We start from the raw sequence: 68861 nt of genomic DNA, 5'->3' as shown, positions 1-68861 counted from the left end.
GCCAATTTCATAAACTCTAGGTTCCAGCTTAAATGGCGTATTTTGGGTTTGTGCTTGAGTGCTGGGGTGGGTTGTAACAGGCTTAGCTATAGCATTTATTTTCAATTTGAAAGACAGCCTAATAGTGTTGCAGGCCCAGAAGCAAACCATGTTGACAGTTTGTCTTAATGTGAAGTTGTGCCAACAGTCCAATTCATTTGGATGATTGCAAATCTTCCAGTGCTTATTTACACTGATTTGGGTTGCTTTACTATAGGTAGTCCCATTAATCATTCTACACCCTATCTTAATAACCTCCCCCATGGTCCCTTGAAGTCACCACAACCTCTGTTTCTGCCACTGCAGCGTTTTTTATATTTGCTTTTTGCACATGACCACAGTTGTTAGGTTTAAACCTTTTAAATGGGAAGGTTTACCCATGGATCCGGTGTATTAAGGGCTTGGGACCAAGGCCATTCAGCATTGTTCTGGCTAGGAGTACTTTCTAATTTTTGGATGACAGCGATGATTGTAAACAACACTTCAACACAAATCCCCACCCACCATGATGCATTCATTTTGTGCGGGTAAGTTTCAGTTTCAGTTTACCATCACCCGGTGTTATTCTCCAAGGGGCTTCTGGAGCTTTCTTAACACGGCTGTGGTGGATCCAAGCACTTTGTTCCTTAGTCTTGATTGCAGTGAAGGTAGTAAGGAGCACTTCGTATGGTCCCTCCCATTGTGGTTGCAGGGCCTTCTCTGTTAGAGACTTAACATATACATAGTCTCCAGCCTGCACATCATGTACTGGTGCATCGAGCCCTGTACCCCGAGTACCGGGGGTACCTCCAGGCGGTCATGCTCCACTGGCTCCCCTTGGTTTCCACTGAGGAAGGAGGCTGGATTGACAATATTAGTCACCACAATGTCCACAGCATCTTGCTCCACCATAATAGCTTAGTATCTCTGAAATCGTTGCGGGAAAAGCCAATGTCCGCCTTTCACCTCCAGCACTGCAGACACCATGTGAGACACTGGCACAGTCATTTTGTGGCCCAGGGTGAATTTAGTGGCCTCTTGGATATTCAGTACGACTCCTGCAGCAGCTCTGAGTCATCCAGGCCACCCTTTAGCTGCTGCATCCAATTGCTTAGAGAAGTAAGCATCTGGTCTCCGGTACGGGCCGAGGTCCTGTGCTAATATTCCCAAGGCCATTCCTTGCTTCTCATTGGAGAACAAGAGGAAAGGCTTACTCACGTCTGGCAGTCCCAGAGCTGGAGCTGACATGAGGGCTTTTTTCAGCTGGTGGAAGGCCTGCATAGCTTCCTCTGTCCATTGGATTTCCCTGCTTTCAGTCACAATAAGTTCATATAAGGGCTTAACAAACAGTCCATAGTAACAGATCCATAACCTGCACCAACTCATCATCGCCAGGAAAGTTCCTAGTTCTTTTGCAGTCTGAGGTTTTGGGGTCTGGCATATTGCCTCCTTCCGGCTTTGGCCCAGGGTACATTGTCCAGTACTGACTTTGTATCCCAGATAAGTTAATGTCTGTTTTACTGCTTGAGCCTTTTTCTTTGATACCCGGTACCCTTGGAGTCCCAGAAAGTTCAAGAGGCTTACCGTCCAGGCCATGCATGCTTCACTTGTCCGTGTGGCTATGAGGATGTCATCTTCGTAGCAGCTTTGCTTCCTCTGGAGTGGCTTCCCAGGCCTCTAATTCCTTCGCAAGTTGTTCTCCAAACAAAGTGGGTGAGTTTTTAAATCCCTGTGGGGGTACTGTCCATGTAAGTTGAGTTCTTTGCCCACTTTTAGGACTTTCCCATTCAAATGCAAAAATTTTCTGGCTGGCTAGGTGGATAGGAAGGCAGAAGAAGGCGTATTTTAAGTCTGAAACGGTAAACCAAGTTAGTTCAGGTGTTAAGCAATTTAATAACGTGTAGGGATTGGCCACCACACGATACAGATCCTCAGTTATCTTGTTCATGGCTTGCAGATCCTGTACTAACCTGTATGACTCATCAGGTTTGCTGGCTGGTAGGATAGGGGCATTAAAATCAGATTGACATTCTTTTAATAATACTAGATGCAAAAAGTTCTCAATTACTGGGCTAATTCCTTCCTTATCTTCCTTCCTCAGGGGATACTGTTTAACTCTGACAGGTTGCATTCCCTCTTTTAGTCTGATCTGAACAGGCGGAGCATTTTTTGCTCTCCCTGACACATCAGAGGCCCATACCCCAGGGAACACCTGATTAATTACGTCTTCATCGATTTCAGTTTCCCTTGTGACTTGACTGCTGGTTAATATCAAACTCAATTTTTCTACATACTTTTGATCATTTCCCTCCAGAGTAATTTCCCCATTTTTGAATGCAACAGTTGGCGGTCATTGTCCCAGCAAATATCTGTCCAGAAGTTGCTCAGGGGAGTTGGGCATATATAGAAATTTGTGGATCCCCCACTGCTTTCCCAGTTTGTATTTTAGTGGCCTAAAGAAAAATGCCTTTTCAGTTTGGCCAGTCCCTCCCGTAACTGTAGCATAATCATCCCCTGTGGGCATCAAGGCTGTATTTAGAACCGAGTACCTTGCCCCAGGAAGGTACTCGCTTCTAAAGGTTGACTAGGAATTTCCCTTCCTTTTCCATTTCCCCCAGCTTTAGTTTTACAACCAGAGAGCCTGCTGGTGTAGTCTCCTCCAGTCCCCCCTAATCGTCTTGCACATGGGCAACCACCCCTCCTCTCCTTTGATTCCCTTGACCATTCTCTTTCTGCTCTGGACAGTTCTTCTTCCAATGGCTCTGTTTCTTACAGTTTGCACATTGATTTCTGCCGGATCGAGGAGGACCTTGCCTGGGTGCTCCCTGCCCGCTTTCACGTCTTTCTTTCTGTTCCTCCTGCACTATTGCTATTAAGTTTTTCATCCCTTGTTTATCCCCTTCTTCTCTGTTGCTAATGACTCTCCAAGCCTCCCCCAGTCAAGTTTCTAAATTCCGTATATCTTCTTCTCAGACTTTTTGGAGTTTGCACCAAATATCCCCCGTGGACTGTCCCAAAAATAGATTAATTAGTTGTTGTATCCCTCTCAGGTTTCCTGCAGTCAGGATGACCCTCCCCGAGAGTTCTTTTTTCCCAGCCCGATGGTGGAAGAAAGAGTCAGAATTCTTCAGCTCTGGTTCACAAGGTTGTTTATTGTCTCTTATCTAAACCATTCTTTTTCAGACCTGCAGAGGTCTGATCTGCAGGTCTGTCATGGGCACGCTGCCCGCCCCTGGGCTGGTGTCTACATTTTATACTAGGAATTACATGTACTTTATTTGTCATTATTTTCCAATACCTATCACCTCTGTTAGACTGTCTACTTCTAGTCTAAACCAATTCAAATGTGCCACCATCACCAAGAAGATGGAGGCTAGGAAGAAGAAGGAAGAAAAATAGGACAACGCCCAAATCTCTCCATCTTGCCTCCTAGACCCCCTCTAGTAAAATCCCCCAAATTCCACTTTTCACCCTGGGATTAATTCATTATCACTCTGCTTAAACTTCTGTGACTTGTGATTCTTCATACAAGGTTGGTAATTTGCTCCATGGGTTAAGATCGAAATCCCAAGCGTCTCTGGCTTCCTGCCAGGACTCCCCAGCCCCCTGCCAGGGGCACGTGTCATCCAGGGCACCCAGAGGGGTGTCCTGGGTTCCAGCATATCCCCAGATCAGATGCAGGGTCCAGTGGTGTATAGCGTCACATTGTGTTTCTCAGGTGGTCTAGGAACTCTCTTTGGGATTCTGAGGGTGCCTGTTTAATAGCATATAAAGCTGACCAATTTATACTTTCAGGCGTTGCCCTTTCCACTCCCAATATAAGCCAATCCTGATAATTTTTTAGCCTCTGTCTTTGTACTGGTTGGTTCAGATTCCAGCCTGGGTGCTGGAGCGGAAAATGATACTTTAGATCCACTAGTTGTTGTCTAAAGTGGTCTGCTGCTGAGTCAGGATTTTCACCGGCTCGACCCTGGCTAGATGTTTCTCTTCACCAGATAGAAGGAGGGCAGCTCGAGTCCTGGATAATTTCAACTGATTTATTGCAGGGTCCAAACAGGATAGGAAAACACGGAGGGTAGGCTGAGGGACAGACGGTGTTTGGGGTGAGGACAGTCAGCTGTCCGAGGCTGCAGGGACCTCCTTTGATCTTTGATGGGATCCCTGCCCACACTCTGTCACCGCAGATAAGAAACACGCCTCTCGGTGACACTCTGGGAACACCACTGGACTCAGATGGTGTGCTAGAGGTATAGTTGCACCATGTGGCTGAATTATACTTTCTGCTATTAGGTGTTACATCTTTCTGAGTTATTGTGCCTGAGACTGCAGAGTCATGCCAAATGGGTGTGTTTTGTAGATAGAAAAACCTAACACACTATGTAGCTGGAGCAGAGCCCAAGAGATCTAACTCCTGAGGCTCTTGTCTGGCATGTGGTAAAATCTTTGTCCAGGTGTCCCAGGTATCAACCGGGTTTGGTTTCTTCCCCGCATATGGATAATCTTTTTGTGACAGAGGCATTCCCACCAGGCACGTAGATAGAGGTGTGATGGGGATTTCCCCAAGCTGAGAGAAAATTTTGAAATGCTTTGGAGGTGTAACTTGGTTCATTATCTGTCTTAATCTCTTTTGGAATTCCTAGGGTAGCAAAGGCCATATAAAAGTGCTTGGTGACATCTTTGGCTTTCTCTCCTACATGCAGAGATGCAAAGATTGTGCCAGAAAATGTATCTATAGATACGTGAATATATTTTAATTTCCCAAAAGGTGGATAATGAGTAATGTCTGACTGCCACAGCTCAAGAGCATTCAGTCCCCTAGGACTGACACCTGTAGCTACTGTTGGAAGGGCATGGGATTGGCAATTTGGACAGGTGGCTACAATGGCACGGGCTTGTTCTTGTGACAATTTCAACTGATGTGCCAGGGCTGGTGTTTTGAAGGTACAACATGTGGCTTAATTGGTCTTGTTTAAATATATCAGGTAAAGTTGGTGAAGTAATTGTGGTGACTGTCATTGCCAATGCATCTGCCCTCTGGTTCCCCTCACTAAGGAAGCCAGTCATGTCAGTATGGGATCTTACATGTAGAATATGATAGGGTTGCTCTCGATGAGAGATGCGCCAGATTAATTCTGAAAGCAAGGAAAACAGCTGTTTGTTTTGCACGTCTTTGAGCAGAGCATGCTCTGCTCCATCAGCTATCCCAGCAACACAAGATGAATCAGTCACTAAGTTAAATGGTTGCTGGAATTTCCTGAAGGCCCTCACAACTGCAAAAAGCTCCGCAATCTGGGGAGAACCATCAATGGTCTGAACATCAGCTTCCCACTTTTGAGTGTTCAGGTCTTTCCAGGTCAATACCAATCTGTGGGACCTGCCAGCCCCATCAGTGAACACTGTGACAGCGCCTTTAATAGGAAGATGACTTTGGAAAGTTTTTGGAACTAAATGGAATGAATCTTTGAATAATTTGTGCTTTGGGTAGTGAATTGAGACTTTCCCGGGATAGCTTTCTAAAGCAATTTGGATGTTTTCATTTGTTTTTAATAAAGTGTCCAATTGATCTAACTTCAAAGGCAGGTAGATGCATGAGGGATCACAGCCTGCGGGGCTTCAGAGGCGATGGTGACTTTTGGCAATTAATTTTGCTAGCAACTCTGATGGTGTGGACACTGTTTTCACAGGCTGATGTGGGAGAAACAACCACTCGAGTATGATGAGTGAGTCTTTCTGTGTCGTGTCCCACTGAAACAGGAGCCCATGAAAGTGTGGGCACTTACCCAGAATGACAAATTCAATCGTAAGGTTTTTTCTGACTCGATGAGCTTGTCGTGTCCTCATTGCCTCTGCTACTTTCTGCAATGTTTCCTCTGCCTCTGGTGTCAGTGTCCGTAGGGCTGTGGGGTCGGTGGTCTTTCTTCAGCAAGGAGAACAGTGGAGCCAGCTCTTGCGTTGTCAAGCCAAGCAAAGGCCGGACCCAAGTGATGATCTCACAAATGCGTTGAATGTCCTCTAGGGTCTGTGGCTGTTCATTAATAGAAAAAATCTGTGGTGTTACAGTTCTCCCAGTGATGAGATACCCAAGGTATCTCCACAGTGCTGACATTTCTATTTTGTCCTCAGCAATTAAAAAACCTGCTTTCTCAATAGTAGAAACAGTCTTTTCGAGAGGGGCACTAAGGTAACTTTTGGTGGCAGCACAAATAAGTATGTCATCCATGTAATGGACTATGATTGCTTCAGGAAACTGTTTCCTGACAGGTGATAAAATCTGAGCAACATACATTTGGCATAACACGCGGCAGTTTTTCAATCCTTGAGGATTGATACCCATTGATACCTTTTAAAAGGCTCACTTCTGCTCAGAGATGGTGCTGAAAATGCAAATCTGGGGGCATCTCCTGGGTAAAGTGGGATGTCAAAGAAGCAGTCCTTGATATCAAGGACAGCAAGCTGCCAATCTTGGGGAAGCATAGAAGGGGAGGGGAGGCCAGGCTGAAGGGGGCCATATCCTCAATAACCTCATTAATTTTTCAAAGGTCTTGGAGCAGATGCCAACTGCTTTTGCCAAGCTTTCGGATGACAAAAACTGAGGTATTCCACGGGCTAGTTGATGTAACTAATTGCCCGAGTTGTACTTGCTCCTCGACTGATTCAATGAGCACATTTAATTTGTCTGATGGGAGGGGCCACTGATCCACCCACACCGGAACATTGGTTTTCCAATTCAATGGTGGGGAAGTGCGCTCTGCAGTGGCCCATGCTAAAAATCCCACTTGGCGTCAGGGATATCAAGGCGGGCACCTCACTGGGATAAAACATCCCTCCCTAATAGAGAGATTATGGATGACACAACAAATGGTCAGATGGTGGAGACTTGCCCCTCAGGCCCCTCTCTGCTTACCAGATGAGATCTTCTCATGGAATTGACAGCTCCACCAACACCGGATATTGTGCCACAAGGGGACACCAGCGCCCAGTCGCAGGGCCACTTTCCTCTGGGGAGGATAGTAACGTCCAATCCTGTGTCAGCCATGAGACGAAGTTCAATGGATTTCCCATTTTTGAAAATACAAGAATCAATCAGGGGTTTGTCTTTACAATTCTAGTGACATGCAAACACATCAAAATTTTAATCAGGGTCAACCTCTGAATCCTGGCCGGGTAAAATTAACATTTGTGCAAAAGGTGAGAATTTGAACAGTGTAAATGGTGGGTTGTAACAAACAACTGCCACAGTAATTTCATTGCCTGGATTTACAGTCACAACTTCTGGTAATATACTTATCTGATCTGGAGTGTGTTCACTGTCCCCAAACAGCAGGACTGTAGTTGGTTGATCGTGGAAAGGGGGCTCAAGGTACCCAGCTGGAACTCAAACTAGATCTTCGTCAGGGAAAAGCAGATGGACACAACTTACTAACACTCGTTGGAGGCTTTGGGGAAAGTTCTGGGTTCTGCGGAACAACCGGAGTCCGTCCTCATGACTGTGGTCCTCTGCGAGGAGCCTGTTGGGGCGGGGGACTCCTGGATGGCTGGCAGCTGAGGTGGGCTTTGCAGGCAAGGCTGGTAATTTGCTGTTGTCGCGCGGCGTGGCCCCACGCTCCATCAAGCGTTTCCCTGGATCGGTTGATAATATTGCTGCTGAAAGTTGTATGTGGGCTGATAGGGCTGTTGGAAAGGAGGAGGCCTAGGAGGTGGAACATAGTTAATAAATTGCCCAACAGGAATGTGAGGACAGTCTTTCTGGAAATGTCAAAGTTGGGCACAGTAAAAGCAACGGACATTGCTAATGTTTGTCATGGCTTCCCTCACTCCCTTGCTCACTGCAAAAGACACCAGGGCCAGCACCTTTGGGGACAGAGGCTCCTGTTCAGGGTGGTGGCAGTATGTCCGTAGCAACAAGCTGATAATGCAGCTGTGGCAGGGATGTTGGACATGGCTTGGGGATGGCTGATGAGAGGCGCAGGTACAGGTACAGGTCTCCTTGATGGAACTCTTTGGCCAGTTTTGTGAAGCTGCAGAGGCGCTCCTGTGGAGAGAGGAGGTGGCTGAGGCCCCAGCTGCCAGTGGCACACAGGGACCCTCGTGCACAGCAGGGCCCAGAGCTGGCAAGGCTCCCCAGCACGGCTGGAGCTGCTGGCACAGCTGGGCCCAGCTGGACAGCTGCCCCTCAAGGCCCCGGCCAGCAGGGCACAGCTCTGGGCAGGGTCCCTGGCCAGGAGCGGGCCCCAGAGCACCTCTGCCTTTCAAGGGCAATCTCGGCCCTGCTCTTTCTCCTCCCCACCTCCCTCTGCCTCTGCCCCGTGCCCCTGAGGCTGCTTTTGGCCACAACTGCTAATACGTGATTGTTCTCTCAGGAAAGGGACATGGAGAAGTTGCCTCCAGTATGCAGCATGATCTTCACACTGTGACTGGCCAGGACTTCCAGTCAATCTATCTCTCAATCCCAGTGTCCGTGGGAGCACAGTTCAGAAGCAGTTTCCATGCCATGCTGGCTTGCCCACGTGCTTTAGGAACTGGGCATTGCAAGGAGCTCCTTCCTCAGTGGGAGCAGGCACGGCCTCAGCTGCAGCCCCGGTGCCCCCTGTGGCGCAGGGAGCGGCCGTGGCTGTCCCTGTGCTGGGCTGCAGCACAGGGCCAGGCCGGAGCGGGGCCCTTGTTGAGCCTCCGCCGCTGCTCAGCAGTGCCGCCGGAGCCCGGGGCCGCGGCCCTTCCCCGCCGGGGCCGGGACCTGCCCGACAAGGGCGCAGCGGCTCCAGAGGCCCCGCCCGACCCCCAAGGATGGGCTCCGCCCGCCCGCCGGCCACAGGGCTTGGCAGGAAGCTTTTTGCCCACTTTGCACAGCCTCCACCCAGAGTGGCCCTTTGCTGCGCTGAGGAGACTGAAAAACCCTGCTGCACATCTCATGAGGGATCCCTGCACACCTTAGTAGAGACCATCAATACTCCTTTGTGCCTCCTGAGGGATCCCTGCACCCCTCAGCAGAGACCCCAAGATAGCCCTGTGTGCCTGGCAGGGAATCCGTGTTCACCAATGCAGAGACCCCAGGACAGCCTCGTGTGCCTCACAAAAGAGCCCAGCCTCCTGCCCATCTTAGGAAGGACTCAGCTCCTCTCCAGGCCTTGACGGCAAGCACTAAAGCGTCACGTTAATCATGAGGTACTCAAGCCCCTGCCAGCCTTACAGATGTCTCCAGTCACCTGTACGCCACAGAAGAGATCTCAAATCCCCTAAGAACCTCACGAGGAACCCCAGCCCCATGCACCACTTACAAAGGACGCAAAGCCCTTCATGCCTTACTGCAAAACCCAACACCTACAAAACCCCCCCTCCAGTTCGTGTGCCACATGAGGGACCCCGGCCAAGTGCCATCCTTAAAGGGGTCCCCCAATGCCCTGCATGCCATAGAAAAGCCAGGCTTGTCATTAACTCTAGCCAGCAGTGTGTTCCCTGGCAGAAACCAATTCCCTTCTGGGCATCGGGAAGACGTCTTGTGGTGCCGGCTGCATCTGTGGGAGCGATGGGGAGCGTGAGCCTGTGCTGAGATGCACTGCTGAGCTGGCAGCACGGTGGATATGGGCAGGACGTTCTCTGTTTCCCCCAGAGCTGGGGCCTGCAGGCACCTTGCCGGCCCTTGGCACAGGCTGTGCCAGCCAACAAAGGCCAGCAGGCTGGGAGGAGAGCCCGGGGGCAGCAGGAAGCTGAGAGAAGCCCCTGCTCTGGAACTGAGGCCGTTCTTGCACAAGCAAACAAAGATGGTGACTTGAAGAGATTCCCACTGTGCTCAATGTTTGCCTCTGAAGACTAAGAGGTGAGCTTGTCAAGAATCCCAGGAAATATCTGGGAACAGGTTTTAAGTAACGTGGTTGTGACTAGGTACAAAGTTCTTGTGGGAAAAGATCTTTGCCTCTGCAGCAGGCTGGGTGTCTTAGGGTGCCTTACGTCTTTGCAGAGTAAAGATTACCACTGAAATGCCACTTTATTTTTTATTGTATAAGTGCAAAAAATTTTCCAGAACTGTAAAATTACTTTCAAAAATAGAAACATATTGTGGAAAAATGGGTGAACAATGTGGTGAACTGTCTCTACAAGAAGTACTTCTAAATATTTCTAAAAATTAGAAGTGAAGATAAAATAGGGTTGCTTTTACAGGATTCTAAAACTGCTTTACGAGTGAAGTCCTTAGTCCTTGAAAAGTCCTGAACTACTGCAGTACTCAGGAAGAAATATTTAGGGATGTCTCTCTACAGTAAATACATTTTAAAATATTTCTAAAACTTTCTCATTTCTAAAAATTAAAAACAAAGGCAAAATGGGGTCACTTGTTCTTAGGAGCCCCATGCTGATGCCTGCCCCCTGGGCTCCCCCATCCCCTCGGGGCCCCGCCGCTGGGCACAGCAGCCCCTGCCTGGCTCCTGCCTGCCCACACCATGGCCATCCATGGCTGCTCCTGGGCATGGAGCTCAGCCAGTGCTGCTGCCAGGTGGGCTTTGCTGCTGCTACCACCCAGACACTGGGGTGACAGCTCCATCTCTCTATTGCAACAGAAGAAGGGGCCATCACCTACCGATTCATAGAATCACAGAATCACAGAATTTCTAGGTTGGAAGAGACCTTTAAGATCATCGAGTCCAACCCATGTTCTAGCACCTCAACTAGATCATGGCACCAAAGTGCCACATCCAGTCTTTTTTTAAACACATCCAGGGATGGTGACTCCACCACCTCCCTGGGCAGATGATTCCAGTGTTTGACCCCTCTTGCTGTGAAAAACTCCCTCCTTAAGTCTAGCCTGTATCTCCCTTGGTGCAGCTTGAGACTGTATCCTCTTGTTCTATCTGTTGTTGCCCGGAGAAAGAGACCAACACCCAGCTCACCACAGCCACCCTTCAGGAAGTTGAAGAGAGTGGTAAGGTCACCTCTGAGTCTCCTTTTCTCCAGGCTAAACAATCCCAGCTCCCTCAGCCGTTCCTCATATGGCTTGTGTTCCAAGCCCCTCACCAGCCTCGTTGCACTTCTTTGGACACACTCAAGCATCTCAACATCCCTCCTAAACTGAGGGGCCCAGAACTGGACACAGTACTCAAGGTGTGGCCTCACCAGTGCTGAGTACAGGGGAAGAATGACCTCCCTGCTCCTGCTGGCCACACTATTCCTGATACTGGCCAGGATGCCATTGGCCTTCTTGGCCACCTGGGCACACTGGTGGCTCATGTTCAGCCGACTGTCAACCAGCACCCCCAGGTCCCTTTCCACCTGAGCACTGTCCAGCCACACTGTCCCCAGCCTATAACGTTGCAGGGGGTTATTGTGGCCAAAGTGCAGGACTCGGTACTTGGATTTATTGAACTTCATCCCATTAGATTCTGCCCATCCATCCAACCGTTCCAAGTCCCTTTGCAAAGCCCTCTGTCCCTCTAACAGATCCACACATGCTCCCAGCTTAGTGTCATCTGCAAATTTACTAATAAAAGACTTTAAACCCTCATCCATATCATCAATAAAAATATTAAACAGAACTGGCCCCAGCACAGACCCCTGAGGGACACCACTGGTGGCTGGCCGCCAGCTGGATGCAGCACCATTCACAACCACTCTCTGAGCCCGGCCATGCAGCCAGTTCCTCACCCAGCACAGAGTGTTCTTGTCCAAGGCACGGGCTGCCAGTTTATCAAGGAGTATGCTGTGGGAGACGGTGTCAAAGGCCTTGCTGAAATCCAAATAAACAACATCTACAGCCTTCCCTGCATCCACTAGGCGGGTTACCTGGTCATAGAAGGTGACCAGGTTGGTTAAACATGACCTACTCCTCCTAAACCCATGCTGACTGGGCCTGATACCCTGGCCATCCTGTAAATTCTGTGTGATGGCACTTAATATAAACTGTTCCATTATTTTGCCAGGTACTGAGGTCAGGCTGACCGGTCTATAATTACCAGGATCCTCCTTTGCACCCTTTCTGTGAATGGGTGTCACATTGGCCAGCTTCCTGTCATCTGGAACCTCACCAGTGAGCCAGGACTGTTGGTAAATGATGGAGAGTGGCTTTATAAGCTCATCTGCCAGCTCTCCCATTACCCTGGGCTGGATCCCGTCAGGTCCCATAGATTTATGAACATCCAAGCATTTCAGTAGTTCTTTGACTGCCTCCTCTAGGATAATGGGGGGGACCATTCTGCTCCCTGACACCATCAACCAGCCCAGGCGGACAGGTGTCTTGAAGGCAAGTCCTCTTCCCACTAAAAACTGAGGTAAAGTAGGCATTAAGCACTTCTGCCCTCTCCTCATCTGCAGATACTGAGTTCCCTCCCTTGTCCAATAAAGAACAAAGGCTGGTTTTACCCTTCCTTTTAGCATTAATGTATTTGTAAAAATATTTTTTATTATCCTTTACGGAAGTCACCATTCTAAGTTCCAACTGAGCTTTGGCCTCCCTAATTTTTTTCCTTCATGCTCTAGCAGCCCTCTTGAATACTTCCTTAGAGACCTGACCCTCCTTCCAAAGCTGATACATGCTCTTTTTATTCTTAAGTTCCTCCTAAACCTCCTTGCCCAGCCAGGCTGGACGTTTACCCCACTGACTTATCTTTCGGCACACAGGGACAAGTCTGTTCCTGTGCCCTCAAGATCTCTGTTTTGAGGCATGCCCACCCTTCCTGGACTCCTTTGTTTTTAAGGGCTGCCTCCCAAGGGACGCTCTGAATCAGTCTCCTAAACAGGCCAAAGTCTGTCCTCTGGAAGTCCAATGCAAGAGTCTTACTGGTGCTCCTCCTGACTTCACCAAATATTGAGAACTCTATTATGTCATGATCACTCTGCCCCAAGCGACCTCCAACCACCACATCTCCCACCAGCCCATCTCTATTTGCAAACAGCAGATCTAACATAGTCCCTCCCCTGGTGGGTTCACCCACCAGCTGTGACAAAAAGTTGTCCTCCATACACTCTAAGAATTTCCTGGACTGCCTCTTTACTGCTCTATTAAGTTCCCAGCAGATGTCTGGTAGGTTGAAGTCACCCACAAGAACAAGGGCTGATGATCCTGAAACATTACCTAGCTGCTTATAGAATAAGTCATCTACCTCTTCTTCCTGCTTGGGTGGACGATAACAGACTCCCAGTAGGGTGTCAGCCTTGTTGGCCTTCCCCTTAATTCTTACCCATAGACATTCAACTCCAGCTTCCTTAGTTTCAATTTCTATGGCATCAAAAGTCTGCTTAATATAAAGGGCCACCCCTCCACCTCTTCTTCCTTTCCCGTCTCTTCTGAAGAGCTTGTAGCCATCCAGTGCAGCACTCCAGCCATGTGAGGCATCCCACCATGTTTCCGTGATGGCAGCTACATCCTAGCTCTGCAACTGCACCATGGCCTCCAGCTCTTCATCTTTGTTGCCCAAGCTGCGTGCATTGGTATACACGCATCTCAGCTGGGCTACTGACTTTACCCCTAACTTAGCCTTGTAACCCTTGGGCCTGCTTCCAGACAGCCCAGCTGCATCCCCTTCCCCTTTCAAACCTAGTTCAAAGCCCTCTCAATGAGCTCTGCCAGTTCATGAGCTAAAAACCTTTTGCCCTTAACAGAGAGATGTACCCCATCTGGTTCCAGCAGAGCAGATGCTGTAAAAGTTTCCCCATCATCAAAGAATCCAAATGTTGCCGATGACACCAACCCTTAAGCCATTTGTTGGTGATGCGGATTCTCCTGTTTCTTTCATCATTTTCCTCCGCCACCAAAGGGACTGAGCAGAACACTACCTGTGCTCCTGCCCTATCAACTACCTGACCCAGTACCCTAAAGTCCTTTCTAATTGCCTTGACACTCCTCTTTTCAATCTCATCATTGCCAGCCTGGAGTATCAGCAGTGGATAATAATCAGAGGGCTGAATCAGCCCAGGAAGTCTCTCAGTGATATTTTGTACCCGGGCGCTGGGGAGGCAACAGACCTCCCTGTGGGATGGGTCTGGTCGACATATGGGGCCCTCAGTTCCCTTCAGAAGGGAATCACCTACTACGATTACCCTTCTTTTCTTCTTGATGTTAGAGGTAGTGATCCATCTTACAGATGAATCATAATTGGGGGGCTCACTGGGCAGACAGTTTTCTTCTAAATCATCTAGTTGGGTCTTTAGTTCCAGGACCTCATACCTATTCTGTAGTGGGACCTGCCAGGATGATGGGGATGGGGAGGAGTTTTTGTTATTACCTCCCCAAATGGGGACCCATTTCCACTCCCCTTCATCCACCAGGTGCCCTTCTATTGCCTGACAGCGGGAGGCATATAAGTCCTCTGTCTCTCGGTCAGAGGCCTCCCTTAAAGATGGAAGGGCCGAGCTCCACCAATCTATTTCCCTTTCACTTTCCCTGATACTCCTTAACCTTTCAACTTCCTCCCTAAGCTCAGCCACCAGTGAAAGGAAGTCGTTCACCTGTTCACACCGCAGGCAGGTCTCCTCCACAACACTCCCTGAAGCCACCAATAAGCTCAAACATTCTGGGCTTGGATGGGTCTGTACAGACACATCCTTTTTGGAGGGCTCAACTCACTCACACTTATACCAGACACAGTTTTTGACCGTGTAGAAACCATTACTAACAGACACCTCAAACACAACCAGGCAGCAGAAAAACCTCAAACAACACAGAGGACTCCTTACTAGCAAGAAAGTTGGCAACCCTGTCTGTTTGCCCTGCCTGCGCAAACTGCCACGCAAACTGCCTTGTATAAGCCCCAGAGACTCACCACACCCGTTTGCTCGCTCCTGTTCGCCCCGCTCGCCAGAGACCTCTCATAATCAGCCACTGAGCAGCAACTCAGGTAGCTGCACCCCTTGCTCCTCACTGACTCAGAATGGCCCAATGGCGGGGCAGCAGGGCTTAACTCCAGTGTTGTTTAGAGGGCAAGTCCAGGGAGCTCAGGGGCAGAGGAAGGGATGCGTTGGTCTCAGGAGGGGCTGGAGGCTGCTCGGCTAGTCTTGGAGTCTCTAGAAGAACTTGAGAAATGGCTGGGACAGGATACAGGGAGACCAAAAAAGGGATGAAGGCATCTTGGGGAGACCCATGGGGAGAGCAGGTGGCAGTGGGACTTACAGGGTAGGAGGAGGTTTCCTTGCAGATGGCTGTTCTGGGGGCCGTTCACAGAGCACTTGAGAGGGCTGTCCAGGCCCTTATTACTGCTGGAGGAACTGCTCATGCTGTCTGGGTGTGAGGTGCTGCCACCGTCTTCCAACTCCTGTCCAGAGCTGCCCCTGTGGAGAGAGGAGGTGGCTGAGGCCCCAGCTGCCAGTGGCACACAGGGACCCTCCTGTACAGCAGGGCCCAGGGCTGGCAAGGCTCCCCAGCACGGCTGGAGCTGCTGGCACAGCTTGGCCCAGCTGGACAGCTGCCCCTTATTGCTGGCTGGGGATCTATGTAAAAAACACAAACAGGACAGTACTACTCAGGAATGTGCCTTGAGCCATTTCATTTTCCAGCATCAGTCTCATTATATGGTTATGACAATGGGAAGAGGCAAGCATCTCACATCCCAAGCAGCAGACCAAGAACTTAATGTTGCAACTTACTTTAAAAGTTTCCTGGCCAATCACAAAACCCAAAACCTATTGACAGTAGTTCCATCCAATTACTATAAGTACACATTCCTTTGGTTAAAATAATGCTTGCTTATTTCAAATACAATATCTGCTTAAAATACAACGCACAGAGCTTCATTATTAAGCTTAGAACTTCCTCATGTTCAACTAGATAGACTTTTCTGCTGGTTAGGGAGTTGTTTTAGTCAAGTGTTAATACATAGACCATTGCTCTCTAAGTCTTTGCTTGCCTACTTCTTATACAATTTTTCTGCTGATAAATCTTATGATTACTTTTTAGCTCTAATTGCAGTTCTGCTGCCACTGAGGCTTGCCTTTTGCAGCTTTCCCAAAACCCTCAGATTTTATGGATTCCCACAATTCCCCCTCTTGGTTCAACTAAAAAGAAACTTTCCTAACTGTCTCCTTTATTAACTCCCTTGCGTTTTGTAGCTTTCCTATAATATATCTGCTTGTTACTTGCTTAAAGCTTCCTTTTTGCTCACATTAAGTATTGCTATATTACAACACAGCAATTTCAATGCTGTGAAAGTCCAGTCAGTTCACGGGACATAAGTCATGTCTGATAACAATTACAAGTCATTGTTCAAAAAATCTCGCCTGTTCTAAGATTTTAATTCAAAACCTTTTTCTATGGCTATACCTTCATCTACCATCTCTGTAAGATTTGGAGAACTTTCTGTGAATCTATTTCCTACTTTTCTCTCTTGTATGATAAAAACTTCTTTGATAGTTTTGTCCATCATTTGTCGCACAGAAATCTGCAAGGTGTCACTAATAGTATGGCCACCAAAACACTCCGCACATATAGACCTATCTTACAGAGTTCCCTTAGCCAAGGTGCAAAGCTCCATTCTTGGAACAAATCATCTAACTATGACAGACCATCTTCTTTACCTTGAGCTGTCAAATCTTTCAGCTTTTGTATGCTGTTTGGATGGATTCAGAATGCTCTGACAGGATCATGCAACAGAATCCTTCAAATTCCTCACAAACGTGTCCATGTGCCAGTAAAAGAAAATCTACTGCTGCCCTGTTTTGAAGGGTAGCATGTCTAACACTATTAACATCTGTCAGCATATCACTGATTGCAGTGGATGTGGCATTAGTTTCTTTACTCAGCCAATATCCAACTCAATCTCATTGTTTCAATGCCCTTGCTGAAGCCAGTTGGGGTAAAAACAAACCTGGCAGCCTGGGCAGCCCTGGCAGGCAGGGCCACGGCCAGGTGGAGCAGGAGGAAGAGGCACAGAGCAAGGGCCATGGTGCCTTGCCCTCTGCCAGTCCCGCAGCTCTTGCTGCTACTGCTGTCCTGACACCGCTGTCCCAATGTCAGCACCGCTGCTGCCACCGCCGCTGCTGCCGCAACAGTTGTGCTCAGGGACTGACTGCTGGCTCCTTGTGCTGCTGTGCAACCACGGGGTCTGGGACCTCTGGCACCTCAGACCCTGCTCTGACATCATGGCCAGGGTGGAATTGTTTGGGAAGGTGGATCTGCCTTCTTCGGGAGTGAGCTCATCCTGCCCAGCTGCTCTGCCCAAGGGGTGTGACACAGTCCCAGCCCAGCTGATCTCACAGGCTGGGACATGAAGGGATGAAGAGCAGCTCTGCCAGGATGGACTTGGGGTTGCTGCTAGAAGAGAGGCTGGACGTGAGGCAGCCATGTGCATCCAAAGGAGAGTGCCCAGCAGGTTGAAGGAGGTGATTCCACCTCTCTGCTCTGGTGAGACCCCACCTGGAGTACTGTGGAGGAGGTTTTACAGTGGCCTCTGTGAGCCATCAAGAAGTTTGATAAGAGGATCCATGTTAACCCTGGAAATAATTTTCTGCCAATTTTCTATGTCATTGACATAGAAACCAAGAAAGAAAGAAGGATAAATAAGAGAAACCTTATTTATTCCAAGAAGAGCTTTGTAAGAATGTAGAAAAGGCATGCAGGCTAGAATAAAAACAGGGTTTGAAGCCTTCTGGAAATGGAGTATGTTTCTTTGTAGTGTCTCGGTCTCTACCACGACAGAGTATTGCATCCTGCTGTGGGTCCCCAAGACAGGAAGGATCAAGTCCAGAGGAGGGACAAAATGCTCTGAGGGCTGGAGCCCTTCTGCTTTGACAACAGGCTAGGAGAGCTGATAGTGTTCAGCCTGGAAGAGAGAAGACTCCAGGGAGACCTGATTGCTGCCTTTCAGGGCCTTCTGGGGGCTTGTAAAGAAATGGGACAGAATTTTGAGTAGAGCCTTTTGTGACCAGACCGAGGGTCTTTTAAACTAAAAGATGGTCAATTCAGACTAGATGAAAGAAGCAAATATTTTACACTATTGCTTTTGAAATCCTGGCACAGGTTGCCCAGAGAGGTAGACATCCATCCCTGCAGACAGTCAAGCTCCTGCTCTGAGCAACCTGACCTAGTTCAAGGTGTCCCTGCTCACTGCAGGCCATTGGGACTAGATGGCCTTTAAATGTCCCTTCCAACCCAAGCCATTCTGTGCTCCTGTGCACCATCAAAGCAGTGCTGCATTAGTGCTGGGCTGATTATGCTGGCACCTGTATTTTGGTACTTGTGCCATTTAGCAATTGGCCACGAGAGGATTGATGGGCTGGGCAGTGAAGTCTGCAAATAACACACAGTGTGCTCAAGGAGAAACAGGAGAGGAACACGGCTTCCAGTTCAGATAAATGCCAGCATTTTGCTGCCCATTTCCAGTTAAGAAATATAGGAATGTCCTGAAGATCCCTTCATGTAGGTGCATTATTGGCCATATCAGTACTTGTGTTCTGTAAAACAGGTAAGTTGTTACAGCTTCTTGCCACATTTATCCCTGGATAAAACCCAAATACTGCATTGCTCCTTGTCTACTTTCATCCAAGTCAAGGCAAATTTTGTTCATTACTGAGTGGGACATATTCATCTTTTCACAAGCAAGTTCCTCTTGCCATTCACACAATGGCAAGACTGCTTTGTTGATTTGCTCTAATCAGACTGTAATTAAGGCCTACCTCTCACTAGAATTAAAGCTGATGCATTGGGAGGCAAAGTGTTCAGTCATTTCTCCTGGAGTCTGACACTGTAGAGAGTTGTTCTGTAAGTAAAAGACATTTGAATACAGGTGTAGTCTACCATACTTCTGGCATACTAAAAGTGAGAAAAAACCCTTTGAATCAGGATTTTATCCTTTCTTCCTCCACCTCCTCCTCCCAGGAATTTTAATCTCTGACGTCTAAGCTCTTCAGCTGCCTCACAAACATTGTTTTAATTCAGACAGTCATCCATGCAGTGAGCCACAAATCAGGATCGTGGTGTGAACCTTGAAGCAATGTAGGTTTATAGCACTGAAAATAATAATCCAATACCCAGGTTAAGCCAAGCCAATTGGTTATTTCCCAAATAACTCTACCTATCCTCAGTGATGTTTCAAAAACAATCATTGTAAAAGCTAGGAGCGTGGAGAGTGAATGTTATCAAAATTAAAAATAGAGCTTTCTGAGATCTTTATATTCCTATAAAAAGAGAGTCCAAACTGTTCATCTATGGAACATTAAGTAAGAAGTGAACAAAAGACTGTCAAAATAATTGCTTGGGGACCAAAAATAACCATAAATAAAAACAAGTTTAAATGTAGATAATAAGTAAACCATCATGCTGAGAAAAAAAACAGACCTGCCAAAACTAAAACCAATAAGGCTGTTTCATCTGTCTCAATTTAAAAAAAAAATAAAAAGAAAATAAAACCTGAAAATAATCAGAGATTCTCAAGGGCATTACTATATATAGAAACTTCCTTGTATTGGGAAAAACATGAAGGAAAGTGTAGCATGCAATTCACAGATGTAACCTAGAATTTGTTAGGGAGGGCCAGGGGTGGCAGTGGCTGCTCAGGGATGGCTTTGGCCCGTGTCCCTGGCAGCAGCCACTGCCCAAGCCGCTGCGCTGCCCGCGGGCTCTCCTCCCGGCCTGCTGGGCTTTGTTGGCTGGCACAGCCTGTGCCAAGGGCCGGCAAGGTGCCTGCAGGCCCCAGCTCTGGGGGAAACAGAGAACGTCCTGCCCATATCCACCGTGCTGCCAGCTCAGCAGTGCAGCACAGCACGGGCTTATGCTCCCCATTGCTCCCATAGATGCGGCCGACCCCACAACACGTGTTTCCCATTCCCAGAAGAGCCTCAGAATGGGTTGCTGTTGGGGAACCCTCTGTTTGCATGCAATAAGGGCAAGTCTGGCTATCTGTTTCTGCCAGGAAATTATTTGGAAGTGCTCAGCTGAACTTCAACTCAGACCTTCGGCACTGCAGTTCATGTCTTTGATTGTAATTCGGTCCTAGCAGTCAGTTTTATACCCCCCCCCCTTATTTTCTATTGTTATAACATATTTTATTACCAAGGGGTTGCTCCTTTACCCCATGTGTTGGTTTTGCCCCACTTGTCCATCTCTCCAAAGACCTGCCCTTTTGTTCACTGTTCCTCCTCCCATTGCAATGTCAGTCCCTCTCCAAGCCTGCCCCTTGCTCTAGAAACTTCCCTATCAATTTTGTATCCTTCGGAACCCCATTGGTTTGTTTAAGTTCTTCCCCTCCCCTGTAATCCCCAATTGGTTTAAACATTGTATTTCCCGCCTGGTGTTCCACCCTCAGTTTCTCCCAATTGGCTAAAGATTGGATCCTGCCCTGGGACCCTGCCAAGTTTGTAAGTTGGTGTATGCCTTTAATGCAGTGTTGGTCTGGCCCTGATCGTCTGTAGAATAATCACCTTTGGAAAACATAGAGCAGACCTCACCCCGTTCCTTGTCCCTACCCTCAGTGCAGTCCTACCCCCAAGGCAGTCCACCTGTGCTGTAGAGCAGCTGTGCCCTGCAGCCACAGCCCAGATTCGACAGTTTTCTGGGGGCGGCCCAGTGCCACTGTGGGTGTGGGCAGCTAGTGGGGCTGAAGAAATGGGGCAGCACAGCACTTCCCAAATCAGTTCTTCTGTTGCAGTAGAGAGCTGCAGCTGTCATGCGAGTGCCTGGGAGGTAGCACCAGCAAAGCCCACCTGGCAGCAGCACTGGCTGAGCTCCATGTCCAGGAGCAGCCGTGGAGGCCAGGACTGGGCCCAGCTGTGCAGGAGGGTCCCTGTGTGCCACTGGCAGCTGGGGCCTCAGCCATCTCCTCTCTTCACAGGTGCTCCTCTCCATCTCCAGAAGACCAGCCTAACAACGCAGGCAGCGAGAATTTGAGCCATGACCTCAGCTCTCCACTTCTGCCCCTATCTGCCCTGCCATGGCTGCAGCAGTGTCACGAGGCCATCCCAAAACGCACCGCTCCTCAACGAGAACCTCTGCCCATGAGCCCCCTGGTCCTGTTCCCCGGCCAGGACTGAAGGTGTGCAGCCCTTGCCTGGCAGGGCAGGGCGTGGCCCACATTTTATATTCAAATAAAGAGTTGGAGTTTTCACAGTTATGTCCGGGTGGTAGCAGCAGCAAAGCCCACCCGGCAGCAGCACTGGCTGAGCTCCGTGCCCAGGAGCAGCCATGGATGGCCACGGTGTGGGCAGGCAGGAGCCAGGCAGGGGCTGCTGTGCCCAGCGGCGGGGCCCCGAGGGGATGGGGGAGCCCATGCTGAGCATCCCTGGGCTGAGGGCACATTTCCTTCTGTGGGATCATCTGGGCCTGGACCTGAAGAGGCACAAAGGGATGTTTTGGGGTGCCTGATGAGGGTTCCAAGAGTCCCGCATGTTTTAAACGAATTAGCTTTTTTTGATTAATAAGGAGAATTTATTCCATAATTAAATTCAGTCATAGAAAATCTAGAAGCAAATATCAGATTGGCCCTGAACCAGGCTAACAGCGTCAGGTGAGACAGGTGGGGCATTTCTCTCCCCTCTGCATCACGAAGGGACAGCTCTCTCAAAGTCTTTTTTGTCCATTTCCAAGCTCCAAGCGGTGTGGAGGGCAGGAGTTTTTCTGCTTTCTTATGGTTGTTTTTATCCTTTTTGCATATTCATGTATTTTTTCCTTTCTTGCTGCAGCTCTTGCTGAGAGTTTCCCCAAAACTGGTAAAAAATTCACTTTGTTATAGGAAAATCTCCTGCAATATGCATTCTAGGAGGCACACATTTATCTTACAGATGATGCATATCGAATGCACATTGCTGAGGTTTGGTCAGAGAAATAATCTTCTGGAATCAGCATTTCTGGGGACGAATATTCAGGCTAGGATTTTGGTGCATATTGATTGCCCGGAACCCTCTTTTAGTATGCTAGGATTTTCATTAGGCGAGATTACTGTAGTCTCAGCATGAATTTGTGCATACAATCTATCAGAATCCCTCCCTTTCTATATTAATTTATTAAATTTGTACTTTTAGGATACACTTTGACAAAGCTTACTTATTTTCTAATTTTATATTTAGTATTTATAAAACTTAACAACTACGCTTTTATACTACTAGTCAGGGTATAAAATTAACAGCTCTTCTCATAAAATAGATTATTCTAAATCTTTAATTTCTTTTCTTTGGATTGTCAATTACATTTTTTTATACCAATGCATGTGCTTATTGTACTTTAGATATATTTTGACTCCATAGTCGTTTAAGGCTGGTAATATTTGTAAAATAAGTTTTTCATGTTTTCTTATGTTGCCTGCTAAAATGTGTCTTTATAACTGTCTCATGTTCTTGTTTTCTAATTCTTGAGCAGTTTGCTTTATTCTAACTCTCAGGATTTATTTCTTCTCTATCTCTTCCAGAACAAAAAGTTTTAATATATTGCTTACAAATTTTGCCATTTTATTCTTTTTGCTATATTTCACATTTTCTTTATTCCAGTGTCTTTTACTACTCATAGTACACAATCTGAATTTGTTAAAATTATAGCGTACTACACTAACTTGGGACGTGTGCATATGGCTCATTCTTTTTAGGCTTGGATGACTAATACAGTGACAATAATCCTCTGCAGTTTTAACTCTCTAGCTCTCTCAAATCCCCTTTGGGTTGCAGCCAAAGGGCCAAGACGTGTATCTTCTTGGTAGCAGAGCTTACACCTTGGGATCTAGTCACTGATGTAATTCGTCTCATTCTCAGTATTTACTTCATAAGATTTATAAGAGCCTTTTAAATTGTTTTTCAGGATTTAGGATAGCATCTGCTTATTTCTAATTGTTATAGTTTTGTTTCTTTGACATTTTAGCTCTAAAGTTGTAATTAGTCTGTACACTTCTCTTTCTTTCAGCTATACTTGGCTTTTTTCCTTTATTTTAATTTGATCCTTATTAAATATCTAACGGCTTTTGTTATATCCTATCTGATTTAATGTTACTTGTAGTGTTTCTTGGAACGTAAATCTGGTTTGTATCTTATATACTTAATTTTTTTCCGATTTTTCACGAATCATATTATTGTTCTAATATATTCTTTACAGTGTTTCATTAGCTTTTACTTCTATTTCTTTTCTCTGTTATAACAAAAGCACTAAAATATTTTATTTTTTGAAATAAATTTGCATATCACACTCTAAATATTCAGTTCCTTTAAAACAACCTCATGAATAATACAGTTTAAAATAAAATATTTTACTTCTCATAACAATGGGTTTTACAGCTTACAAGCTTAGGTATTAACATGCATCATTCTATTTTACTTCAAGGAGTAGTGGTGACTTTTTAGTGAGGTTTGGCTGGTGTTTCTGTTGGTGGATTTACACGTCTTCTGTCCTGCCTTTCTTTGCAGCTGAACCTGCTGGTGAAGGTGGTGCAGCTTCCCAAGCCACGTCCAGGACGGAGCCTCTGGGAGATGCTGAGGGTAGGTCAAGGCCTTTCCCCTGGGAGAGCTGCCAGCTCAGAGCCCAAAGCTGGGCCAGAGGGGCATCGCTGCAGGTGCCAGCACAGAACCATGCACGTGTGTGCCCTCGCCCTGCACGATCCCCTCACCGCTCCTGCTGCTCAGTGGTGCCCGTGAAGATCAGCAGAGATGGCAGAAGCCTCTGTGGCTGTTGAGTTACAGGTGTGTCTGCGGGGAGGACTTCTCCAGCTCCTTTGCTGATTCCTACACAGAAGCCTGGCAACCATCGCAGAGGTGAGTAGTGTGTCCCTGCTGACCCCACAGGCTGAGCCCTGCTTTTGTGGGATCCATTCCTGGGAAATGGATTTCTGTTGCTCGAAGGTCCTCCGAGGGGGAAGGACCAAGCTACAGGACACCAGAAACCACATGATCCATCCGAAAACATGAGGCAAATGCTGAAGGAAATGCAGCAGGCAGGAGAAGGTGGGTGCATTTCCCTCATGCTTCCCCTGGGACTCAGCAGCCGGGGCCTTTGGCTGCACGTCTGGACACACCATGCCTGGCACAGTGGGAAGGGATCCATGGCAGCCTCGCTGCCCTGCTGCTGCTTTCACACCCTGCAGAGCTGTTTCCCAGCCTGGCCTGGCTGCAGCTTCTGCCCAGCCCCTGCAGGAAGGCATTTGGCATCAGCTGACAGGCCACCTAATTGCACCACAGGCCTGAGATCCCCTGCAATTTTCCAGTCGCCGAGTAGAACAGAAAGGGCACCAATTTGGAGAAGGGAGGGCCCTGGCCTTCCCAAAATGTTTATAGGGATTTCCTGATTCTTAGCCATGTCTTTGACAAGCATTCCCTCCTAAAGGCGCCACCTCCCCAGTGGGGAACAGCTCCACCTGATCCAGCTGTCCCTCTTCCTCTCTCCAGAAGTGGATGGAGAGGCTTGGCATAAGGCGGCATTTCCTGGAGGAAGCAGCGGTTCCGTGCCAACCTTTGCTGTAGGAAGAGAGGCGATGCCAGGCACAGGCACAGGAGGTAATTGCTGTGCCTCTGGGCCTGAGCCCTGCTGAGGCTTGAGCTGCTCTCTCTGCTGCCTGGCAGTGCAGGGACAGCCTGGACTAGAGCGGCACAGCCCAGGGGAATTATCCTGAGCAGGCTCAGGGCACTCGGGTACTGAGCAGTCCTGCTGGGGTCCCTCTGTGGGAGACACTTCCTGAAACCTGGGAGCGACTGCATGGGGTGCCCATGGTGGGGAAAGGGCCGAGGGGGAGAGCAAGGCTCCAGTGTGTCCTGAGAGAGCTTGACTATGTGCCCTTGGGCTATAGGATTTGTCCCAAGGGAAAAAGAGAGATGGAGAGACAGAAGAAGATAGAAAGGGAGGGAGAAAGAGGCCGGAGGGATGGAGGGATAGAGGGTTAGTTGTGGCACTGCCTGCTGCAGTTTTCCCCAGTGCTTTAGCAAGAATTTCAGGTGTGGGAGTGGAAGAGCACTCCAGGGCCCTGGGCTGCTCCAGCAGCCCCTCCAGGGATGTTGCAAAGGGCAGGGAAAGAGGCACCAGGAGCCAGCCCAGAGTTCCTAAGGCCCCTGTGCAGCTTTGGCCATGTCCATTCACATCCGGCTCGCACGGCCTTACCCGGCCCCCTTGCAGTGCCCAGTTCCCTGAGGCAGAAGGGGATCCCAGCACACCCTGAAAAATGTTCTCATCTGTGCTCCGATCTAGCTAAAGGTTGCTCGGAAGGCTTCTCCATTAGCTTGGCTGCATAAAGTTTTGAAGCCCTTGGAGTCTCCTGCAGGTATGTTCTCAGTGTGCCACCAAGGAATAATTGTTGACAACCTGTCAGGAAGCAGGTGACAGAAGCTTCTGTGTCTCTTGTGTTGCAGATGTGTCTGCAGAGAGGACTTTTCCTGCTCCTTTGCTAATTCCTATACGGAAGCCCGGCTCCCATGGCAGGGGTCAGTAGTGTGCTCCTTCTGACCCCACAGGATGAGCCCTGCTTTTGTGGGATCCACTCCTGGGAAACAGAACTACTTTCTCTTAAGGTCCTCTGAGAGGGAAGAACAAAGGCAAAGGACAGAAGAAACCCCACGAGCCAAACAACATCCTGAAACAAATCGTGACAGAACTGCACAAAGGGCATGGTGAAAGCATTTCCATTTCCTTCTGCCTTCCCCTGGGACTCAGCAGCCAGGTGCTTTGGCTGCACATCTGGACATGCCGTGCCTGGCACAGTGGGAAGGGATCCATGGCAGCCTCGCTGCCCCGCTGCTGCTTTCACGCCCTGCAGGGCTGTTTCCCAGCCTGGCCTGGCTGCAGCTTCTGCCCAGCCTCTGCAGGAAGGCATTTGGCATCAGCTGACAGGCAGCCCAAACTGCACCACTGGCCTGAAATCCTCTGCAATTTCCCAATTCCCAGGCCCATCCGGAGGGGTGGCTGCTTGGAGGAGGGAGGGCCATAGCCAGCCCCAAGGCATTGGAGGGATCAGGATTTTCCTGATCCTTCTCCATGACTGGGACGTGTGTTGCCTCCTGAAGAGGCCAGCTCCCCGGTGCATAATGATTCCATCTGATCCAGCTGTGCCTCTTCCTTTCTCAAGGGATGGACAGAGAGGCTCCGTGGAAGGTGGCATTTCCTGAAGGAAGGGAGGCCATGCCAGGCACAGGCCCAGGAGGTAATTGCTGTGCCTCTGGGCCTGAGCCCTGCTGAGGCTTGAGCTGCCTACCATCTGTGCTGCCTGGCAGTGCAGGCACGGCCCGGACAAGACAGACACAGCCCAGGGGAATTATCCCGAGCAGGCTCAGGGCACTTGGGTACTGAGCAGTCCTGCTGGACTCCCTCCATGGGAGACACTTCCTGAAACCTTGGAGCGACTGCACGGGGTACCCATGATGAGGAAAGGGCAGAGGAGGGGAGCAAGGCTCCAGTGTGTCCTGAGAGAGCTCGGATATGTGCCCTTGGGCTGTGGGAGCTGTTCCATGAGCAGGTGGGCAAGCAGGAGGGAGGGACAAAGGTTGGGAGGGATAGTTGTGGCACTGCCTGCTGCAGTTTTCCCCAAGCATTTAGTGAGGGGTTCCTGTGTGGGAATGAGGGAGGACCAGGACCCTGAGCTGCTCCAGCAGCTCCTCCAGGGATGTTGCAAAAGGCATGGGAAGAGTGTGGAGAGTGACCAGGAGCCACAGGCTCCCACAGCCTTACCCAACCCCCTTGCAGTGCCCCATTCCTTAAGGCAGAAAGGGATCCCAGCACACCATGGAAATGGTTCTGATCTCTGCTCCCTTATAGATTGGGATCACGGCTTAGATTACTTGGAAACACTGGTGAATGGTGGTTTGAAGTCCTTGCCAGATGTTGGAGGCAAGTTCTCAATGTACATTTCCTGACAGAATAATCAGTGTCAATGTGGCAAGAGCTCAGTCAAGTGGCATTTCCCTTAAGTTCCTCTGAAGGTTGATCCGTTCAAGAAATCTTGCCCTGCTCCATTCTGGAGCTCTGAAGGATCCCACAGGATTGCTGTCAGTGGGAGCATTTAGCTGTCCATCTTCCTCTTGTGTGCAATGGCAGTGTGTCCTTCCATGTGCTCTGTGCAGCCAGGGAGAAGGGCAGAGAGGGAAGGGGCCAGGCCCAGGGCCCTGCCCCGGGGCTGAGCCTTTGGCAGCTCCTTTGCCAGCCCCAGGGAGCCTGAGCTGCTCCTGCTGCCACTGCCAAGCCTTGGCCCTGCCTGGGGCTGGCTTTAGAGCTGCTGGCAGCTTCAGGGAGTCCTTTCTGCCCCAACTGCCCTGCAAGGGGCTCCTTCCATCCCAGTGTGGGGCCACTGCAGGCACATGCTCCCCCTGTCCCTGAGTGGAAGGCAGAGCTGAGGGAGTGCCTTGGAGGGCACCAATCACAAAGGTGCCCTCACTGCCACTCCAACCTGAAGGAGAAATTCAATCACTCTCCATTAAGGTCTTCCTAGATGGAAGAACCAAGACGCAGGAGACAGCAAGTCGCTGGAGGGAGCCAAACTTCTGGACAAGATGCTGAGTGACCTGGAGAGACGTCGTGGTGGGTGCATTTCCTTCATGCTTCCCCTTGGACTCAGCAGCCGGGGGCTCTGGCTGCACATGTGGACACGCCGTGCCCGGCACAGCTGCCCCGCTGCTGCTGCTGCTGCTTTCATGCCCTTCAGGGCTGTTTCCCAGCCTGGCCTGGCTGCAGCTTCTGCCCAGCCCCTGCAGGAAGGCATTTGGCATCAGCTGACAGGCAGCCCAAACTGCACCATTGGGCTGAGATGCCCTGCAAATTCCCAGTCTCCAGGCAGATCAGGAATGGCAGCTGTTTGGAAAAGAGTGTGCCCTGTCCAATCCCAAAAGTTTTTATGATTTCCAGATCCTTATCCATCAGTTTGACCAGTATTGTCTCCTGAAGATTCCAACTCCCAGAAAGGGGAACATCTGCACCTAATCCAACTGTTCCTTTTTCTTTCTGCAGAGATGAAACGAAAGGCTCTGCTGAAGACTGAGTTTCCTGGAGGAAGCAGTGGCTCATTGCCAGCCTCTGCTGCAGGAAGGGAGGCGATGCCAGGCACAGGCCCAGGAGGTAATTGCTGTGCCTCTGGGCCTGAGCCCTGCTGAGGCTTGAGCTGCCCTCTCTACTGCTTTGTGTCAGTGCCTGCCCCTCCAGGGATGTTTCACAGGGCCTGCAAAGTGGGTGGAGAGTGACCAGGAGCCAGTCCAGAGCTCCCCAGGCCCCTGTGCAGCGTTGGCCTTGTCCATTGACATCTGGCTCCCACAGCCTTACCCAACCCGCTTGCATTGCCCAGTTCCCAAAGGCAGAGGGGGACTCCAGCACACCATGGAAATGGGTTCTGATCTCTGCTCCCTTTCTAGGTGAGGGTGCTGGGATAGTTTCTCCAGCAGCTGGGATGGAAGGTGGTTTGGAACCCTTGGGAGCCTCTGCAGGTAAGTTCTCAACTTCCCCTCAGAGAATAATGATTGACACGCTGTCAGGAACCAGGTGACAGGAGCTTCTGAGGCTGTTGAACTACAGGTGTGTGTGCAGGGAGGACTTTTCAAGCTCCAGGGCTGGTTGCTGCACACAAGCCCAGCTCCCATCGCAGGGGTGAGTAGGTTACCCCTGCTGATGCCTCAGGCTGAGCCCTGGTTCTGTTGAATCCATTTCTGGAGAAATGGAAATACTTTCTCTTAAGGTCCTCTGAGAGGGAGGAAAAAAACTACCAAACAGAGTAAGTCCCTGGAGGAATCCAAACAAGCAGACCAAATCTTGACTGAACTGGAGAGACAACGTGGTGGGTGCATTTCCCTCATGCTTCCCCTGGGACTCAGCAGCCGGGGCCTTTGGCTGCACATCTGGACACGCCGTGCCTGGCACAGTGGGAAGGGATCCATGGCAGCCTTGCTGCCCCGCTGCTGCTGCTTTGACACCCTGCAGGGCTGCTTCCCAGCCTGGCCTGGCTGCAGCATCTGCCCAGCCTCTGCAGGAAGGCATTTGGCATCAGCTGACAGGCAGCCCAAACTGCACCAAAGGGCATGCACACCCTGAGATCCCCTGCAATTTCCTGGTCTCTGGGTAGATCTGGAAAGGCAACTATTTGGAGAAGGGAGGGCCCAGGAGCAGCCCCAAGGGCCTTGGCCTTTCCCTGATACTTATCCATATCTTTGACATGTAGTGTTTCCTGAAGATGCCACCACCCTAATGGGGAATGGTTCCACCAGATCCAGCTGTCCTTTTTCCTTTCTCCAGACGTGGACCAAAAACCTTTGCGGAAGGCAGCACTTCCTGGAGGAAGCGATGGCTCAGTGCCAGCCACCGATGCACAAAGGGAGGAGATGCTAGGCAGTGCCACAGAAGGTGATTGCTGTGCCAGGCTCAGCCAGGCTCAGCATTCCTGCTGGGCTCCTTCCTTGGGAGACACGTCCCAAAACCTGGGAGCAGCTGCACAGGGTGGCCATGGTGGGGAAAGGGCGGAGGGGGAGTGCAAGGCTCCCATGCCTCCTGACGGGGTCTGAGCCTGTCCCCTGGGGATGGGGGAGCTGTCACGGGGCAGGGAGGGCCAGGGGTGGCAGTGGCTGCTCAGGGATGGCTTTGGCCCGTGTCCCTGGCAGCAGCCACTGCCCAAGTAGCTGCCCGCGGGCTCTCCTCCCGGCCTGCTGGGCTTTGTTGGCTGGCACAGCCTGTGCCAAGGGCCGGCAAGGTGCCTGCAGGCCCCAGCTCTGGGGGAAACAGAGAACGTCCTGCCCGTATCCACCGCGCTGCCAGCTCAGCAGTGCAGCACAGCACGAGCTCACGCTGCCCATTGCTCCCACAGACGTTATCAATGAAACAGGAATATATGCCCCGGATCCAGTGCGCCTCCCAAGAATTGTCTGCCCCCAGGATGTGCGTAGGACCTGCATGATAGGCACGGTGGTGACAGTGATCACTGTGCCACTTGTGCTGATAGGCTGCTATCTTGGCATTCGCAAGCTGTACGAGCTCAGACGGTCAGTTGTTGATTTTTCTCCACAGTTTTCTTTATAACTCTGCTCCTGCATAGGTAGCCTGACTGGGAGTCATGCTGCTGTGCAGTTGTGGCCAGTCCATGATTTTCCAAATAATTCTGCTGAGGGTTCTGCTGCTGCCCAGTGCTTCCATTGGCCTCTCAATTGCTGGGTCTTGTCCTGGGGGCCCGCTGGGGCTGCAGCCAGAGCTGGCTCCCACTGAGGCTGCCTGGCCAAGAGCACAGGGCAGAGGCAGAGAAACTTCTGTACATCATTTGGGCAGCACAGCTCAGGACAGGACAGGACAGCGCTTTTTTAGTAGCTCGTGTAAAGTTTCATGGTAACAGTGGTGTTGCAGATCAAGCAAATATGCTCCAGATCCGTGTTAAAACAAATCCAATGTGATGAAGGTTTGGCTTTGGCTTTGAGACTTTGCTCTTTGTGTGAGCCCTGCTCTGGATTGATTCCCAATCAGTCTTGGAGCTGGTTTTGTGTGAAGGCTCATCCCAGCCCTGAGCCTTGGCAGTTCTCTGGCCTCAAAGGGAGAGCTGAGGCTGCACTGCACATGACTGGGGTTCAGGGCTCCATTATCAAAGAGCTTTGAGATGTTTAAATTACTGTATTCTTGCTAGATAGCTTTTATTATGAAGTTCATTCATTAGATTTTAAAACTGAGTTGTAATAAAACTTCTTTTCCAGTGCTTTTTCCAGTTATTTGATATAGTCAGTGATGGCCTAATTATCCCATGGCTGTATTAAAAGACTGTAAGTACTATAAAATGAAATAATGTTGACACTCTTATGTCTTTCACAGACTCCTGAAACTTATGTTGGTTTGATGTGACCAACAGAAGAGTTTGGCTCTGCTTTTAATTGAAACAAGCAGCAGAGCTGGAACCTGTTGAAAAGAGTCTCTTCGCTTCATAGCTAAAGCCAACTGCCAGGGTTCTTTGTTGAGGAATATAATATCTATATTTCATGTATATACTCCCGACAAGTAGCTGATAGAAATGAGGGACTTGGACTCTTTGGGAAGTACTGACCAGTTGGGCATTGGCTCTCTGAAGCTCAGTCTGTAATAACCAATCTTTTTCAGAAAAGAATGTTCAGTTTCTTCCTGGCCCTCACTCTCTTGCATTTGCATTGAAAAACACTTCTCAAAAGAAATTTACAACAGCTCTTTGTGGTCCCTTAGTTGACTTTTCTCTCTTTCTCCACAGACGCCAATGAAAACCTGGATGATTCCATTAAAAAAGCTGGAAAGCAGATCCTGGAGAAGAGGGCATAAATCTGCTCCCACCCTCTGGACAGGCCCTTCTGATTCCTCCCTGAGGAGCAGGCAGTCATGAATGTCAGTCAGGGAGGAATTTGCTGCAGTTCCAGAACGTGGCATCTTAAAAGCATCTGCTATTTAATGTATTTGCTAAATATAACTGTAAAAAATAAAATCTCTTTCTAATCAAAACTTCATACAAGAAGGATAAAAAAAGAGATTTTTTTTTTTTAAAGCTGCTTATTCATTGAGCAAGGCTGAAAGACTTGGGGAATGAGAACAGTTCTGTTTGGGAGGCACCTCCAGCTTTCTTGTCCAGCAGCACCATCAGGACATTGAGTTCCCAGTGTCCAGGGATGGTTTTGCTGTCGCCCTGAGGGACACCACTGGTCACTGACATCCATCGGGCCTCTGAGCCATTGTCCACAACCCTGTGGATGTGGCCAGCCAGGCAATGCCTCATTCTCCAAACTGTGCCTCCATCAGATCCACAGCTCACCAGACGTGGGACAAGGATGCTGGGCAGGGCTGATGTGTCCAGGGCATTACAGAAGTGCAGAGTGGTGGCATCTGTAGCTCTTCCCTTGTGCACTGAGGCAGCCACTCCATCATGGAAGGCCTCTGGCTTGGTCAGGCAGCACAGACCCACCGTGTGCTCCTCAAGGTTTCCTTTGCCATTTCAAAGCATTGAAGAGCTCGGATGGTTTCCCCCGCTGTGTTATTGACTGACTGTGTCCTTTGAGGACCACAAGAGGAAGCAGAGCCTTCCATTGCACATGAAGAGCAAATGGTGAAGTAAAGGCTTCACCCTTTCCTATGAAATAAAAGGGCTGTGTGAGCCAGGGTCCTCCCAAGGTGCCAAACTTCCAGCTGGGAAGCTGCTGACAGGAGGGAATGTGGCACTCATCTCCAGCCAGAGATCACTCACTCCTCAGCATCGTGGGCTGTGGCTGACAGTGCCTGAGGAGCTCAGAAATCCTTGGATGTTATCTCCTGGGCCAGTGTGCAGAACACAGAGCAGTGAGCTTGATTGGGAGGACTGGCCCAGCCCTTGGACACAACTGCCAGGCAGGACAAGCTCCCTCCCCAGAAAGGAAAAGTCCAGCCAGGAGATCCATCTCCACCCAGGCCATGAAGTGACAGGAGGATTGTGAGGTCACAGCAGGATTGTGAGGTCACAGCAGGCTCTGGGGTCACAGCAGGCTCTGGGGTCACAGAGCCCTGTGGTTCTACAGCATCACAATGTCCAGTCCCTCCGTCCTTAAAAAGCGGTGCTGACGTTGGGACAGCAGTGGCAGCAAGAGCTGTGGGACTGGCAGAGGGCAAGGCACCATGGCCCTTGCTCTGCACCTCTTCCTCCTGCTCCTCCTGGCCGTGGCCCTGCCTGCCAGGGCTGCCCAGGCTGCTCCGCTGCAAGCGCGGCGAGCAGGTGAGCCGGCAGCCTGGCTGCCCTTTCCTGGGACAGTGCTCTTTGGGTGACAGTCATGGGAATGATGGGGCTGGAATGCCCTGGGAGGACAGTGCTGTTTAGTTAGAGTGAGAGACTGGCACAAATCCCCAGGAGTCTCTGGTCGTTAATGTGCTGTTGTCACTCAACGGCTGTTTGTTCCCTGTTCTAGAGAGTTCTGTGCCCCCTCTCCCCCCGCTGGCTTTCCCTGGGAAACCACCCCCACTCTGCTCCCCCTCTGGTGGACCCCCAGTCACCCCATTTCAACTCCTCCCCTGACTCCCTTCCCCATTGATGATTTGTACCCTGACCCCTCCTACCTTCCCCCAGTGATGTACCCTGGCCCATCCCCTGCTGCTCGCTCTTGGCCCCTGGTTCCCTTCAGCAGAGGTTGTGCTCCTGTTTGTTCTCCTCACCCTCACCCCACCTGGAGCCCTGGATCTTCCCTAAACAAACCCTGCTGGATCTGCCAAGCCAAGAGTGCCCTCGTCTGTCTGGTGAGGCTGTCATTACTCCATCCGGGCTCAGGCGTCTGCTGGGCTGGGGCAGTTGTCAAGGCTGCCCGAAGCGGAGACGCTTTTGGTGCTGCAGGCACCCCGACAGCACCTGCCTGGGGAAGCTACTCTGGCCTCCCGCAGCGCTCCCTGCTCCCCGGGAAGTGCTGGGGATGGTTTTACCCAGGGCTTTGGGGAGGGTTTCCTCTGTGGGAGAGAGAGAGCCCCCACGGGCCTGGGGCTGCTCCAGCCACCACTCCAGGGATGTTGCACAGGGTCTGCAAAGAGGGTGGAGAGTGACAAGAGCTTACCCAGAGCTCCCCAGGCCCCTGTGCAGCTTTGACCTTGTCCACTGACATCTGGCAGCCAAGGCCTTACCCAACCCCCTTGCAGTGCCCAGTTTCCCAAGACACAGGGGGATCCCAGCACACCATGGAAATGGGTCTGGTCTGTGCTCCCTTCTGCATTGGGATCGTGACATTGCTTATATCAGAAAGCTGGTGAATGACAGTTTGAAGATTCTACAGCATGCTGGAGGCAAATGCTCTGTGTGCATTTCCTGACAAAATAATTGAGGTCCATGTGCCAAGAGCTCACTCATGTGCCCTTTCCTTTAACATCAGCTCCCACTGAGGCTGCCTGGCCAAAAGCACAGGGCAGAGGCAGAGAAACTTCTGTACATCATTTGGTCAGCACAGCTCACGACAGAACAGGACAGTGCTTTTTTAGTAGCTTGTGTAAAATTTCATGGTAACAGTGGTGTTGCAGTGAAGCAAAATTTGCTCCAGATCAGTGTTAAAACAAATCCAACGAGATGAAGGTTCGGCTTTGGCCTTGAGACTTTGCTCTTTGTGTGAGCCCTGCTCTGGATTGATTCCCAATCAGTCTTGGAGCCGCTTTTGGACAAAGGCTCATCCCAGCCCTGAGCCTTGGCAGTTCTCTGGCCTCAAAGGGAGAGCTGAGGCTGCACTGCACATGACTGGGGTTCAGGGCTCCATTATCAAAGAGCTTTGAGAAGTTTAAATTACTGTATTCTTACTACATGGTTTTCTTTATGAAATTCATTCATTAGTTTTTAAAACTTAGTTGTAAAAGAACTTCTTTTCCAGTGCTTTTTCCAGTTATTTGATATAGTCAGTGATGGCCTAATTATCCCATGGCTGAATTAGAAGACTGTAAGTATAATAAAATAAAATAATGTTGACGCTCTTATGTCTTTCACAAACTCCTGAAACTTATGTTGGTTTGATGTGACCAACAGCAGAGTTTTGCTCTGCTTTTAATTCAGACAAGCAGCAGAGCTGGAACCTGTTGAAGACAGTCTCTTCACAGCTAAAGCCAACTGCCAGGGTTCTTTTTTTCCAGCTCTGGGCAGCAAGATAAAAATCTCTCCACAGTAAATCCTCCTGACAAGTAACTGATATAGACTAGGCATTTGGGCTGTTTGCTGCCTAACCCCCGAGTTCCTCAGAGCTGCAGCTCCCTGTTCTCTTGGCAGACAGGGGCTGGCTATGGATGACAGTCACGTCTCTGGCCTGGTGCACACCAGGTCTACACATGAGCTGAGGGATCATTCTTGCACGCCCCATCCTGGAAGAACCAGTTCATTGATGAGTCTGACACAGTTTGATGCATGGCAGCAAAAGAAGGCAAAATAAAGGCTGGAATTGGTACCATTCTGTAATATGCTTTTGCCACCAACATTATCCAAGTTCCTGTGCGTGTTTTCCTGGAGAATTTGCACTCAACAGAGCTTCAGTGCCTTTGACCAAATCAGTCTTAAGAGCAGCTTGGGGCTGGTCAGTCATTTAGATGTGAGCACTGCCTGGGGTCCAGGCAACAAAAGAACATTAGCTGCAGGCCACCAATACAGCTTTTCACATTAATGAGCAAGAAGCCTTTATTTTTGCAATCTGAGGGATGTTGGAGGGATTTTTGCACCATCAGGCCAAGGTACAAGGCTCTGGATCTACACAGCACTTTGGTAAGGAGGGGAACACAGGTGGGGACAATCCAGGCTGTTAGCAGTGCCCCCACCCCCTGATTAGGGACAGCACAATTGCTTTTAGAGCTCATTAACCAGATGGTGAAACACTGATCTTCTTTTCTTGCACCCTGCACACTCACAGGCAAGTTGAACAGAAAATCTCTTTTACATCATGATCTCTGAGCACCAAAGCAAAGACCAAGGAAAAAAAAAAAGCCGAAAACACCCCAACTGCAGCGACTGCGACTGGCCTCTGGTTCCCGGCTGCTGCGGCCAGTGCCGCCGGCAGTACCGAAGGGGGAAGGGCTACACCCTACACCCAACCAACTAAAATACAAATAATTTTTTGACCAGTCTGTTTTTTTTAAAAGAGCTTTATAAGACTGACTAAGCCAGTGCTGAATTAAGAGTGGCACATGTTATGTGCCTTCCATAAAGAGTGGGACAGCTGCTGCCATGCAAATGTGGGTGCAGGGTCAGACCCTTCACTTCAGACACAGCCCTGCTTTCCTGAGGGACAGAAATTCATCTGTTAGAATCCCTTGGAGCTTCTGGAGCTGCTCTTGGCCCTCCTATGGATAACTGGGCTGCTGTGGAGCACTGGAGAACTTTCAGCTTGGTTCCTGTTATGTATATTATGGTAATTCGTACTGATAGAACACAAATATATATATAAAAGAATAAAATATCAAACCTTGAAATCACAGTAGCAAGGGAAGAGGGCATTGCTTCACAGGCTGAGGAAACCGCAGCTGGCAGTTGGGTAGGAGGAGTGTCATTAACATAGGAAGTGAACCCAGCTGGCACAGGAGATTGTCGTTCTCACTGGTGTGAACAGGAGGAGGCCCAGCGATGGTGGCCCATGGAGATGTTCAGCTTAGACAGAGGGGACCATCAAGGACATACATCTGCATACGGGATTCCAGTACCCGAAGAGTGGATACACATCAGTTCCCGGACAAGGTTCTGTCCAGCACAGGACGGAGAATAGAGACATCATGAATATGAAGAACCCTGAGGAAAGACAAAGGGACTCTGCCACGGGCTAGAAAAAGAGTATAAGAACGGACTCTGTCAAGCGGTATTGGTGAACAGGGGGGATTGGGTGCGATAGAAGGCGGATCTGTGTTCACCCAGCTTCCATCCCGGGGTCGGTGCTGTCCTTGATTGATGGCTGTCAGGACTGCATATCGGTTGTGAATAAATTTATATTTTTTTTATTAAATTGGCTGGATCGATTTTTACCTATAACAGTATCCATGTATGGGGGCCTGCAGAATCTAAGCAGCATCTTCCTTGGCCAACAACAGACTGGAAAGGAAAAACCAGCATCAGAAACCTGAGAGATGGAAAACTTTGGGCTGTTTGAGAAATGTCACCTAAAAATCTCAATGGCGAAGAACAACCTTTCTCACAAGGATTTCAGTAGAACAAATGACACAGGTGTTGGAATAACAGCCAGTGCCCACAGCAATGCCAATTCCTTGGTGAGGAGGGTCCCACAGAGAGTCGGCCGAGTAACAACACTCACAGCCAATGTGGCTACACGTCGTCCTCCTTTATTAAGCAACATTGGCATATTTGTCCTTCTCTATACACTGTCTCACACCACTGGTGCTTAATGCTGATTGGTTAAGTAGCTATATTCACACATACATCTTAATTACTGATTGGTTGTCACACTATAAGCATCTTTAGCTAAGGTGTGCCAAATTTACAGTTCCCACAATGAGCTTGGCGCATTTGGTTTCATCCTGACACAATGCTCATTCTTCCTTGTTTATTTTTTTGAGGACAGTACATGGTCTATCTTGTTCCTGTTCGAGCACGGTACATGGTTTTCAGAGTAACTCTGTAATCTGCAGGCCAGGGCTCTCCAATTCCCACAGGGGAATATCACGGCCTTGTTCAGCCAAGAATCCTTCTACACCTTGGAATAAAAGGCAGTGCCCACTGCAAAGACATTTCCCTGTCCTGTGGGCTCCATAACCCGCACATGAACATGGTACTTTTCCTGAGTGCTTCCCAAAGCATCTCTGCAAGAAGCACTGGAGAAGTGCATGGGGCAAGAGTTCTGCAAGTGCCAGGCTCTTGTGCAGCAGAAAAGTCGTAAAATATGAAAGATTCTAGCAACCCCAATAAATCCATCCTTTATGGCTTGTCAATATTCCAGGGAATCTCAGTTGCTTCAGGGCAAAAACAAACACAGGGCAAACTTTCCCAAGTATGGTTTCATGACATGATTCCCGTTTCTCTGCTCCTATTTGTGGAAGAAGACGAGATTACAAGCTGCCCAGCTCAAGAAGTAAAGGAGGATGTACACTTCCCTGTCATATTTTCCTACTGACAATGGAATTAAGACAGAGAATTTGGGTAAATGGAGGGATAAGAGTGCAGTACGGATGAAGTTTTACATCTAAGATACTTCATTTGCTAAAATACAAACACTTTTGTTGTACATGGATCTCCTTCCTAAACCTCTTTGTCTTCAAACTCCCTTCTTCCATGGCAGTACTGAACAAGCTGCATGTGTCAGAGCTTCAAGTTGTGATGAGTTAGTTTTAATGGATCCATTTCCAGTCTGTGGGGTTGTTGTCATGAGGAGCTCAGGTGGCTTTTTGTTGAGATCAAAATCAATGAGCCATTTGTCCCAGCTCCACCTGTCTTGAGGCAGCACTGGCTCCACTGTGCCATTTCTAGTTGAAAATTGAATCTCCTAAAGAAGCCAGGCCAAAATCACGAAAGAGTAGTCGCGAAAAATAATTTAGGTAGTTTGCTGGGTATTGATCTAACAGCTACCACCTTCCCAAAGTCCAGGCTATACTAAACAAGGCTCTTTGCTCTGTAAGTAGCCTTTGAATTGGTAGTGTTTCATACCCATGCAGAAGAACAAAAAGCCACTTCCATGTAGAAACATGAGCTGCAGCTATGTAGTAAGTTGTGCTCAGTAGCTGACCTGCTGCTTTAGTTTTGAGGCAGGAGATACTGCCATAAAATTTCACAAGAAAACTATCAAGTATCTAAAATATGCAGTGTTATGTTATTTTCTACCTCCAATATTGCCAGCACATAGATTAAGGAAGAAAGGTATTTATCAGCCACCATAGATGAAAAAAATTAAAATTAAAAAAGGGCTTTTAAGGATATCAGAGTTGTGGCCAGCAGTCATTTTCCAGCTTTGCAGGATTTTGGTTCAAAGTCAATCTAAATAATCCAGGATATGTCTAGCAAGAAGGAAATCACAGATCATGTCTGCTCCTCCACCCAAGCTTTGATATATCAAAGATGGATGGTATTCTTTTCCAGCTCTCAAGAGATGTCATAATTTCCAAATAAACAAAATATCATGCATAGAAATATTTCATAGATTGTAGCAGTTCCTTTGAGGGGAGCTCCCCAGGGAGTCCCCGGAGGGACCCCTGGGCTGTGAGTTCGCTGGCAGCAGCAGGCACGCAAGGAGACTCCACACGGCTTCTGAGGGTGCTGATTAGATGAGGGTTTATTGGGGTCCCAGCCCCGGGAGTAACATGGTTTCAGAGGGAGAAGGGGGAAAGGGAAAGGGAGGGGAGAGAGCGCGAGCCTAGGGGAGAGATGGGCCATGAGAGAATCTGGTCTTCCTCACACAGCTTGAGGGAAATTCAAAGTGGGTGTGAAATAAGATTTGGGCCAACGGGATTGCAGATTGATGAGACTTTAGGGGAGGAACACAGCTTGGAATAAATCATATATTTTCAAGAGGTACATTTTCGAGATAGAGCATACTAATTGAATAAAATGCAACACCACAATAGATTAGTAAGATAGATGATAGATAGATAGATAGATAGATAGATAGATAGATAGATAGATAGATTGACAAGGAAGATAGAGATATATGAATGCACTTGCCTGTATCCCTTTATATAGAAAGGGATGGGGAAGTGACAGGTTATTCTTTTCCACACATGGGAAACAATCTTTTTCCCAGAAAAATCAGCCTCCTTCTTCAGTGACCACCAGGGTATCTGAAGACCCCACCAAGAAGGCCCTGTGATGCCAATGGCCTGTGCATCCAGCAATCCAAGAAAGTAAGGCCTGCCTCTTAATATTACAGTGGTGTTAAAGAGGTTTATTCTCGGTTTTTGGTACCAAGAGGAACAAACTGAAGCCAGTTACTGTAAAATGCCTGCACAAGCACCAGTGCACATCACAGCCAAAGAAAGGATGAAGCCAAGGTGTCCCACAACCATGGCCCAAGCGGCCAGAGATCCTCCTTCAACCCTGGCTGCATTGAAGCCCCACTGACTGCCAAGAAGAAAAGCGCCCTATTGAGAGCAAGCAAACTAATCCCTCTGCCAGGACACAAATTTAGAGGGAAAAAATTTAAAATCCCTACACCACCAGACACACTTCCCAGTGAGAAGGGTTGGAACACTCTGCCCCCCAGCACTTCCCCAGCAGGCAGGTTCACAAAGGTGCTGGGAGCTAAGCTGTGCCCTCCGAGGGAACAGAGCCAGCCTCCCTTCAGTGGGAGAAGGCGCGGCCTCAGCTGTAGCCCCGGGTGCCTGCGGTGGTCCAGGGCACGGCCATGGCTGTCAATGTGTTGGGCTGCAGCACAGGGCAGGCCGGAGCTCAGCAGCCTCAGCAGAGCCCAGGGCCGTGGCCCTTCCCTGCCGGGGCCTGAGCCTGGCCCGGCCCGGCCCGGCCTGAGCAGCCCGGACTGGCCCAGGGGATGGGCTGCGCCCGCCCGCTGTGCCCACAGGCTGGGCCCAAGGCGTTGCAAGAGGCTTTCTCCCAGCTTGGCAAAACCTCGGCCAAGTGTCCCTGTGCTGTGCTGAGAAGAGTAAAAAACCCCCTCAAATTTAACCCTGCTGCCCAACGCATGAGGGATCCCTGCACACCTTAGGAGAGGCCAACAATACTCCTTTGTGCCTCATGAGGGATCCCTGAACCCCTCAGCAGGGACACCAAAATATCCCTTTGTGCCTCTTCAGGTCCAGTCCCAGATGATCCCCCAGAAGGAAATGTGCCCTCAGCCCAGGGACACTCAGCATGGGCTCCGGTATCCCCTCAGGGCCCGGCTGCTGGGCACAGCAGCCCCTGCCTGGCTCCTGCCTGCCCACACCGTGGCCATCCATGGCTGCTCCTGGGCACGGAGCTCAGCCAGTGCTGGTGCCGGGTGGGCTTTGCTGGTGCTACCACCCGGACATAGCTGCGAAAACTCTAATTCTTTATTTAAACATAAAATGTGGGACAAGCCCTGCCCTGGAAGACAAGGGTTGCCCAGCTTCAGTCCTGGCCGGGGAACAGGACCAGGGAGCTCAGGGGCAGAGGGTCTCGTTGAGGAGGGGTGGGTTTTGGGACGGCCTCATGGCGGGGATGCAGCCATGGCAGGGCAGATAAGGGCTGAAGTGAAGAGGTGGGATAAAGTTTCAGGTTCTCATTGCCTCTGTTTTTAGGTGCGTCTTCTGAACATGCACAGGAGCACCTGTGAAGAGAGGAGGTGGCTGAGGCCCCAGCTGCCAGTGGCACACAGGGACCCTCGTGCACAGCAGGGCCCAGAGCTGGCAAGGCTCCCCAGCACAGCTGGAGCTGCTGGCACAGCTGGGCCCAGCTGGACAGCTGCCCCTCAAGGCCCCGGCCAGCAGGGACGGCTCTGGGCAGGGTCCCTGGCCAGGAGCAGGCCCCAGAGTGCCTCTGCCTTTCAAGGGCAATCTCGGCCCTGCTCATTCTCCTCCCCACCTCGCTCTGCCTCTGCCCTGTGCCCTGGGGCTGCTCTTGGCCAGGCAGCCAGTGGGAGCCAGCACTGGCTGCTGCCCCAGCGGGCACCCAGGACAAGGCCCAGCAATTGAGAGGCCAATGGAAGCACTGGGCAGCAGCAGAACCCTCAGCAGAGATATCTGGACAACCATGGACTGGCCACAGCTCCACTTCAGAGTCTCTGGGAAGGTTCCCTGAGTATGAGCAGCCTTTAAAGGAAGCTGTTTGAGGCAGAGAATCGCAAAACACTCACCGTTTTGTCTTCCAGCAATACCAGATTCCAGCAGAGCACAAAAGCAGGCACAGTGCTGCACCAGCCACAATGGCCATCAACTTAATTAAACAAGGTGTTCCCCAGCAGAAAACTCTTCTCATGCTTTTCCAAGTGTTGTCAGAATGTGTTGAGGTCTCGGCTGCATCTGTGGGAGCGATGGGGAGCATGAGCCCATGCTGTGCTGCACTGCTGAGCTGGCAGCATGGTGGATACGGGCAGGACGTTCTCGCTCCCTGTTTCTCCCAGAGCTGGGGCCTGCAGGCACTTTGCTGCCCCTTGGCACAGGCCTGCTCGGTACCCAAACCCCTGAGCCTGCACGCCATAATTCCTCTGTGCTGTGCCATTCTGTTCAGGTAACACTTGTCAAAGACATGGATAAGGACAAGGAAAATGGCCAGGATTTTGAAGCTGCTCCAGGGCCCTCCTTCCTGCAAAGGCCGGCCCCTCCAGATGTGCTCAGAGACTGGGAAATTGCAGGGGATGTTAGTGTGTGCATGGCCTGTGGTGCATGGATGGTTTCCCACTGTGCCAGGCACGGCGTGTCCACATGTGCAGCCAAAGTCCCTGGCTGCTGAGTCCCAGGGGAAGGCTGAGGGAAATGCACCCACCAAGCTGGCTGTCCACACCACTTCGTTTTTGTTCCAGATGTTTGGAATCCTCCAGGGACTTACGAGCTCCTATAGGATTCTTCTTCCTTCTTGGAGGACCTTAAGAGAAATATTTCTGTTTCCCAGGAATGGATCCCACAGAACCAGGGCTCAGCCTGTGGGGTCAGCAGGGACACACTACTCACCCCTGCCATGGGAACTGGGCTTGCTTGCAACATCCACCAAAGGACCTGGGAAAGTTCTCCCTGCAGACACACCTGAAACTCAACAGCCACAGAAGCTTCTGCCATCTCTGCTGATCTGCACAGGCACCACTGAGCAGCAGGAGCGGTGAGGGGATCGCGCAGGGCGAGGGCACACACGTGCATGGTTCTGTGCTGGCACCTGCAGCGATTCCCCCCTGGCCCCACTTTGGGCTCTGAGCTGGCAGCTCTCCCAGGGGCAAGGCCTTGACCTACCCTCAGCATCTCCCAGAGGCTCAGTAATGGGTACAGGTTGGGAATTCAGATCGTCCTCATCAAAAGTATTATCTTCGTCATCAGGATCGTCTTCATCATCAGGTTAATCTGCAAAGAAAGGCAGGACAGAACAGCTCCTGTTACACTGCAGAAGATCCTCCTTCAGGCCCAAGTGGCACTGAGGGCACCTGGGTGATTGGTGCCCTCCAAGGCATTCCCTCAGCTCTGCCTCCAACTCAGGAGCAGGGGCAGGGGGACCTTGTGCCTGCAGTGGCCCCACACTGGGATGGAATGAGCCCCTTGCAGGGCAGTCAGGGCAGAAAGGACTCCCTGAAGCTGCCAGCAGCTCTAAAGCCAGCCCTGGGCAGGGCCAGGGCTTGGCAGTGGCAGCAGGAGCAGCTCAGGCTCCCTGGGGCTGGCAAAGGAGCTGCCAAAGGCTCAGCCCCGGAGCACAGCCCTGGGCCCGTCCCCTTCCCTCTCTGCTCTTCTCCCTGGCTGCACAGAGCACATGGAAGAACACACTGGCATTGCCCACGGGAGGAAGATGGACAGCTAAATGCTCCTTTCTTCCACGGACAGCAATCCTGTGGGATCACTGTTGGGTACAATAGTACAAATTTGGAGGCCAGGATTTTCAGAATCCATCAAACTTCGGAGGATCTTAAGGGAAATGACAGAGGAATATTACTCTGGACAATGATTACACTTGGACAATGATTGCTCTGTTAACAAAGAGTTGCTGGAAACCTACCTTCACCAAGCTCCAACATCCTTAAACTGTGCTTTAACAGCGTTTCCCAGTGATGGAAGTCATGTTCCCAGTCTAGAAAGGAGCACAGATGGGAACTGTTCCATGCTGGGCTCGGATCCCCTTGTATAGGGAACCGAGCACTGCAAGGGGGTCAGGTAATGCTGTGTGCCTGCACTGCCAAGCAGCAGAGAGGGCAGCTGAAGCCTCAGCAGGGCTCAGGCCCAGAGGCACAGCAATTACCTCCTGGGCCTGTGCCTGGCAGTGCCTTCCTTCCTGCGGCAGAGGCTGCCATGGAGCCACTGCTTCCTCTGGGAAACTCAGCCTTCAGCACAGGCTCTCCTTCCATGTCTGCAGAAAGGAGAAGGGAATGCTGAATCAGGTGGGGTTGTTTCCCAATGGGAAGGCGGCATCCTCATGAGGCAATGCTTGTCTAAGTAATGGATAAGATTAAGGAGAAAGACCAGGGCCCTCCCTCCTCCAAAGAGCAGCCCCTCCAGATGCGCTCAGAGACTGGGAAATTGCAGGGGATCTCAGGGTGGGCACAGCCCCGGGTGCAGTTTGGGCTGCCTGTCAGCTGATGCCAAATGCCTTTCTGCAGAGGCTGGGTAGAAGCTGCAGCCAGGCCAGGCTGGGAAACAGCCCTGCAGGGCATGAAAGCAGCAGCAGCAGCAGCTGTGGGGCAGCGAGGCTGCCATGGATCCCTTCCCACTGTGCCGGGCACGGCGTGTCCAGATGTGCAGCCAAAGCCCCCGGCTGCTGAGTCCCAGGGGAAGGCTGAGGGAAATGCACCCACCACGTTGTCTCTCCAGGTCACTCCAGATCCTGTCCATCTGTTTGGATGCCTCCAGGGACTTGCTGTCTCCTCTAGGTTTGTTCCTCCCTCTTGGAGGACCTTAAGAGAAGCATTTGCATTTCAGGTGAATGGATCCCACAGAACCAGGGCTCAGCCTGTGGGGTCAGCAGGCACACACTACTCACCCCTGCGATGGGAGCGGGGCTTGTGTGCAGCAACCAGGAAAGGAGCCTGAAAAGTCATTCCTGCAGACACACCTGTAATTCAACAGCCACAGAAGCTCCTGTCACCTGCTTCCTGCCAGGTTCTCAATGATTATTCTTTTAGGAACATTGACAACATACCTGCTGGAGGGTTAAGACCCTGGAAATCTTCATTAAGCCAAGCTGCTGGAGAAGCCTTCCTAGCATGCTCATCTAGAGGGGAGCACAGATCTGATCAGACCCATTTCCATGGTGTGCTGGGATTCCCCTCTCCCTTAGAGAACTGGGCACTGCAAGGGGGTCGGGTAAGGCCTTGGCTGCCAGATGTCAGTGGACAAGGCCAAAGCTGCACAGGGGCCTGGGGATCTCTGGACTGGCTCTGGTCAATCTCCACCCTCTTTGCAGGCCCTGTGCAACATCCCTGAAGGGGTGGCTGGAGGAGCCCACGGACCATGGGGGCTCTCTCCCTCCCACAGAGGAAACCCTCCCAAAAGCCCTGGGCAAAACCATCCCCAGCACTTCCCAGGGAGCAGGGAATGCTGTGCCGAGAAAGGGGAGCCAGGCTGCCGGCTCACCTGCTCGCCACACTTGGAGTGGAGCAGCCTGGGCAGCCCTGGCAGGCAGGGCCACGGCCAGGAGCAGCAGGAGAAAGAGGCGCAGAGCAAGGGCCATGGTGCCTTGCCCTCTACCAGTCCCACAGCTCTTGCTGCCACCGCTGTCCTGACACCGCTGTCCCAACGTCAGCACCGCTGCTGCCACCGCCGCTGCTGCCACAACAGTTGTGCTCAAGGACTGACTGCTGGCTCCTTGTGCTGCTGTGCAACCACGGGGTCTGGGACCTCTGTGATCTCAGAGCCTTCTGTGACCTCATGGCCAGGGTGGAATTGTTTTTGGAGCTGGATCTGCCTTCTTCGGAAGGGAGCTCATCCTGCCCAGCTGCTCTGCCCAAGGGCTGTGACACAGTCCCAGCTCAGCTGATCTCACTGGCTGGGACATGAAGGGATGCAGAGCAGCCCTGCCGAGAAGGACTTGTTGTTGCAGCTAGATGAGAGGCTGGACATGAGGCAGCCATGTGCATCCAAAGGAGAGTGCTCAGCAGGTTGAAGGAGGTGATTCCCCACCTCTGCTCAGGTAAGACCCTCCTGGGAGTACTCTGGAAGAGGTTTTAAAGTGATTTCTGTGAGCCATCGAGAAGTTTGATAAGAGGATCCATGTTTACCCCTGAAAGAATTTCCTACCAATGTTTTTGACATGAAAACCAAGAAAGAAAGATAAATAAGAGAAACTTGCAACTCCCTATTCCAATGAGCATTTTGCTTGTCTCTCGTGACCAATGAATAAAGTGTAAACATAAGAGCTTTGTAAGAATGGAGAAAAAGCATGCAGGCTAGAATAAAAACAGGGTTTGAAGCCTTCTGAAAATGGAGTGTGTTTCTTTGTAGTGTCTTGGTCTCTCCCACGACAGAGTACTGCATCCTGCTGTGGGTCCCCAAGACAGGAAGGACATGGTCCTGTTGGATCTAGTCCAGAGGAGGGACAAAATGCTCTGAGGGCTGGAGCCCTTCTGCTTTGGAGACAGGCTGGGAGAGCTGGCAGTGTTCAGCCGGGAAGAGAGAAGACTCCAGGGAGACCTGATTGCTGCCTTTCAGGGCCTTCTGGGGGCTTGTAAAGAAATGGGACAGAATTTTGAGTAGAGCCTTTTGTGACCAGACCGAGGGTCTTTTAAACTAAAAGATGGTCAATTCAGACTAGAAGAAAGAAACACATATTTTACACTATTGCTTTTGAAATCCTGGCACAGGTTGCCCAGAGAGGTGGACATCCATCCCTGCAGACATTCAAGCTCCTGCTCTGAGCAACCTGACCTAGTTCAAGGTGTCCCTGCTCACTGCAGGCCATTGGGACTAGATGGCCTTTAAATGTCCCTTCCAACCCAAGCCATTCTGTGCTCCTGTGCACCATCAAAGCAGTGCTGCATTAGTGCTGGGCTGATTATGCTGGCACCTGTATTTTGGTACTTGTGCCATTTAGCAATTGGCCACGAGAGGATTGATGGGCTGGGCAGTGAAGTCTGCAAATAACACACAGTGTGCTCAAGGAGAAACAGGAGAGGAACACGGCTTCCAGTTCAGATAAATGCCAGCATTTTGCTGCCCATTTCCAGTTAAGAAATATAGGAATGTCCTGAAGATCCCTTCATGTAGGTGCATTATTGGCCATATCAGTACTTGTGTTCTGTAAAACAGGTAAGTTGTTACAGCTTCTTGCCACATTTATCCCTGGATAAAACCCAAATACTGCATTGCTCCTTGTCTACTTTCATCCAAGTCAAGGCAAATTTTGTTCATTACTGTGTGGGACATATTCATCTGTTCACAAGCAAATTCCTCTTGCCATTCACACAATGGCAAGACTGCTTTGTTGATTTGCTCTAATCAGACTGTAATTAAGGCCTACCTCTCACTAGAATTAAAGCTGATGCATTGGGAGGCAAAGTGTTCAGTCATTTCTCCTGGAGTCTGGCACTGTAGAGAGTTGTTCTGTAAGTAAAAGACATTTGAATACAGGTGTAGTCTACCATACTTCTGGCATACTAGAAGTGAGAAAAAACCCTTTGAATCAGGATTTTATCCTTTCTTCTTCCACCTCCTCCTCCCAGGAATTTTAATCTCTGACGTCTAAGCTCTTCAGCTGCCTCACAAACATTGTTTTAATTCAGACAGGCATCCATGCAGTGAGCCACAAATCAGGACCGTGGTATGAACCTTGAAGCAATGTAGTTTTATAGCACTGAAAATAATAATCCAATACCCAGGTTAAGTCAAGCCAATTGGTTATTTCCCAAATAACTCTACCTATCCTCAGTGATGTTTCAAAAACGATCATTGTAAAAGCTAGGAGCGGGGAGAGAGAATGTTACCAAAATTAAAAATAGAGCTTTCTGAGATCTTTATATTCCTATAAAAAGAGAGTCCAAACTATTCATCTATAGAACATTAAGTAAGAAGTGAACAAAAGACTGTCAAAATAATTGCTTGGGGAACAAAAAACCCATAAATAAAAAGAAGCTTAAATGTAGATAATAAGTAAACCATCATGCTGAGAAAAAAAACAGACCTGCCAAAACTAAAACCAATAAGGTTGTTTCATCTGTCTCAATTTAAAAAAAAAAAAAAAAAACACCAAAAAAACCCCAGAAAAACAAAAACCAAAAACCTAAAAAGAATCAGAGATTCTCAAGGGCATTATTATATATAGAAACTTCCTGGTATTGGGAAAAACATGAAGGAAACTGTAGCATACAATTCACTGATGTAACCTGGAATTTGTTAGTGGATTTGTTTCAGAATTTCTGAGAGCAGACTGGAAAAGCATAGGGGCTGATCAGACCACATGTGGACGTTTACAGCAGTCTGAGGGATTTATAACTGGAGGGAGGAAAAGCAGCACACAATTCCTGGGGCAATCTCTTTGCCGGCTGTGGACTTTTTGACAGTCTGTTGCCTGGGGCTGGGGGAGCTGTCACGGGGCAGGGAGGGCCAGGGGTGGCAGTGGCTGCTCAGGGATGGCTTTGGCCTGTGTCCCTGGCAGCAGCCACTGCCCAAGCAGCTGCGCTGCCCGCGGGCTCTCCTCCTGGCCTGCTGGGCTTTGTTGGCTGGCACAGCCTGTGCCAAGGGCCGGCAAGGTGCCTGCAGGCCCCAGCTCTGGGGGAAACAGAGAACGTCCTGCCCGTACCCACCATGCTGCCAGCTCTGCAGTGCAGCACAGCACGGGCTCACACTCCCCATTGCTCCCACAGATGCAGCCGGCACCACAACACGTCTACCTGATGCCCAGAAGGGCCTCGGAAGGGGCTTCTGTAAGGGAGCAGGCTGCTGGGCAGGGTTAATGGCAGGCCTGCTTTTTTGGGAGTTAATTTCATCTTATGCTGGGTCCAAATTCATTTTTACTGGAAGAGAAAATGGTGAGTGTTTTCTTCATCTTTCTCTGAAACAGCTTCTTATGAAAATCTAATGCAGACACGAAACATTCGCAGGGAGGCCGCGATGGAGTTGTGGCCAGTCCATGGTTGTCCAAATAACTCTGCTGAGGGTTCTGCTGCTGCCCAGTGCTTCCATTGGCCTCTCAATTGCTGGGCCTTGTCCTGGGTGCCCGCTGGGGCAGCAGCCAGTGCTGGCTCCCACTGGCTGCCTGGCCAAGAGCAGCCCCAGGGCACAGGGCAGAGGCAGAGCGAGGTGGGGAGGAGAATGAGCAGGGCCGAGATTGCCCTTGAAAGGCAGAGGCACTCTGGGGCCTGCTCCTGGCCAGGGACCCTGCCCAGAGCCGTCCCTGCTGGCCGGGGCCTTGAGGGGCAGCTGTCCAGCTGGGCCCAGCTGTGCCAGCAGCTCCAGCTGTGCTGGGGAGCCTTGCCAGCTCTGGGCCCTGCTGTGCACGAGGGTCCCTGTGTGCCACTGGCAGCTGGGGCCTCAGCCACCTCCTCTCTTCACAGGTGCTCCTGTGCATGTTCAGAAGACGCACCTAAAAACAGAGGCAATGAGAACCTGAAACTTTATCCCACCTCTTCACTTCAGCCCTTATCTGCCCTGCCATGGCTGCATCCCCGCCATGAGGCCGTCCCAAAACCCACCCCTCCTCAACGAGACCCTCTGCCCCTGAGCTCCCTGGTCCTGTTCCCCGGCCAGGACTGAAGCTGGGCAACCCTTGTCTTCCAGGGCAGGGCTTGTCCCACATTTTATGTTTAAATAAAGAATTAGAGTTTTCGCAGCTATGTCCGGGTGGTAGCACCAGCAAAGCCCACCCGGCACCAGCACTGGCTGAGCTCCGTGCCCAGGAGCAGCCATGGATGGCCACGGTGTGGGCAGGCAGGAGCCAGGCAGGGGCTGCTGTGCCCAGCAGCCGGGCCCTGAGGGGATACCGGAGCCCATGCTGAGTGTCCCTGGGCTGAGGGCACATTTCCTTCTGGGGGATCATCTGGGACTGGACCTGAAGAGGCACAAAGGGATATTTTGGTGTCCCTGCTGAGGGGTTCAGGGATCCCTCATGAGGCACAAAGGAGTATTGTTGGCCTCTCCTAAGGTGTGCAGGGATCCCTCATGCGTTGGGCAGCAGGGTTAAATTTGAGGGGGTTTTTTACTCTTCTCAGCACAGCACAGGGACACTTGGCCGAGGTTTTGCCAAGCTGGGAGAAAGCCTCTTGCAACGCCTTGGGCCCAGCCTGTGGGCACAGCGGGCGGGCGCAGCCCATCCCCTGGGCCAGTCCGGGCTGCTCAGGCCGGGCCGGGCCGGGCCAGGCTCAGGCCCCGGCAGGGAAGGGCCACGGCCCTGGGCTCTGCTGAGGCTGCTGAGCTCCGGCCTGCCCTGTGCTGCAGCCCAACACATTGACAGCCATGGCCGTGCCCTGGACCACCGCAGGCACCCGGGGCTACAGCTGAGGCCGCGCCTTCTCCCACTGAAGGGAGGCTGGCTCTGTTCCCTCGGAGGGCACAGCTTAGCTCCCAGCACCTTTGTGAACCTGCCTGCTGGGGAAGTGCTGGGGGGCAGAGTGTTCCAACCCTTCTCACTGGGAAGTGTGTCTGGTGGTGTAGGGATTTTAAATTTTTTCCCTCTAAATTTGTGTCCTGGCAGAGGGATTAGTTTGCTTGCTCTCAATAGGGCGCTTTTCTTCTTGGCAGTCAGTGGGGCTTCAATGCAGCCAGGGTTGAAGGAGGATCTCTGGCCGCTTGGGCCATGGTTGTGGGACACCTTGGCTTCATCCTTTCTTTGGCTGTGATGTGCACTGGTGCTTGTGCAGGCATTTTACAGTAACTGGCTTCAGTTTGTTCCTCTTGGTACCAAAAACCGAGAATAAACCTCTTTAACACCACTGTAATATTAAGAGGCAGGCCTTACTTTCTTGGATTGCTGGATGCACAGGCCATTGGCATCACAGGGCCTTCTTGGTGGGGTCTTCAGATACCCTGGTGGTCACTGAAGAAGGAGGCTGATTTTTCTGGGAAAAAGATTGTTTCCCATGTGTGGAAAAGAATAACCTGTCACTTCCCCATCCCTTTCTATATAAAGGGATACAGGCAAGTGCATTCATATATCTCTATCTTCCTTGTCAATCTATCTATCTATCTATCTATCTATCTATCTATCTATCTATCTATCTATCTATCATCTATCTTACTAATCTATTGTGGTGTTGCATTTTATTCAATTAGTATGCTCTATCTCGAAAATGTACCTCTTGAAAATATATGATTTATTCCAAGCTGTGTTCCTCCCCTAAAGTCTCATCAATCTGCAATCCCGTTGGCCCAAATCTTATTTCACACCCACTTTGAATTTCCCTCAAGCTGTGTGAGGAAGACCAGATTCTCTCATGGCCCATCTCTCCCCTAGGCTCGCGCTCTCTCCCCTCCCTTTCCCTTTCCCCCTTCTCCCTCTGAAACCATGTTACTCCCGGGGCTGGGACCCCAATAAACCCTCATCTAATCAGCACCCTCAGAAGCCGTGTGGAGTCTCCTTGCGTGCCTGCTGCTGCCAGCGAACTCACAGCCCAGGGGTCCCTCCGGGGACTCCCTGGGGAGCTCCCCTCAAAGGAACTGCTACAATCTATGAAATATTTCTATGCATGATATTTTGTTTATTTGGAAATTATGACATCTCTTGAGAGCTGGAAAAGAATACCATCCATCTTTGATATATCAAAGCTTGGGTGGAGGAGCAGACATGATCTGTGATTTCCTTCTTGCTAGACATATCCTGGATTATTTAGATTGACTTTGAACCAAAATCCTGCAAAGCTGGAAAATGACTGCTGGCCACAACTCTGATATCCTTAAAAGCCCTTTTTTAATTTTAATTTTTTTCATCTATGGTGGCTGATAAATACCTTTCTTCCTTAATCTATGTGCTGGCAATATTGGAGGTAGAAAATAACATAACACTGCATATTTTAGATACTTGATAGTTTTCTTGTGAAATTTTATGGCAGTATCTCCTGCCTCAAAACTAAAGCAGCAGGTCAGCTACTGAGCACAACTTACTACATAGCTGCAGCTCATGTTTCTACATGGAAGTGGCTTTTTGTTCTTCTGCATGGGTATGAAACACTACCAATTCAAAGGCTACTTACAGAGCAAAGAGCCTTGTTTAGTATAGCCTGGACTTTGGGAAGGTGGTAGCTGTTAGATCAATACCCAGCAAACTACCTAAATTATTTTTCGCGACTACTCTTTCGTGATTTTGGCCTGGCTTCTTTAGGAGATTCAATTTTCAACTAGAAATGGCACAGTGGAGCCAGTGCTGCCTCAAGACAGGTGGAGCTGGGACAAATGGCTCATTGATTTTGATCTCAACAAAAAGCCACCTGAGCTCCTCATGACAACAACCCCACAGACTGGAAATGGATCCATTAAAACTAACTCATCACAACTTGAAGCTCTGACACATGCAGCTTGTTCAGTACTGCCATGGAAGAAGGGAGTTTGAAGACAAAGAGGTTTAGGAAGGAGATCCATGTACAACAAAAGTGTTTGTATTTTAGCAAATGAAGTATCTTAGATGTAAAACTTCATCCGTACTGCACTCTTATCCCTCCATTTACCCAAATTCTCTGTCTTAATTCCATTGTCAGTAGGAAAATATGACAGGGAAGTGTACATCCTCCTTTACTTCTTGAGCTGGGCAGCTTGTAATCTCGTCTTCTTCCACAAATAGGAGCAGAGAAACGGGAATCATGTCATGAAACCATACTTGGGAAAGTTTGCCCTGTGTTTGTTTTTGCCCTGAAGCAACTGAGATTCCCTGGAATATTGACAAGCCATAAAGGATGGATTTATTGGGGTTGCTAGAATCTTTCATATTTTACGACTTTTCTGCTGCACAAGAGCCTGGCACTTGCAGAACTCTTGCCCCATGCACTTCTCCAGTGCTTCTTGCAGAGATGCTTTGGGAAGCACTCAGGAAAAGTACCATGTTCATGTGCGGGTTATGGAGCCCACAGGACAGGGAAATGTCTTTGCAGTGGGCACTGCCTTTTATTCCAAGGTGTAGAAGGATTCTTGGCTGAACAAGGCCGTGATATTCCCCTGTGGGAATTGGAGAGCCCTGGCCTGCAGATTACAGAGTTACTCTGAAAACCATGTACCGTGCTCGAACAGGAACAAGATAGACCATGTACTGTCCTCAAAAAAATAAACAAGGAAGAATGAGCATTGTGTCAGGATGAAACCAAATGCGCCAAGCTCATTGTGGGAACTGTAAATTTGGCACACCTTAGCTAAAGATGCTTATAGTGTGACAACCAATCAGTAATTAAGATGTATGTGTGAATATAGCTACTTAACCAATCAGCATTAAGCACCAGTGGTGTGAGACAGTTTATAGAGAAGGACAAATATGCCAATGTTGCTTAATAAAGGAGGACGACGTGTAGCCACATTGGCTGTGAGTGTTGTTACTCGGCCGACTCTCTGTGGGACCCTCCTCACCAAGGAATTGGCATTGCTGTGGGCACTGGCTGTTATTCCAACACCTGTGTCATTTGTTCTACTGAAATCCTTGTGAGAAAGGTTGTTCTTCGCCATTGAGATTTTTAGGTGACATTTCTCAAACAGCCCAAAGTTTTCCATCTCTCAGGTTTCTGATGCTGGTTTTTCCTTTCCAGTCTGTTGTTGGCCAAGGAAGATGCTGCTTAGATTCTGCAGGCCCCCATACATGGATACTGTTATAGGTAAAAATCGATCCAGCCAATTTAATAAAAAAAATATAAATTTATTCACAACCGATATGCAGTCCTGACAGCCATCAATCAAGGACAGCACCGACCCCGGGATGGAAGCTGGGTGAACACAGATCCGCCTTCTATCGCACCCAATCCCCCCTGTTCACCAATACCGCTTGACAGAGTCCGTTCTTATACTCTTTTTCTAGCCCGTGGCAGAGTCCCTTTGTCTTTCCTCAGGGTTCTTCATATTCATGATGTCTCTATTCTCCGTCCTGTGCTGGACAGAACCTTGTCCGGGAACTGATGTGTATCCACTCTTCGGGTACTGGAATCCCGTATGCAGATGTATGTCCTTGATGGTCCCCTCTGTCTAAGCTGAACATCTCCATGGGCCACCATCGCTGGGCCTCCTCCTGTTCACACCAGTGAGAACGACAATCTCCTGTGCCAGCTGGGTTCACTTCCTATGTTAATGACACTCCTCCTACCCAACTGCCAGCTGCGGTTTCCTCAGCCTGTGAAGCAATGCCCTCTTCCCTTGCTACTGTGATTTCAAGGTTTGATATTTTATTCTTTTATATATATATTTGTGTTCTATCAGTACGAATTACCATAATATACATAACAGGAACCAAGCTGAAAGTTCTCCAGTGCTCCACAGCAGCCCAGTTATCCATAGGAGGGCCAAGAGCAGCTCCAGAAGCTCCAAGGGATTCTAACAGATGAATTTCTGTCCCTCAGGAAAGCAGGGCTGTGTCTGAAGTGAAGGGTCTGACCCTGCACCCACATTTGCATGGCAGCAGCTGTCCCACTCTTTATGGAAGGCACATAACATGTGCCACTCTTAATTCAGCACTGGCTTAGTCAGTCTTATAAAGCTCTTTTAAAAAAAACAGACTGGTCAAAAAATTATTTGTATTTTAGTTGGTTGGGTGTAGGGTGTAGCCCTTCCCCCTTCGGTACTGCCGGCGGCACTGGCCGCAGCAGCCGGGAACCAGAGGCCAGTCGCAGTCGCTGCAGTTGGGGTGTTTTCGGCTTTTTTTTTTTCCTTGGTCTTTGCTTTGGTGCTCAGAGATCATGATGTAAAAGAGATTTTCTGTTCAACTTGCCTGTGAGTGTGCAGGGTGCAAGAAAAGAAGATCAGTGTTTCACCATCTGGTTAATGAGCTCTAAAAGCAATTGTGCTGTCCCTAATCAGGGGGTGGGGGCACTGCTAACAGCCTGGATTGTCCCCACCTGTGTTCCCCTCCTTACCAAAGTGCTGTGTAGATCCAGAGCCTTGTACCTTGGCCTGATGGTGCAAAAATCCCTCCAACATCCCTCAGATTGCAAAAATAAAGGCTTCTTGCTCATTAATGTGAAAAGCTGTATTGGTGGCCTGCAGCTAATGTTCTTTTGTTGCCTGGACCCCAGGCAGTGCTCACATCTAAATGACTGACCAGCCCCAAGCTGCTCTTAAGACTGATTTGGTCAAAGGCACTGAAGCTCTGTTGAGTGCAAATTCTCCAGGAAAACACGCACAGGAACTTGGATAATGTTGGTGGCAAAAGCATATTACAGAATGGTACCAATTCCAGCCTTTATTTTGCCTTCTTTTGCTGCCATGCATCAAACTGTGTCAGACTCATCAATGAACTGGTTCTTCCAGGATGGGGCGTGCAAGAATGATCCCTCAGCTCATGTGTAGACCTGGTGTGCACCAGGCCAGAGACGTGACTGTCATCCATAGCCAGCCCCTGTCTGCCAAGAGAACAGGGAGCTGCAGCTCTGAGGAACTCGGGGGTTAGGCAGCAAACAGCCCAAATGCCTAGTCTATATCAGTTACTTGTCAGGAGGATTTACTGTGGAGAGATTTTTATCTTGCTGCCCAGAGCTGGAAAAAAAGAACCCTGGCAGTTGGCTTTAGCTGTGAAGAGACTGTCTTCAACAGGTTCCAGCTCTGCTGCTTGTCTGAATTAAAAGCAGAGCAAAACTCTGCTGTTGGTCACATCAAACCAACATAAGTTTCAGGAGTTTGTGAAAGACATAAGAGCGTCAACATTATTTTATTTTATTATACTTACAGTCTTCTAATTCAGCCATGGGATAATTAGGCCATCACTGACTATATCAAATAACTGGAAAAAGCACTGGAAAAGAAGTTCTTTTACAACTAAGTTTTAAAAACTAATGAATGAATTTCATAAAGAAAACCATGTAGTAAGAATACAGTAATTTAAACTTCTCAAAGCTCTTTGATAATGGAGCCCTGAACCCCAGTCATGTGCAGTGCAGCCTCAGCTCTCCCTTTGAGGCCAGAGAACTGCCAAGGCTCAGGGCTGGGATGAGCCTTTGTCCAAAAGCGGCTCCAAGACTGATTGGGAATCAATCCAGAGCAGGGCTCACACAAAGAGCAAAGTCTCAAGGCCAAAGCCGAACCTTCATCTCGTTGGATTTGTTTTAACACTGATCTGGAGCAAATTTTGCTTCACTGCAACACCACTGTTACCATGAAATTTTACACAAGCTACTAAAAAAGCACTGTCCTGTTCTGTCGTGAGCTGTGCTGACCAAATGATGTACAGAAGTTTCTCTGCCTCTGCCCTGTGCTTTTGGCCAGGCAGCCTCAGTGGGAGCTGATGTTAAAGGAAAGGGCACATGAGTGAGCTCTTGGCACATGGACCTCAATTATTTTGTCAGGAAATGCACACAGAGCATTTGCCTCCAGCATGCTGTAGAATCTTCAAACTGTCATTCACCAGCTTTCTGATATAAGCAATGTCACGATCCCAATGCAGAAGGGAGCACAGACCAGACCCATTTCCATGGTGTGCTGGGATCCCCCTGTGTCTTGGGAAACTGGGCACTGCAAGGGGGTTGGGTAAGGCCTTGGCTGCCAGATGTCAGTGGACAAGGTCAAAGCTGCACAGGGGCCTGGGGAGCTCTGGGTAAGCTCTTGTCACTCTCCACCCTCTTTGCAGACCCTGTGCAACATCCCTGGAGTGGTGGCTGGAGCAGCCCCAGGCCCGTGGGGGCTCTCTCTCTCCCACAGAGGAAACCCTCCCCAAAGCCCTGGGTAAAACCATCCCCAGCACTTCCCGGGGAGCAGGGAGCGCTGCGGGAGGCCAGAGTAGCTTCCCCAGGCAGGTGCTGTCGGGGTGCCTGCAGCACCAAAAGCGTCTCCGCTTCGGGCAGCCTTGACAACTGCCCCAGCCCAGCAGACGCCTGAGCCCGGATGGAGTAATGACAGCCTCACCAGACAGACGAGGGCACTCTTGGCTTGGCAGATCCAGCAGGGTTTGTTTAGGGAAGATCCAGGGCTCCAGGTGGGGTGAGGGTGAGGAGAACAAACAGGAGCACAACCTCTGCTGAAGGGAACCAGGGGCCAAGAGCGAGCAGCAGGGGATGGGCCAGGGTACATCACTGGGGGAAGGTAGGAGGGGTCAGGGTACAAATCATCAATGGGGAAGGGAGTCAGGGGAGGAGTTGAAATGGGGTGACTGGGGGTCCACCAGAGGGGGAGCAGAGTGGGGGTGGTTTCCCAGGGAAAGCCAGCGGGGGGAGAGGGGGCACAGAACTCTCTAGAACAGGGAACAAACAGCCGTTGAGTGACAACAGCACATTAACGACCAGAGACTCCTGGGGATTTGTGCCAGTCTCTCACTCTAACTAAACAGCACTGTCCTCCCAGGGCATTCCAGCCCCATCATTCCCATGACTGTCACCCAAAGAGCACTGTCCCAGGAAAGGGCAGCCAGGCTGCCGGCTCACCTGCTCGCCGCGCTTGCAGCGGAGCAGCCTGGGCAGCCCTGGCAGGCAGGGCCACGGCCAGGAGGAGCAGGAGGAAGAGGTGCAGAGCAAGGGCCATGGTGCCTTGCCCTCTGCCAGTCCCACAGCTCTTGCTGCCACTGCTGTCCCAACGTCAGCACCGCTTTTTAAGGACGGAGGGACTGGACATTGTGATGCTGTAGAACCACAGGGCTCTGTGACCCCAGAGCCTGCTGTGACCCCAGAGCCTGCTGTGACCTCACAATCCTGCTGTGACCTCACAATCCTCCTGTCACTTCATGGCCTGGGTGGAGATGGATCTCCTGGCTGGACTTTTCCTTTCTGGGGAGGGAGCTTGTCCTGCCTGGCAGTTGTGTCCAAGGGCTGGGCCAGTCCTCCCAATCAAGCTCACTGCTCTGTGTTCTGCACACTGGCCCAGGAGATAACATCCAAGGATTTCTGAGCTCCTCAGGCACTGTCAGCCACAGCCCACGATGCTGAGGAGTGAGTGATCTCTGGCTGGAGATGAGTGCCACATTCCCTCCTGTCAGCAGCTTCCCAGCTGGAAGTTTGGCACCTTGGGAGGACCCTGGCTCACACAGCCCTTTTATTTCATAGGAAAGGGTGAAGCCTTTACTTCACCATTTGCTCTTCATGTGCAATGGAAGGCTCTGCTTCCTCTTGTGGTCCTCAAAGGACACAGTCAGTCAATAACACAGCGGGGGAAACCATCCGAGCTCTTCAATGCTTTGAAATGGCAAAGGAAACCTTGAGGAGCACACGGTGGGTCTGTGCTGCCTGACCAAGCCAGAGGCCTTCCATGATGGAGTGGCTGCCTCAGTGCACAAGGGAAGAGCTACAGATGCCACCACTCTGCACTTCTGTAATGCCCTGGACACATCAGCCCTGCCCAGCATCCTTGTCCCACGTCTGGTGAGCTGTGGATCTGATGGAGGCACAGTTTGGAGAATGAGGCATTGCCTGGCTGGCCACATCCACAGGGTTGTGGACAATGGCTCAGAGGCCCGATGGATGTCAGTGACCAGTGGTGTCCCTCAGGGCGACAGCAAAACCATCCCTGGACACTGGGAACTCAATGTCCTGATGGTGCTGCTGGACAAGAAAGCTGGAGGTGCCTCCCAAACAGAACTGTTCTCATTCCCCAAGTCTTTCAGCCTTGCTCAATGAATAAGCAGCTTTAAAAAAAAAAAATCTCTTTTTTTATCCTTCTTGTATGAAGTTTTGATTAGAAAGAGATTTTATTTTTTACAGTTATATTTAGCAAATACATTAAATAGCAGATGCTTTTAAGATGCCACGTTCTGGAACTGCAGCAAATTCCTCCCTGACTGACATTCATGACTGCCTGCTCCTCAGGGAGGAATCAGAAGGGCCTGTCCAGAGGGTGGGAGCAGATTTATGCCCTCTTCTCCAGGATCTGCTTTCCAGCTTTTTTAATGGAATCATCCAGGTTTTCATTGGCGTCTGTGGAGAAAGAGAGAAAAGTCAACTAAGGGACCACAAAGAGCTGTTGTAAATTTCTTTTGAGAAGTGTTTTTCAATGCAAATGCAAGAGAGTGAGGGCCAGGAAGAAACTGAACATTCTTTTCTGAAAAAGATTGGTTATTACAGACTGAGCTTCAGAGAGCCAATGCCCAACTGGTCAGTACTTCCCAAAGAGTCCAAGTCCCTCATTTCTATCAGCTACTTGTCGGGAGTATATACATGAAATATAGATATTATATTCCTCAACAAAGAACCCTGGCAGTTGGCTTTAGCTATGAAGCGAAGAGACTCTTTTCAACAGGTTCCAGCTCTGCTGCTTGTTTCAATTAAAAGCAGAGCCAAACTCTTCTGTTGGTCACATCAAACCAACATAAGTTTCAGGAGTCTGTGAAAGACATAAGAGTGTCAACATTATTTCATTTTATAGTACTTACAGTCTTTTAATACAGCCATGGGATAATTAGGCCATCACTGACTATATCAAATAACTGGAAAAAGCACTGGAAAAGAAGTTTTATTACAACTCAGTTTTAAAATCTAATGAATGAACTTCATAATAAAAGCTATCTAGCAAGAATACAGTAATTTAAACATCTCAAAGCTCTTTGATAATGGAGCCCTGAACCCCAGTCATGTGCAGTGCAGCCTCAGCTCTCCCTTTGAGGCCAGAGAACTGCCAAGGCTCAGGGCTGGGATGAGCCTTCACACAAAACCAGCTCCAAGACTGATTGGGAATCAATCCAGAGCAGGGCTCACACAAAGAGCAAAGTCTCAAAGCCAAAGCCAAACCTTCATCACATTGGATTTGTTTTAACACGGATCTGGAGCATATTTGCTTGATCTGCAACACCACTGTTACCATGAAACTTTACACGAGCTACTAAAAAAGCGCTGTCCTGTCCTGTCCTGAGCTGTGCTGCCCAAATGATGTACAGAAGTTTCTCTGCCTCTGCCCTGTGCTCTTGGCCAGGCAGCCTCAGTGGGAGCCAGCTCTGGCTGCAGCCCCAGCGGGCCCCCAGGACAAGACCCAGCAATTGAGAGGCCAATGGAAGCACTGGGCAGCAGCAGAACCCTCAGCAGAATTATTTGGAAAATCATGGACTGGCCACAACTGCACAGCAGCATGACTCCCAGTCAGGCTACCTATGCAGGAGCAGAGTTATAAAGAAAACTGTGGAGAAAAATCAACAACTGACCGTCTGAGCTCGTACAGCTTGCGAATGCCAAGATAGCAGCCTATCAGCACAAGTGGCACAGTGATCACTGTCACCACCGTGCCTATCATGCAGGTCCTACGCACATCCTGGGGGCAGACAATTCTTGGGAGGCGCACTGGATCCGGGGCATATATTCCTGTTTCATTGATAACGTCTGTGGGAGCAATGGGCAGCGTGAGCTCGTGCTGTGCTGCACTGCTGAGCTGGCAGCGCGGTGGATACGGGCAGGACGTTCTCTGTTTCCCCCAGAGCTGGGGCCTGCAGGCACCTTGCCGGCCCTTGGCACAGGCTGTGCCAGCCAACAAAGCCCAGCAGGCCGGGAGGAGAGCCCGCGGGCAGCTACTTGGGCAGTGGCTGCTGCCAGGGACACGGGCCAAAGCCATCCCTGAGCAGCCACTGCCACCCCTGGCCCTCCCTGCCCCGTGACAGCTCCCCCATCCCCAGGGGACAGGCTCAGACCCCGTCAGGAGGCATGGGAGCCTTGCACTCCCCCTCCGCCCTTTCCCCACCATGGCCACCCTGTGCAGCTGCTCCCAGGTTTTGGGACGTGTCTCCCAAGGAAGGAGCCCAGCAGGAATGCTGAGCCTGGCTGAGCCTGGCACAGCAATCACCTTCTGTGGCACTGCCTAGCATCTCCTCCCTTTGTGCATCGGTGGCTGGCACTGAGCCATCGCTTCCTCCAGGAAGTGCTGCCTTCCGCAAAGGTTTTTGGTCCACGTCTGGAGAAAGGAAAAAGGACAGCTGGATCTGGTGGAACCATTCCCCATTAGGGTGGTGGCATCTTCAGGAAACACTACATGTCAAAGATATGGATAAGTATCAGGGAAAGGCCAAGGCCCTTGGGGCTGCTCCTGGGCCCTCCCTTCTCCAAATAGTTGCCTTTCCAGATCTACCCAGAGACCAGGAAATTGCAGGGGATCTCAGGGTGTGCATGCCCTTTGGTGCAGTTTGGGCTGCCTGTCAGCTGATGCCAAATGCCTTCCTGCAGAGGCTGGGCAGATGCTGCAGCCAGGCCAGGCTGGGAAGCAGCCCTGCAGGGTGTCAAAGCAGCAGCAGCGGGGCAGCAAGGCTGCCATGGATCCCTTCCCACTGTGCCAGGCACGGCGTGTCCAGATGTGCAGCCAAAGGCCCCGGCTGCTGAGTCCCAGGGGAAGCATGAGGGAAATGCACCCACCACGTTGTCTCTCCAGTTCAGTCAAGATTTGGTCTGCTTGTTTGGATTCCTCCAGGGACTTACTCTGTTTGGTAGTTTTTTTCCTCCCTCTCAGAGGACCTTAAGAGAAAGTATTTCCATTTCTCCAGAAATGGATTCAACAGAACCAGGGCTCAGCCTGAGGCATCAGCAGGGGTAACCTACTCACCCCTGCGATGGGAGCTGGGCTTGTGTGCAGCAACCAGCCCTGGAGCTTGAAAAGTCCTCCCTGCACACACACCTGTAGTTCAACAGCCTCAGAAGCTCCTGTCACCTGGTTCCTGACAGCGTGTCAATCATTATTCTCTGAGGGGAAGTTGAGAACTTACCTGCAGAGGCTCCCAAGGGTTCCAAACCACCTTCCATCCCAGCTGCTGGAGAAACTATCCCAGCACCCTCACCTAGAAAGGGAGCAGAGATCAGAACCCATTTCCATGGTGTGCTGGAGTCCCCCTCTGCCTTTGGGAACTGGGCAATGCAAGCGGGTTGGGTAAGGCTGTGGGAGCCAGATGTCAATGGACAAGGCCAACGCTGCACAGGGGCCTGGGGAGCTCTGGACTGGCTCCTGGTCACTCTCCACCCACTTTGCAGGCCCTGTGAAACATCCCTGGAGGGGCAGGCACTGACACAAAGCAGTAGAGAGGGCAGCTCAAGCCTCAGCAGGGCTCAGGCCCAGAGGCACAGCAATTACCTCCTGGGCCTGTGCCTGGCATCGCCTCCCTTCCTGCAGCAGAGGCTGGCAATGAGCCACTGCTTCCTCCAGGAAACTCAGTCTTCAGCAGAGCCTTTCGTTTCATCTCTGCAGAAAGAAAAAGGAACAGTTGGATTAGGTGCAGATGTTCCCCTTTCTGGGAGTTGGAATCTTCAGGAGACAATACTGGTCAAACTGATGGATAAGGATCTGGAAATCATAAAAACTTTTGGGATTGGACAGGGCACACTCTTGTCCAAACAGCTGCCATTCCTGATCTGCCTGGAGACTGGGAATTTGCAGGGCATCTCAGCCCAATGGTGCAGTTTGGGCTGCCTGTCAGCTGATGCCAAATGCCTTCCTGCAGGGGCTGGGCAGAAGCTGCAGCCAGGCCAGGCTGGGAAACAGCCCTGAAGGGCATGAAAGCAGCAGCAGCAGCAGCGGGGCAGCTGTGCCGGGCACGGCGTGTCCACATGTGCAGCCAGAGCCCCCGGCTGCTGAGTCCAAGGGGAAGCATGAAGGAAATGCACCCACCACGACGTCTCTCCAGGTCACTCAGCATCTTGTCCAGAAGTTTGGCTCCCTCCAGCGACTTGCTGTCTCCTGCGTCTTGGTTCTTCCATCTAGGAAGACCTTAATGGAGAGTGATTGAATTTCTCCTTCAGGTTGGAGTGGCAGTGAGGGCACCTTTGTGATTGGTGCCCTCCAAGGCACTCCCTCAGCTCTGCCTTCCACTCAGGGACAGGGGGAGCATGTGCCTGCAGTGGCCCCACACTGGGATGGAAGGAGCCCCTTGCAGGGCAGTTGGGGCAGAAAGGACTCCCTGAAGCTGCCAGCAGCTCTAAAGCCAGCCCCAGGCAGGGCCAGGGCTTGGCAGTGGCAGCAGGAGCAGCTCAGGCTCCCTGGGGCTGGCAAAGGAGCTGCCAAAGGCTCAGCCCCGGGGCAGGGCCCTGGGCCTGGCCCCTTCCCTCTCTGCCCTTCTCCCTGGCTGCACAGAGCACATGGAAGGACACACTGCCATTGCACACAAGAGGAAGATGGACAGCTAAATGCTCCCACTGACAGCAATCCTGTGGGATCCTTCAGAGCTCCAGAATGGAGCAGGGCAAGATTTCTTGAACGGATCAACCTTCAGAGGAACTTAAGGGAAATGCCACTTGACTGAGCTCTTGCCACATTGACACTGATTATTCTGTCAGGAAATGTACATTGAGAACTTGCCTCCAACATCTGGCAAGGACTTCAAACCACCATTCACCAGTGTTTCCAAGTAATCTAAGCCGTGATCCCAATCTATAAGGGAGCAGAGATCAGAACCATTTCCATGGTGTGCTGGGATCCCTTTCTGCCTTAAGGAATGGGGCACTGCAAGGGGGTTGGGTAAGGCTGTGGGAGCCTGTGGCTCCTGGTCACTCTCCACACTCTTCCCATGCCTTTTGCAACATCCCTGGAGGAGCTGCTGGAGCAGCTCAGGGTCCTGGTCCTCCCTCATTCCCACACAGGAACCCCTCACTAAATGCTTGGGGAAAACTGCAGCAGGCAGTGCCACAACTATCCCTCCCAACCTTTGTCCCTCCCTCCTGCTTGCCCACCTGCTCATGGAACAGCTCCCACAGCCCAAGGGCACATATCCGAGCTCTCTCAGGACACACTGGAGCCTTGCTCCCCTCCTCTGCCCTTTCCTCATCATGGGTACCCCGTGCAGTCGCTCCAAGGTTTCAGGAAGTGTCTCCCATGGAGGGAGTCCAGCAGGACTGCTCAGTACCCAAGTGCCCTGAGCCTGCTCGGGATAATTCCCCTGGGCTGTGTCTGTCTTGTCCGGGCCGTGCCTGCACTGCCAGGCAGCACAGATGGTAGGCAGCTCAAGCCTCAGCAGGGCTCAGGCCCAGAGGCACAGCAATTACCTCCTGGGCCTGTGCCTGGCATGGCCTCCCTTCCTTCAGGAAATGCCACCTTCCACGGAGCCTCTCTGTCCATCCCTTGAGAAAGGAAGAGGCACAGCTGGATCAGATGGAATCATTATGCACCGGGGAGCTGGCCTCTTCAGGAGGCAACACACGTCCCAGTCATGGAGAAGGATCAGGAAAATCCTGATCCCTCCAATGCCTTGGGGCTGGCTATGGCCCTCCCTCCTCCAAGCAGCCACCCCTCCGGATGGGCCTGGGAATTGGGAAATTGCAGAGGATTTCAGGCCAGTGGTGCAGTTTGGGCTGCCTGTCAGCTGATGCCAAATGCCTTCCTGCAGAGGCTGGGCAGAAGCTGCAGCCAGGCCAGGCTGGGAAACAGCCCTGCAGGGCGTGAAAGCAGCAGCGGGGCAGCGAGGCTGCCATGGATCCCTTCCCACTGTGCCAGGCACGGCATGTCCAGATGTGCAGCCAAAGCACCTGGCTGCTGAGTCCCAGGGGAAGGCAGAAGGAAATGGAAATGCTTTCACCATGCCCTTTGTGCAGTTCTGTCACGATTTGTTTCAGGATGTTGTTTGGCTCGTGGGGTTTCTTCTGTCCTTTGCCTTTGTTCTTCCCTCTCAGAGGACCTTAAGAGAAAGTAGTTCTGTTTCCCAGGAGTGGATCCCACAAAAGCAGGGCTCATCCTGTGGGGTCAGAAGGAGCACACTACTGACCCCTGCCATGGGAGCCGGGCTTCCGTATAGGAATTAGCAAAGGAGCAGGAAAAGTCCTCTCTGCAGACACATCTGCAACACAAGAGACACAGAAGCTTCTGTCACCTGCTTCCTGACAGGTTGTCAACAATTATTCCTTGGTGGCACACTGAGAACATACCTGCAGGAGACTCCAAGGGCTTCAAAACTTTATGCAGCCAAGCTAATGGAGAAGCCTTCCGAGCAACCTTTAGCTAGATCGGAGCACAGATGAGAACATTTTTCAGGGTGTGCTGGGATCCCCTTCTGCCTCAGGGAACTGGGCACTGCAAGGGGGCCGGGTAAGGCCGTGCGAGCCGGATGTGAATGGACATGGCCAAAGCTGCACAGGGGCCTTAGGAACTCTGGGCTGGCTCCTGGTGCCTCTTTCCCTGCCCTTTGCAACATCCCTGGAGGGGCTGCTGGAGCAGCCCAGGGCCCTGGAGCTCTCTTCCACTCCCACACCTGAAATTCTTGCTAAAGCACTGGGGAAAACTGCAGCAGGCAGTGCCACAACTAACCCTCTATCCCTCCATCCCTCCGGCCTCTTTCTCCCTCCCTTTCTATCTTCTTCTGTCTCTCCATCTCTCTTTTTCCCTTGGGACAAATCCTATAGCCCAAGGGCACATAGTCAAGCTCTCTCAGGACACACTGGAGCCTTGCTCTCCCCCTCGGCCCTTTCCCCACCATGGGCACCCCATGCAGTCGCTCCCAGGTTTCAGGAAGTGTCTCCCACAGAGGGACCCCAGCAGGACTGCTCAGTACCCGAGTGCCCTGAGCCTGCTCAGGATAATTCCCCTGGGCTGTGCCGCTCTAGTCCAGGCTGTCCCTGCACTGCCAGGCAGCAGAGAGAGCAGCTCAAGCCTCAGCAGGGCTCAGGCCCAGAGGCACAGCAATTACCTCCTGTGCCTGTGCCTGGCATCGCCTCTCTTCCTACAGCAAAGGTTGGCACGGAACCGCTGCTTCCTCCAGGAAATGCCGCCTTATGCCAAGCCTCTCCATCCACTTCTGGAGAGAGGAAGAGGGACAGCTGGATCAGGTGGAGCTGTTCCCCACTGGGGAGGTGGCGCCTTTAGGAGGGAATGCTTGTCAAAGACATGGCTAAGAATCAGGAAATCCCTATAAACATTTTGGGAAGGCCAGGGCCCTCCCTTCTCCAAATTGGTGCCCTTTCTGTTCTACTCGGCGACTGGAAAATTGCAGGGGATCTCAGGCCTGTGGTGCAATTAGGTGGCCTGTCAGCTGATGCCAAATGCCTTCCTGCAGGGGCTGGGCAGAAGCTGCAGCCAGGCCAGGCTGGGAAACAGCTCTGCAGGGTGTGAAAGCAGCAGCAGGGCAGCGAGGCTGCCATGGATCCCTTCCCACTGTGCCAGGCATGGTGTGTCCAGACGTGCAGCCAAAGGCCCTGGCTGCTGAGTCCCAGGGGAAGCATGAGGGAAATGCACCCACCTTCTCCTGCCTGCTGCATTTCCTTCAGCATTTGCCTCATGTTTTCGGATGGATCATGTGGTTTCTGGTGTCCTGTAGCTTGGTCCTTCCCCCTCGGAGGACCTTCGAGCAACAGAAATCCATTTCCCAGGAATGGATCCCACAAAAGCAGGGCTCAGCCTGTGGGGTCAGCAGGGACACACTACTCACCTCTGCGATGGTTGCCAGGCTTCTGTGTAGGAATCAGCAAAGGAGCTGGAGAAGTCCTCCCCGCAGACACACCTGTAACTCAACAGCCACAGAGGCTTCTGCCATCTCTGCTGATCTTCACGGGCACCACTGAGCAGCAGGAGCGGTGAGGGGATCGTGCAGGGCGAGGGCACACACGTGCATGGTTCTGTGCTGGCACCTGCAGCGATGCCCCTCTGGCCCAGCTTTGGGCTCTGAGCTGGCAGCTCTCCCAGGGGAAAGGCCTTGACCTACCCTCAGCATCTCCCAGAGGCTCCGTCCTGGACGTGGCTTGGGAAGCTGCACCACCTTCACCAGCAGGTTCAGCTGCAAAGAAAGGCAGGACAGAAGACGTGTAAATCCACCAACAGAAACACCAGCCAAACCTCACTAAAAAGTCACCACTACTCCTTGAAGTAAAATAGAATGATGCATGTTAATACCTAAGCTTGTAAGCTGTAAAACCCATTGTTATGAGAAGTAAAATATTTTATTTTAAACTGTATTATTCATGAGGTTGTTTTAAAGGAACTGAATATTTAGAGTGTGATATGCAAATTTATTTCAAAAAATAAAATATTTTAGTGCTTTTGTTATAACAGAGAAAAGAAATAGAAGTAAAAGCTAATGAAACACTGTAAAGAATATATTAGAACAATAATATGATTCGTGAAAAATCGGAAAAAAATTAAGTATATAAGATACAAACCAGATTTACGTTCCAAGAAACACTACAAGTAACATTAAATCAGATAGGATATAACAAAAGCCGTTAGATATTTAATAAGGATCAAATTAAAATAAAGGAAAAAAGCCAAGTATAGCTGAAAGAAAGAGAAGTGTACAGACTAATTACAACTTTAGAGCTAAAATGTCAAAGAAACAAAACTATAACAATTAGAAATAAGCAGATGCTATCCTAAATCCTGAAAAACAATTTAAAAGGCTCTTATAAATCTTATGAAGTAAATACTGAGAATGAGACGAATTACATCAGTGACTAGATCCCAAGGTGTAAGCTCTGCTACCAAGAAGATACACGTCTTGGCCCTTTGGCTGCAACCCAAAGGGGATTTGAGAGAGCTAGAGAGTTAAAACTGCAGAGGATTATTGTCACTGTATTAGTCATCCAAGCCTAAAAAGAATGAGCCATATGCACACGTCCCAAGTTAGTGTAGTACGCTATAATTTTAACAAATTCAGATTGTGTACTATGAGTAGTAAAAGACACTGGAATAAAGAAAATGTGAAATATAGCAAAAAGAATAAAATGGCAAAATTTGTAAGCAATATATTAAAACTTTTTGTTCTGGAAGAGATAGAGAAGAAATAAATCCTGAGAGTTAGAATAAAGCAAACTGCTCAAGAATTAGAAAACAAGAACATGAGACAGTTATAAAGACACATTTTAGCAGGCAACATAAGAAAACATGAAAAACTTATTTTACAAATATTACCAGCCTTAAACGACTATGGAGTCAAAATATATCTAAAGTACAATAAGCACATGCATTGGTATAAAAAAATGTAATTGACAATCCAAAGAAAAGAAATTAAAGATTTAGAATAATCTATTTTATGAGAAGAGCTGTTAATTTTATACCCTGACTAGTAGTATAAAAGCGTAGTTGTTAAGTTTTATAAATACTAAATATAAAATTAGAAAATAAGTAAGCTTTGTCAAAGTGTATCCTAAAAGTACAAATTTAATAAATTAATATAGAAAGGGAGGGATTCTGATAGATTGTATGCACAAATTCATGCTGAGACTACAGTAATCTCGCCTAATGAAAATCCTAGCATACTAAAAGAGGGTTCCGGGCAATCAATATGCACCAAAATCCTAGCCTGAATATTCGTCCCCAGAAATGCTGATTCCAGAAGATTATTTCTCTGACCAAACCTCAGCAATGTGCATTCGATATGCATCATCTGTAAGATAAATGTGTGCCTCCTAGAATGCATATTGCAGGAGATTTTCCTATAACAAAGTGAATTTTTTACCAGTTTTGGGGAAACTCTCAGCAAGAGCTGCAGCAAGAAAGGAAAAAATACATGAATATGCAAAAAGGATAAAAACAACCATAAGAAAGCAGAAAAACTCCTGCCCTCCACACCGCTTGGAGCTTGGAAATGGACAAAAAAGACTTTGAGAGAGCTGTCCCTTCGTGATGCAGAGGGGAGAGAAATGCCCCACCTGTCTCACCTGACGCTGTTAGCCTGGTTCAGGGCCAATCTGATATTTGCTTCTAGATTTTCTATGACTGAATTTAATTATGGAATAAATTCTCCTTATTAATCAAAAAAAGCTAATTAGTTTAAAACATGCGGGACTCCTGGAACCCTCATCAGGCACCCCAAAACATCCCTTTGTGCCTCTTCAGGTCCAGGCCCAGATGATCCCACAGAAGGAAATGTGCCCTCAGCCCAGGGATGCTCAGCATGGGCTCCCCCATCCCCTCGGGGCCCCGCCGCTGGGCACAGCAGCCCCTGCCTGGCTCCTGCCTGCCCACACCGTGGCCATCCATGGCTGCTCCTGGGCACGGAGCTCAGCCAGTGCTGCTGCCGGGTGGGCTTTGCTGCTGCTACCACCCGGACATAACTGTGAAAACTCCAACTCTTTATTTGAATATAAAATGTGGGCCACGCCCTGCCCTGCCAGGCAAGGGCTGCACACCTTCAGTCCTGGCCGGGGAACAGGACCAGGGGGCTCATGGGCAGAGGTTCTCGTTGAGGAGCGGTGCGTTTTGGGATGGCCTCGTGACACTGCTGCAGCCATGGCAGGGCAGATAGGGGCAGAAGTGGAGAGCTGAGGTCATGGCTCAAATTCTCGCTGCCTGCGTTGTTAGGCTGGTCTTCTGGAGATGGAGAGGAGCACCTGTGAAGAGAGGAGGTGGCTGAGGCCCCAGCTGCCAGTGGCACACAGGGACCCTCCTGCACAGCTGGGCCCAGTCCTGGCCTCCACGGCTGCTCCTGGACATGGAGCTCAGCCAGTGCTGCTGCCAGGTGGGCTTTGCTGGTGCTACCTCCCAGGCACTCGCATGACAGCTGCAGCTCTCTACTGCAACAGAAGAACTGATTTGGGAAGTGCTGTGCTGCCCCATTTCTTCAGCCCCACTAGCTGCCCACACCCACAGTGGCACTGGGCCGCCCCCAGAAAACTGTCGAATCTGGGCTGTGGCTGCAGGGCACAGCTGCTCTACAGCACAGGTGGACTGCCTTGGGGGTAGGACTGCACTGAGGGTAGGGACAAGGAACGGGGTGAGGTCTGCTCTATGTTTTCCAAAGGTGATTATTCTACAGACGATCAGGGCCAGACCAACACTGCATTAAAGGCATACACCAACTTACAAACTTGGCAGGGTCCCAGGGCAGGATCCAATCTTTAGCCAATTGGGAGAAACTGAGGGTGGAACACCAGGCGGGAAATACAATGTTTAAACCAATTGGGGATTACAGGGGAGGGGAAGAACTTAAACAAACCAATGGGGTTCCGAAGGATACAAAATTGATAGGGAAGTTTCTAGAGCAAGGGGCAGGCTTGGAGAGGGACTGACATTGCAATGGGAGGAGGAACAGTGAACAAAAGGGCAGGTCTTTGGAGAGATGGACAAGTGGGGCAAAACCAACATCACAGGGGGA

At 50.2% G+C, this 68861-nt stretch overlaps 2 protein-coding genes and 2 long non-coding RNA genes across 8 annotated transcripts; 1 reads left to right on the top strand and 3 right to left on the bottom strand.

Annotated features, from left to right (window-relative positions):
* Positions 1–20308: 20308 nt before the first annotated feature.
* On the top strand, positions 20309–31306 carry LOC135284387 (uncharacterized). 3 transcript variants are annotated; one of them, XM_064395852.1, is made up of 17 exons: positions 20309–20611; positions 20760–20960; positions 23311–23382; positions 23584–23655; positions 23743–23844; positions 24286–24393; positions 25079–25151; positions 25240–25311; positions 25399–26027; positions 27299–27397; positions 27824–27931; positions 28222–28293; positions 28382–28453; positions 29096–29203; positions 29661–29835; positions 30532–30597; positions 31053–31306. In XM_064395852.1, exons 9-16 carry the CDS (start codon positions 25955–25957, stop codon positions 30554–30556), a joined length of 732 nt encoding a protein of 243 aa, XP_064251922.1. In that variant the 5' UTR covers positions 20309–20611; positions 20760–20960; positions 23311–23382; positions 23584–23655; positions 23743–23844; positions 24286–24393; positions 25079–25151; positions 25240–25311; positions 25399–25954; the 3' UTR covers positions 30557–30597; positions 31053–31306. The 3 variants fall into 3 exon arrangements, 1 of the variants encoding a protein (XP_064251922.1); XR_010349795.1 differs by having other exon boundaries at positions 29661–30597; XR_010349796.1 differs by lacking the exon at positions 28382–28453 and having other exon boundaries at positions 29661–30597.
* A 10342-nt stretch (positions 31307–41648) lies between these two features.
* Positions 41649–42225, bottom strand: LOC135284233 (uncharacterized). The gene is made up of 3 exons (XR_010349674.1): positions 42113–42225; positions 41840–41911; positions 41649–41753 (listed from the first exon to the last, which is right to left on the bottom strand). It is a non-coding gene; the product is annotated as an uncharacterized LOC135284233 (long non-coding RNA).
* Positions 42226–43653: 1428 nt separating this feature from the next.
* On the bottom strand, positions 43654–44498 carry LOC135284180 (uncharacterized). Its single transcript, XR_010349644.1, has 4 exons — positions 44435–44498; positions 44001–44072; positions 43842–43913; positions 43654–43755 (listed from the first exon to the last, which is right to left on the bottom strand). It is a non-coding gene; the product is annotated as an uncharacterized LOC135284180 (long non-coding RNA).
* A 13052-nt stretch (positions 44499–57550) lies between these two features.
* Positions 57551–68507, bottom strand: LOC135284386 (uncharacterized). 3 transcript variants are annotated; one of them, XM_064395851.1, is made up of 17 exons: positions 68246–68507; positions 67897–68097; positions 65475–65546; positions 65202–65273; positions 65013–65114; positions 64464–64571; positions 63706–63778; positions 63546–63617; positions 62830–63458; positions 61460–61558; positions 60926–61033; positions 60564–60635; positions 60404–60475; positions 59654–59761; positions 59022–59196; positions 58260–58325; positions 57551–57804 (listed from the first exon to the last, which is right to left on the bottom strand). In XM_064395851.1, the coding sequence occupies exons 9-16, from the start codon at positions 62900–62902 to the stop codon at positions 58301–58303; spliced, it is 732 nt and encodes a 243-aa protein (XP_064251921.1). In that variant the 5' UTR covers positions 62903–63458; positions 63546–63617; positions 63706–63778; positions 64464–64571; positions 65013–65114; positions 65202–65273; positions 65475–65546; positions 67897–68097; positions 68246–68507; the 3' UTR covers positions 57551–57804; positions 58260–58300. The 3 variants fall into 3 exon arrangements, 1 of the variants encoding a protein (XP_064251921.1); XR_010349793.1 differs by having other exon boundaries at positions 58260–59196; XR_010349794.1 differs by lacking the exon at positions 60404–60475 and having other exon boundaries at positions 58260–59196.
* Between the last annotated feature and the right edge of the window lie 354 nt (positions 68508–68861).

The sequence above is a fragment of the Passer domesticus genome, chromosome 20 (assembly GCF_036417665.1).
Source record: "Passer domesticus isolate bPasDom1 chromosome 20, bPasDom1.hap1, whole genome shotgun sequence".
NCBI lineage: Eukaryota > Metazoa > Chordata > Aves > Passeriformes > Passeridae > Passer > Passer domesticus.
The sequence above is the reverse complement of the archived record's forward strand: the minus strand, read 5'-3'. Positions and strand labels throughout refer to the sequence as shown.

What these genes read in the sequence shown, in the direction of transcription:
- LOC135284387 (XM_064395852.1), top strand. Translation starts at nt 25,955, where the DNA reads ATGGACAGAGAGGCTCCGTGGAAGGTGGCATTTCCTGAAGGAAGGGAG. An exon ending in TGACCTGGAGAGACGTCGTG is followed by an intron (nt 27,398 to 27,823) that starts GTGGGTGCATTT and finishes TTCTTTCTGCAG; the next exon opens with AGATGAAACGAAAGGCTCTG. An exon ending in GCTAGGCAGTGCCACAGAAG is followed by an intron (nt 29,204 to 29,660) that starts GTGATTGCTGTG and finishes TTGCTCCCACAG; the next exon opens with ACGTTATCAATGAAACAGGA.
- LOC135284386 (XM_064395851.1), bottom strand. Translation starts at nt 62,902, where the DNA reads ATGGACAGAGAGGCTCCGTGGAAGGTGGCATTTCCTGAAGGAAGGGAG. An exon ending in GCCAGGCACAGGCCCAGGAG is followed by an intron (nt 61,559 to 62,829) that starts GTAATTGCTGTG and finishes CTCTCCATTAAG; the next exon opens with GTCTTCCTAGATGGAAGAAC. An exon ending in GCTAGGCAGTGCCACAGAAG is followed by an intron (nt 59,197 to 59,653) that starts GTGATTGCTGTG and finishes TTGCTCCCACAG; the next exon opens with ACGTTATCAATGAAACAGGA.